The 72,089-nt window shown below is 39.2% G+C and overlaps 1 protein-coding gene across 1 annotated transcript; it reads right to left on the bottom strand.

Annotated features, from left to right (window-relative positions):
• Positions 1-15,069: 15,069 nt before the first annotated feature.
• Positions 15,070-65,197, bottom strand: LOC142439439 (complement factor H-like). The gene is made up of 18 exons (XM_075541799.1): positions 65,062-65,197; positions 64,419-64,589; positions 57,586-57,759; positions 53,190-53,384; positions 52,578-52,754; positions 38,780-38,962; positions 36,777-36,953; positions 33,101-33,277; positions 31,889-32,071; positions 31,600-31,779; positions 28,273-28,443; positions 25,755-25,937; positions 25,087-25,293; positions 24,238-24,411; positions 23,339-23,515; positions 21,560-21,736; positions 16,037-16,219; positions 15,070-15,266 (listed from the first exon to the last, which is right to left on the bottom strand). The coding sequence occupies exons 1-18, from the start codon at positions 65,195-65,197 to the stop codon at positions 15,070-15,072; spliced, it is 3,222 nt and encodes a 1,073-aa protein (XP_075397914.1).
• Positions 65,198-72,089: the final 6,892 nt, after the last annotated feature.

Raw genomic sequence — 72,089 nt, 5'->3', positions numbered from 1 at the left:
ACAAGGTAGATACTTCTTCAGAAATAGGTGTAGCTATTATTAATGATCTGTGTTTCTGTAAAATGAAATGCCACAGATCACTGATGTGTTCTAACATAAAACCATTCATCTGACTGGAGATTGGGAGTCTCTGGGGTGGACAGGAATGACAAGAAAGCTGAATCTCTACTTGCCTTTAGTGTCAGCTCTTCACCGGGAGAGTGCCTCACTCAATTCCCTCAGGCTATCATTACGTCCCTCGGGTGATAGTACATTTCGGTGCCTCCAATGTTAGACTGTAACTGGGTATATTTGACCTGTTGATTGCAAAAATGGCACCTGCTTTCCTCTGTCCAACCTAGTTTTTGAGATTCAGAATGTATACAACATACCACTGTTCTCTCTGCTCACCCAGAAAAAATCAGGGTCTTTTAATGCAGTGTTGAATGTCTGAGACAGAGGGAGTGCATGTGGCTTTACTTAACATAGTTTGAGTTGTACTAAATATTTAGGTCAAGTCATGCTTCACATTATGTCCTTAGATCAAAAGATGTATTTGAACGGTGCAGATTACATGAACTTGGGGTTTTCCTCAAGTGTCATTGCACCTCATTAGGAACAAAATTGCAGGGAGCTCCAATTTTTTATCTTAAAAGGGGGATAGAAATAAGAGTGGTTGTATGATAAATAAGAATCCCTGATGACATAATAGATTATATATTTGATTGATAACCACAAGGTCGGCTATTTGAGCCCATCAATTGATCTGCAGGAGAAAGGTAAGACTTTCTGCTCCTATAAAGATTTACAGCCTCAGAAAGACATAGAAGTTCCACTTTGTCCTATAGGGTCACTATGAGACCCAGTCAACTGACTGGTAGTGCGTTTGGTACAATAATCAGAGATTCAAATAATCTGAAACCCAAAATGGGTCTGTTAGGGTTCAAACATCTTTATTCAAATTAAAATATTCCAGTCATGTTATAAGATGGCACAGTTTTCTATTTGTGCACAGAAGCACTTAAACATGTGTAATTATTTCTTATAAAGAAACTTGAAGTCAATCTTAGTCTGAAGCATCTAACATGCATTTTCCACTGATTCCTATATAGTAAATATGTTCTGAAATGTTTGCTGCAGAATTTCAAGAAAGTTTAGAACTTTAACATCTTGACAAATATTGCTACGAAGTTTTATAGTTCTGACACTCTTAATTGCCCTCATACCTAAATATATGTGCCTTTCCAATATCCCTCTCTTCCTAGCTATGTTCTAGCTCCTCAATATCTAACTTGTAGTCTCTGTAGATAATGTTCAATCTCTTACCAAAGAGAAAAACTCACAGCTCTCTGTTCCTATTTTCCCCAGACTTTAAATCCTTTAACATCTGCAGGGTGCTTGACGGGTTCCCACTACTCTCTCTATGATTAGCAGCTCCATGCTCAGATAAGTAGCTACTCTGGGTTCATATACAGATGCTTTTAAAGTCCCATAAAACCTAATTCTGTTTCATCTATTTCTTCACTGATCCCCTTTACAAAAATTCTTTTTGAATAATGGTTTCTATCATGTAATATATAGTCATTGTGCTTTATCAAGTTCAATAGAAATGCATAAATATTTTTATAAATGCTTTATCAAGTTCAACAGAAATTTATACATATTCTGATAAATAATCAGATATTCTGATAAATAATCCATAAATTTTTCAGTGTGGTAACTTTAAATTAATCTCTGTAACCTTTCTTCTCCTTTTTTTGAAGTTCTAAATCTTTATTTTTTATTAATTTTATTGGGGGCTCACACATCTCTTTTATTATTTTATTATAACAATTCATACATCCATCCATTGTGTTAAGCACATTTGTACAATTGTTGCCATTATTTTCAAAATATTTTCTTTATACTTGAGTCCTTGGTATTAGCTCCTCTATTTTCCCTCTCCTCACTTCTTCATGATTTATAAAATATTATTTTTTCATGTCTTATAATGACGGATGACTCAGTTTTCCCACCTTTCTGTTGTCCATCCCCCTGAGAGGGGGATATAGGTTGATCATTGTGGTCGGTTCCTCCTTTCTGCCTACACCTTCCCCTTGCCCTCCTGTTATTGAGACCCTCAATATAGTTTCTGTGGTGTTTATCTCTCCTGGATTCCCTTTGTTTTCAGCTCTAATCTGTATCCAGGTACATGCTGTGGTCTAGCTGGAATTGTAAAGTAGAATTGGGGTCATGATTCTGGACGGGAGGAAGTATTAAAGAACTGGAGGAAAGTTGTATGTTTCAATGGTAATATACTGCACCTTGACTGGCTCATCTCTTCCTTGTGACCCTTCTGTAAGGGGATGTCCAATTGTCTAAAGATGGGCTTTGGGTCTCCACTCCACCTTCCGTATGATTCACATTCATATGATTTTTTTGTTCTGGGTCTTTGATGCCTAATAGCTGATACCATCAACACTTCATGACTACACAGGCTGATTTGCTTCTTCCACGTGGACTTTGTTGCTTCTCAGCTAGATGGCTGCTTGCTTATCTTCAAGCCTTTAAGAACCCAGATGCTATATCTTCAGATAGCTGGGAACCATGAACTTTCTTCGCCACATTTGCTTATGGACACATTTTGTCTTCAGCATATTGGGAAGGCGAGCATCATGGAATGGCAGCTTAGGCAGAGAAAAGGAAGTGGATATTAACAAAAAACAGGGAAAATGGAAAAAGAAGTGATCTAGAATAAATGGCGATGAGGGCGTAGAATCCTGGTAGGGCTTAATCAAGGACAATATAATGAGAGGAATTACTGAAACCTGAATGAATGTAGAACATGATCGTGGGACAAGAGGAAAGTAAAAGAATATAGAGGAAATAACTAGGAGGCAAAGGGCATTTACAGAGGTGTAAATATAAGCATCTACACATGTAAATATATAGAGAATGATAAGGAAAGAGATCTATGTACATACATTTGCAGGTATTATATTAAAGTAGTAGGACATTTGGCCTCTACTCAAGTACTCTGTATCCATTGTTCATACAACTTTACAAAATGGAAATAAAGATACACAAGACCATTTCTAAAACCAAAGAAGATTAATAGAAGTTAAAATTTTATTTATTGGTAAGCCAAATACTAACCCTGGCTGTGAGAAACACCTTCTTCCATACTTTCTCACCAAAAGTTACTTTGCAGATTGGTGTTTTGTATTTCATCCATTTTCTTTATTATCCTATAGTTTGTGGATCTGAGTTCTTATCATTTTAAAAATTATTTTGATAGTTTAACTAAGTAGTATAACTTCAAAACTAAAAATATAACTATACCATACCTAAGAAAACAAAGCTGATTCAGTCTATCCAGTGATATATTCTGGTTCCCCATGACAAATACCCACAGAAACAGGTCTACAATCCAAGACACTTAGGAAAAAGTTTTGTTGTGCTCTTTTATTTCAAATTGAATTAGATATTAAGATGTTTTCTAATTTTTGGAAATGAAGGATTCTAGACAAGAGCATTTTATTCATTATTTATTTGAAATATATAAATATAAAGATTGCATTTCACAATTATATTGCTCAATGTTTACTAATTTATTCTTTAGAGAAAAAAATAATGAAAACATTGTGATTGTTGCTACTGCTGTTAGGGGATTTTGAGTTGGTTGCAACTCATAAACAAACAATCCTAAGCACAGCAGAAGGAAACATAGCCACTTTTCCCCCTTCCAGGGCAATAGAACAAATAACGTTTGCCATTGGACCACTGTTGTAGCCACCCTGTCAGCCCCGTCCTGGTGAGGCTCCCTCTGTTTCACTGACCTGCTACTTTTCCAAGCCGATTCCCTTTTCCCAGCACAGTTCTCTCCCAACAACATGTCCAAAGTACACAAGGTAAAGTCTTGTCTTTCAAGGAGAATTCTAGGCTGGATTTTTTCCAGGATTTGCTTATTCTTCTGGCAATCCATGGAATTTCCGCTATTGTTCTCCAAGGCATGAATTTAAATGCATCAATTCTTCTGCAGGCTTCCTTATTCATTGTGCATCTTTCACAAACTTATGAGCCATTTGAAAATGCTACGCCTTAGGTCACAGATGCCTGATTCCTCCAAGGACATTGTGCTCTTGCACACTTTAAAGAGGCCTTCAGCAGCAGAGTTGTTTAATGCAATGTCTTCCCCCCTTCTTTTTGACTGATGATTCCAGGAGTATTGGTTGTGAATCCAAGCAAGAGGCGATCAGTGACAACTTCAATCTTTTCTCCATTTAACACAGGATTAACAGTTGTGAGGATTTTTGACAATACTTTGAGCTGTAATCCCACTGAAGGCTGAAATCCTAGATCTTAAGCTAGTGCTTCGAAGGCTCTTGTCTTTCAGCAAGGAAGAGTGGGTCACCTGCTTCTCACACGTTAATAGCCTACTTGCAATCCTGATGTCGGGTTCTCCTTTATGTGATGCCGATTTTCATATTATTTGATCAGAATGCTGGTTCATATCATGGAATCAACCTTGTTGAAACCCTTTTCTGATGATAAAACAGGCATTTTTTCCCTTGGTCTCCTAGAACCATGGTCTTTTGGAGTTTTTGTAAGGGTTCCACAGGAGCACAAAGAAGTGTTCAGGAATTATGATCCTTCCCAACACTATCCATTGTTTGTTATAAAGCACACAGTCGAATGCCTTTGCATAGTCCATGAGACACAGGTAAGCATCTTTCTAGTCTTCTCTGCTTTCCTCCAAGACCTAGCTTGCATTAGCAGGGAAGTCCCAGTGGTCTTTTTTTTTTTTTTTTTTTTAAACAATTTATTAGGGGCTCATACAACTCTTATCACAGTCCATGCATATACATACATCAATTGTATAAAGCACATCTGTACATTCTTTGCCCTAATCATTTTCTCTTGTTTTCTCTTCTTTTCTTTTTTTTTTTTTTTTTTTTAATTTTTTTTTTAACATTTTTTTTTCTTCTTTTACATTTTATTAGGGACTCCAACAACTCTTACCACAATCCATACATATACATACATCAATTGTACAAAGCACACCCATACACTCCCTGTCCCAATCACTCTCAAGGCATTTGCTCTTCACCTAAGCCCCTTGCATCAGGTCCTCCTTTTTTTTTTTTTTTCCCCCTCCCTCCCTTTTCCCCCCTCCCTCATATGCCCTTGGTAATTTATACCTCGTTATTTTGTCATATCTTGCCCTATTCGGGGTCTCCCTTCCCCCCTTCTCTGCTGTCCCTCTCCCAGGGAAGAGGTCACATGTGGCTCCTTGTAATCAGTTCCCCCTTTCCAACCCACTCACCCTCCACTCTCCCAGCATCGTCCCTCACGCCCTTGGTCCTGGAGGTATCATCCACCCTGGATTCCCTGTATCTCCAACCCTCCTATGTACCAGTGTACAGCCTCTGTCCTATCCAACCCTGCAAGGTAGAATTCGGATCATGGTAGTTGGGGGGAGGAAGCATCCAGGATCTGGGGGAAAGCTGTGTTCTTCATCGATACTACCTCACACCCTAATTAACCCATCTCCTCTCCTAAGCCCCTCTGTGAGGGGATCTCCATTGGCTGACACTTGGGCCTTGGGTCTCCACTCTGCACTTCCCCCTTCATTTAATATAATATATATATACACATACATATATACATATACACATAAATACACATAAATACACACACTTATATCTTTTTTTTTTTTTTTTTGCATGATGCCTTATATCTGGTCCCTTGGGCACCTCGTGATCGCACTGGCCGGTGTGCTTCTTCCATGTGGGCTTATTTGTTTCTGAGCGAGATGGCCGCTTGTTCACCTTCAAGCCTTTAAGACCCCAGACACTATCTCTTTTGATAGCCGGGTACCATCAGCTTTCTTCACCACATTCGCTTATGCACCCATTTGTCTTCAGCGATCCTATCATGGAGGTGTGCAGTCAATGATATGATTTTTTGTTCTTTGATGCCTGGTAACTGATCCCTTTGGGACCACTCGATCACACAGGCTGGTGTGTTCTTCCATGTGGACTTTGTTGCTTCTGAGCTAGATGGCCGCTTGTTTATCTTCAAGCCTTTAAGACCCCAGTCACTATCTCTTTTGATAGCCGGGCACCATCAGCTTTCTTCACCACATTTACTTGTTCTCCCATGTTGGCTCCAGCTGTTGTGTCGAGAGAGTGAGCATCATAGAGTTCCAATTTAATAAAAGAAGGTATTCATGCATAGAGGGAGTGTTTGAGTAGAGGCCCAAGGTCCTTCTGCCACCTTAATACTTGACCTATACATATAGACACAAAGATCTATTTCCCCAACCTCCTATATATATTTGCATGTACATGTCGTTGTCTAGACCTCCATGAATGCCCTTTGACTTCTAGCTCTTTCCTCCATCTCCCTTGACTTTCCTCCTGCCCTACTACCATGCTTCATTGCCACCTGGGCTAGAGTATACCTCTTCTCTAAGCAACCTTACCCTTGATCATTTCCCACCAGGCCTGCCACTCCCCCTTCTCTACCCTTTGGGGTCCCATGTTTTTCACTTGTCCCTGGGTTTGTTAACACCACTTCCTTACCCCCCCTCCCCCCCACCCCAAGTCCCCCCGGAACTGTCGGTCCCGTTGTTTTTCCTCCAGATAGTTCATCCAGCCTGTCCTATTCAGACAGACCTGTGGAGTCACTAACATGTACGAAAACTAGACAGAGGAACACAAAGCAACAGTATATAACCAGACAGCAAAACAACCAAAACAAACCACTGAAAAAGAACAGAACAATACAGTTCGCAAGAGAAAAGCTTGTAGTTAGTTCAGGGATCTTTGCTGGCCCTTAGGAGCGTTTTCCAGTCCAGTCTGTTGGGGCACCACGCCCTGACCCCAAAGTCCACTTTCAGCATTCCCTGGGGACCTTGCCACTCCATTCCCTTGCTGTTCCGCTGCACTCCCCCAGTGCATTGCCTCGGTGTGGTGGGATCAGGTCAGGTGCAATTCCCACACTGTGTCTCCGGTTCTGTCCCCTGTATCGCCCTTAGTCACTGAGGGGCATCATGTCTCATAGTAGGGCCAGCCATGTTGTTCTCTCTGTGGACTGGCTGCTCTACTCAGGAACATCATCCTCACGGCCTGGTGGCCCAGGCTGTGCTCCACTCTCTCCTCCTGCCCCTTCATCTGCTCCCGTGTGCTCTGATCAAATATGTCCATCTCCCATAGCTGCAGGGTCAATGTCGTCCTTTGGAACAAGTTCTTTTCGGGGGAGGGGCAGGAATCCACTTAATTTATGGTGCTGGGGCCTGCCTCCCAGACCTCTCCACCGGTTCCGTCCTCCACGCCGGGATAATGCATTCACACCTTGCGACACTGGGTTGAAGTCTGGTCCCACTTTCCCTGTGGAGATATAAACAATACCCTCCCCTTGGGTGGATTAATGCCCCATTTCTGTCATGCTGATTGTACTTACCTCAGGGGACTCATGTTGTACCTGTCCCTTTGGGACTGGCTTACCTCGCTTAGCATAATTCCTTCCAGCTCTTCCCATGAAATAACATGTTTCATGTGCTCATCGGTGCTTTTCAGTGCTGCATAATACTCCATTGTATGTATGTGCCAAAGTTTGCTAATCCACTCGTCTATCGATGGAAACTTAGGCTGTTTCCAAGTCTTTGCTATTGTGAATTGTGCCGCAATAAACATTGGAGCGCATATGACTGGTCGTGTTTTATTTGCTGCTTCAACCGGGTATATGCCCAGTAGAGGGATGGCTGGGTCGTAAGGTAGATCAATTTCCATTTTCTTTAGGTATCGCCAGATTGCTTTCCACAGTGACTGTACAAATCTGCACGACCACCAGCAGTGGAGGAGGGTTCCTATTTCACCACAGCCCCTCCAACACTTGTTGCTCTCTGAGTTACTGATCTGGGCTAGCCTCAGGGGTGTTAGGTGGTATCTCATGGTTGTTTTGATTTGCATTTCTCTTATGGCAAGGGACTTCGAGCACTTTCTCATATATTTATTGGCCATATTGATCTCCTCTCTAGTGAAAGTTCTTCTCATTTCTTTTGCCCACTTCCTTAGGGGGTTAACTGTTTTCCTCTTTTTGCAGGTCATGATGGTGTTGTAGATTTTAGTAATGAGCCCTTTGTCTGACGTGTCATTACTAAAAATCTTCTCCCAGTCTGTGGGTTGCCTTGTCACCCTCTTGGCAAAGTCTTTCGAGGTGCACAGGTGTTTTATTCTTATTAGATCCCATTTGTCGATTTCCAGATCACCTGTGTGTGTCTCCTTCCCTGTTGCAGTGAGCCTATGTGCTCCCTGGGCCAGTGCTCTGAGATTAGTCCCGATTCCTTCCTTAATGGTCCTGATGGTTTGGGGTTTGACTTCTAGATCTGTGATCCACCTTGAGTGTATTCTTGTGCATGGGGTGAGGTAGACGTCTTGTTTCAACTTTCTACATGTGGATATCCATTGTTTCCAGCACCACTTATTAAAGAGGGCATCTGCTTCCCACTTGACGTTTTTGGGACCCTTGTCGAAGATCAGTTGTCTATATGCTGATGATTTTACTCCTGGGCTTTCTATTCTTTTCCACTGGTCTGAGTGTCTATCATTGTGCCAGTACCATGCTGTTTTGACCACTGTAGCTGTGTAGTAGGCATTAAAATCAGGCAGGGCGAGTCCTCCAATTGTGTCCTTCTTCTTGAGGAGTTCTCTGCTAATTCTGGGTTTCTTCCCTCTCCATATGAAGTTGGTGGTCAGTTTTTCCAATTCTTTGAAGAAGGTTGATGGTAATTGGATTGGTATAGCATTGAACTTGTAGAGTGCTTTAGGAAGAACTGTCATCTTTACTATGTTCAGCCTACCTAACCATGAGCAGGGGAGCTTCATCCATTTGTGAAGGTCACTTTTGGTTTCCTGTAATAGGGTTTTATAATTATGCTTATATAGGTCTTTAGTATTTTTTGTTAAGTATATTCCTAGGTATTTCAGTTTGTTCTTGGCTACTGTGAAGGGTACTTCCCTCTTAATCGCCTCTTCCATGGCCCTGTCCGATGTGTATAGAAACCCTACCGACTTCTGTTTATTGATCTTGTATCCTGCTACCCTTCCGTATTCCTCTATTGCTGTAAGTATTCCAACTGTGGAGTTTTGGGGGTCTTCAATGTATAGGATCATGTCATCTGCAAATAACGATAGTTTCACCTCCTCCTCTCCCAACTGGATCCCTTTGATGTCCTTCCGCTGTCTTATGTTGTTAGCCAGAACCTCCAAAACGATATTGAATAGAAGAGGGGACAGGGGGCATCCTTGTCTTGTACCCTTTTTCAGTGGTATTGTTCTTGTCTTTTCTCCATTGACTATGATGTTGGCTGTTGGTCTTTCATAGATAGCTTGTATGAGCTTGAGGAACTTACCTTCCAATCCTATCTTCATGAGTGTTTTGATTAGGAATGGATGCTGGATGTTGTCAAATGCTTTTTCTGCATCTATGGATATTATCATATGGTTTTTATCCTTTTTCTTCTCAATGTGGTGTATGATATTGATGGATTTTCGGGTGTTAAACCATCCCTGCATCGCTGGGATGAATCCTACTTGGTCGTGGTGAATGATATGTTTGATGTTCCTTTGTATTCTATTGGCCAATATTTTGTTAAGGATTTTTGCATCTATGTTCATTAGAGATATTGGTCTATAATTCTCTACACTTGTGGGGTCTTTTCCCTGTTTGGGTATCAAAGTAATGCTGGCTTCGTAAAATGAGTTTGGGAGCTTGCCGTTCTTTTCTATGTTCTGGAATACTTTGTGGAGGATCGGTGTCAGCTCTTCCCTGAATGTTTGGTAAAATTCTGCTGTGTAGCCATCTGGCCCTGGGGCCTTTTTCCTTGGTAGGTTTTTGATGACACTCTCTATTTCTTCCTTCGCTATGGGTTTGTTGAGGTTCTTGATCTCTGTCTCAGATAATCTAGGGATAGATTGTTTTTCTAAATATTTATCCATGTCTTCCAGGTTTCTGAATTCATTAGAATACAAACCTTCATAGTACTTTGTGATTATCCTTTTTATCTCATTGGGGTCTGTTGTTATTGCCCCCGATTCATCTCTTATCCTGGCTATTGATGATTGTTCCTTTCTATCTTTGGTAAGCTTTGCCAGGGGAGTGTCAATTTTATTAATTCGTTCATAAAACCAGCTTCTAGTTGCGATAATCCTTTGCATTGTTCTTTTGTCTTCCCACTGGTTTAACTCCGCCCTGATTTTTATTATTTCTTTTCTCTTGCTATTGGAGGGGTAGTTCTGTTGACTCTGTTCTAGTTGTTGGAGGTTTTGTGTTAACATATCTGTCATACGCCTTTCTTCTTTTTTCATGTATGCATTCAGTGATATCAAGCTACCTCTGATGACTGCCTTTGCAGTGTCCCATAAGTTTTGATATGTTGTATGCTCGTTCTCATTAGTTTCTAGAAATTTCCTGATATCCTCTCTGATCTGGACCTTAACCCATTCATGTCGCAGGAGATCGTTGTTTATTCTCCAATTGGTGACCCTTGCTTTTCTGGGTGCCCTCCTATTAATCTCCAGCTTTATGGCATGGTGGTCTGAGAAAGACGTCTGGATAATATCTATGTGTTTGAATTTACTCAGGCTGGCCTTGTGCCCCAGCATGTGATCTATTCTTGAGAAAGATCCGTGTGGATTGGAGAAGAATGTGAAACCTTTTGCTTTTGGATGAAAGGCTCTATAGATGTCTATCAGGCCCTGTTGTCTAATTACATTGTTTAGCTCTCTGGCCTCTTTGCTGAGCTTCTTTCCCTGTGACCTGTCTTTCTCTGATAGTGGAGTGTTGAAGTCCCCCACTATTATTGTTGTTTCCGTGATTTCTTCTGTCATTTTTTTAATAGTTTGTTTGACGAAATTTGCCGCACCATTATTAGGTGCGTAAATATTCAGTATGCTTATTGCTTCCTGGTTTACTGAGCCTTTGAGCATTATGTAATGTCCCTCTTTGTCTCTTTTTATGTTTTGGATCTTGAGATCCATTTTGTCGGAGATTAAGATAGCCACTCCTGCCTTCTTGGAGTTACCATTTGCTTGGTAAACTTTCTTCCAGCCCTTTATTCTCAGCATATGCTTGTCTGCTTGCTTAAGGTGTGTCTCTTGCAGGCAGCAGATTGATGGGTTATGTTTTCTAATCCAATCCTCCAGCCTCTTTCTTTTAACATATGAATTGAGCCCATTTGTATTCAAAGTGATTATTACAATCTCTGGCTTCATGGTTGCCATATTCTGTTTTGTGTTTTGGGTCTTTGCCTATCTTCCTTCATATCAGTGTACTGCGTTTGAGTGGAGGGTTTCTATCCTGTCCTCTTTTCCATCTGAGACCGTGTTGTCCTGGTGCGTGTTGCTGGCATGTTGGCTTCTAGATGGAGATGGGCTATATGGTGGTCTCCTGGAGGTTCTAGTTGGAGCTTGATCTTCTGGCCATAGTGAGTCAGCCAGTATGTTCTGCAGGGTCGGGTGACTTGCAGTATATTTTTTGAGTTCTTCCTTGTCCTGGAAGACCCTTATCTTACCCTCTATCTTAATGGATAACTTGGCAGGGTATAGGATTCTGGGGGAGGCATTTTTATCTTTCAGAATTTGGAAGATGCTGCTCCATTCTCTCCTCCTCTTCATGGTTTCAGCTGATAAGTCTGAGCATACCCTTACCTGCGCTCCTTTGTATGTGACTGTCTTCCTTTCTCTTGATGCTCGTAGAATTTTCTCTTTTTCCTCTAAGTTGGATAATTTTACAATTATATGCCTTGGCGTGTTCTTCTTGGTGTTTAGCTTAGCCGGCGTCCTCTCTGCTTCCTGTATGAGAGTCGGATTCTCCTTTGTTAGGTTGGGGAAATTTTCTTCCAGGAATTCCTTTGCTATCTTGGCGGTCGATTTGTGTGTTATGTTGTGTTCCGGTAGACCGATTATTCGAATATTATTCCTCTTCATAGCATCTGTCATTGATCTCAGGCTGTCTTCTGTTTCTTTAATTTTCCTATCTGATTGTTTTTCTCGCTTGCTTCGTTTGGTTTGAGCATCCTCGAGTTCACTGATACGGTTCTCAGCCTCCTCAAGCCTAGATATAGCTTCTGTGACCTTTTGTGTGGCCTCTGCTACCTCCTCTGTTAGTTTCTGCAGTTCCTTTTGGTGGATAGTATTCATCCCCTCTATTGTGGACTTCATCCCCTCTATTGTGCATTTCATCCCTTCCATCGTTGCATCCTTATTTTGGTTTGCTTCTCTTAGCTCCTGTATTACTGCAAGCAGAGTTCTGAAGATTTCCTTTTGTGGCTGATCTATATCTGTTTCTTCTATGAGTGACGTTAGGTCTGTTAAAGTGCCTCGTTTTTCTGATTTTTTTGTTGGGAGTGATGTGGTCTGTTGATTTTTCCTTGATCCTTTAATAGGCCCCATGCTTCTGGGAGACAGGAGTAACCTTATTGTGTGGAGGCTCAGGCCACTGTGCCGTCTCCTGGGGTGGCTGGGGCGGGCTGCGGCAGGCTTAGGGCTGGCACTGGGGACCCAACAGGGCCCCAGATGGTGAGAGCTGGCTGGAGCTCACTGACGGCTCCTCAGGGACTGCAAAGCCGAGACTGCAGGTGGAGTGTTTGATCTGCCCGGGCTGTGAGTGGGCCCCTCCGATAGCTGCACAGGCAGCTGCGGGACACTGCAGGGAACAATGGTGTTCGCTCTCCGCCCTTTTGGCGCGAAACCGCAGGGGATAATGGCGCTGGCAAGGGAGGCTTGGCGCGAAACCGCAGGGGGCAATGGTGCCCTTCCTCTGCTCAGGCTCAGAGTCGCGGCCGCCGGGGTCCCCGCAGCACCCTGGGGAGGGCACCTACTCTTGTGCCTTGCGCAGGGGGGGGCCCTTGGTGGGCAGACTCAGCAGCGCGGGGCGAGGCGCTCCGCGGAAGCTCAGGGTCCGGGACAGGCGCGGGTTGGACTATGGCTCCTGTTGGCGGGAAGTGCTCAGCGCAGGGTCCCCGCCAGGAGTGGAGCTGGCGCTAGGCTGCCAGGGGCTGGCGGGGGCGGGCGGGGGTGGGAGGCCAGCGCACGGAGGGCAGGTGGAGAGGTCCGCGGCAGCGGTGCGGGTGGATGGTCCCCCGTGGGGGTCGCCAGACAACCCGCGGGTCCGCTCCCCTGAGCTTGGATGAATGGAGGGAGGGACGTGGGCCCGAGGGCAGATCGCTGCCCTGTGGGGAGAGGGGAACTGCGGGAGAGGAAAGCTTCTCTCCCAGTGGGGATCCGCGATAGGGAGTGGGGAGTGGGCCGCTGGAGTAGGCAAGGCAGGCAAGTGGCTCTGGCCTAGGCGCCGGGTTTGGGGATGGAGCCTAAGCCGGTCGCCAGTGAGCTCACGGCAGCTCAGTGGCCAGAGATGTCCCACTAGTCCGGTCCTCTTTCACCTAGACCCCTGCTCCGGACAAATACGTGGGGTAGGACTGGGGTGCTGTCCCAGGGGGATATTTCACTCACCAGACTCTTACTATTCAGCTACCTGGTCGCCAATCCCGCTTTGTTTGGAGGAGCTCTCAGAGTATGCGGGTGTCCCTGTCGGCCATCTTCCCCCTTCCCCCCAGTGGTCTTAATCACACCTGAATCCATCTGAAATCTCTGGCTCTTTGTGGATGTACAGCTACAATCACTTTTGAATAATTTTCCATAAAATTTTAATTGCATGTGACACTAATGATATTGATGGACACATCCTGCTTTCTATTAGGTAGTCTTTCTCTGGAATAGGCACAAACATGGATCTATTCCAGTCAGTTGGCCTTGCACATGGCTTGGCATTAAGTGGGAAAGCTTCCATCAGCGTGTTGAAACATATCAGTTGGTATTCTGTCAACTCCTGGGCCATTATCTGTGCTAATGACTTCCATCCAGCATCAACTTCCCCTGCCGCTGTCATTGTTTCCTGATCTTTTGTGAATTCTCGAAAGGCTTGGATGTTGACACATGCATTTAGATACAGAAAGTTTTATTGGGCCCAAAGACAATTTCAAAGTCCTGAAAATCATCAACAGTACCTTTTGGTTAGCCTTCTTGTTTTAAAATATGAATGTTTGTTTCAAATATAGGTTAAAAATAAAGTAATTGAGACTACTAACACAAATACTCTTATGTGCTGTCTCCAATTCAAATGCCATCTTGTTCTGATGTGTTGTAAGGTCAGTGTGGATTCAGAGTGGTCTCAGGTGAGAGAGTCGACCTGCCCAACAGAATTCTCTTGGCTGTAATCTTTCTGGAAGCATTCAGTCAGGGCTTCCTCCCATGTAGCCTTTGGATGTGTTCGAACGCCCAACCATTTCAATTAGTGGCTTAGCCAGGACTCATTAACCGACCTACATTCCCTGGAACACATGATCAAATTTTCTGCCCATCTTGGTTTTAGAAGCATTGATCAAATCTCGTAGTACTGTGTACATGTATTTGTATATGGGTGCTTAGATGAAATTGGACTTTCCTCAGAGTGTATGTCAATGTTACGATCGCTGTAAACTCAAATCAATTTTAATCTCTCCTGACAATTGGTTTGAATAATCAGTCGGGTGAGATATGTTATAGGAGACCACATATTTGAATTTTCCTGGCATATGTACCTATAGGGAGCTAAATGGCTTAATAGTGAGGACAGAAAAATAATTGGATATATTTTGTGACCATCAAAATTCTTTCCACGTAATATTTCTTTGAAGATGGAGACAACTAAAGCTCTTATTTTGTCTGACTAGGAGTCTCAGAAAGCCTCTGGCATTATGTTGAAAACCTTTCACTGTTGGGAAAGTGATGGAACACAGCTGGCACTGGACTGAGTGCCTATAACCTTTGACCAAGGATGTTTTATAAACAGAACACATTGCTTGTGGTTTGGCAACATTTAATAAGGTATGTGAGAAAGTCAAATATCTGTCTCTGATATTATAATTGCATGATTCTCTATACAACAAATTCTAATTTATGAGTATAATTTACATAAGAGTTGAAAAACTTGAGAAATTACATTACCATATATAAAATTCAGGAAATGTATACAATTTGATTATAAGAATATACTTCAGTCACAGCGTTAGCCACAGCGGGGATAATCTATTTTCCCTTCATGACAAGTTGCTCGAAAACTGGCTCTTGGTGTCAATTCCCTGTAACCCCTTTTACATTTAAATTCAACAGTATCACGTGTTTCAGTATAAATTTTCTTATTTTGTGTCCATTTTAACTGTATATTATGTCTTTCCATGTCGCTTTCTGATACTATGCACGCATCTGAAAATAGAACAAACAAATATAAAAACTCTTAGCCAGCAAAAAATATATTTTGTAGACTTTTAGGCTTACAAACAGTGGTGAATAATGATGTGGGCATGCTTTCCAAAAATCTTTCCTCTCTGTCAGGAATTATCTTGTGTGTTTTGATATGGTGACAATAATAAACCTAAATATCAACTCATTGCAGTTAAACAAATTCTGAATTGTTGAGTGGGATCTAACCCCATGTGTGTGTGTGCATGGAACAAACTTGCATAATAGAGTTTCTTGTTTATAATTTTAATAGGAAGAGATTGCCAGGCTTTCTTCTGTAGTACAGCTCGCGGCCTCAAACTGCCTACCTTCAAGTTGGAAGATGACTGTAAAGCATTTGTGCTACCCAGGGGCCCGAAAATTGTTCGACGATGCAAAAATGGTGCATCATACTTAATAAGGAGTAACTTGAACATATATCAGGGAATCACAAGGTCATTTATTTTAATAAGTGGTTTGCGTTAAAGGAATATTTGTACCTTTTGATTCAGTAAGAATTTCTAAATCTTCATGTGTTTACATATTAACATTGAAAATCCCTAGAAAGCAATTCAATTCTGTGTGGCATGATGATAATTGGTTCTATGGCAAAAATTTTTGCTTTATTAATATGTAGAAGTGAGCTATTCAACACAAGGGTGTTTGCTAGTTTGTGATGTTATATCATGTCTAGCAAAACATAATGATTATTATTCTAACTTTTCCTGAATCAAAGGAAACACTGAGGTACTCACCTAAACATTTTGGTGGTTGTGACCACTGTCCATTCACACATGTGATTTTATGGTTGCCCTGAATTATATAGAGGGCTTGGCACTGGTACTGCACTGATGATCCTGGAGCATATTCTTTGTCTGGGAATGAAGTTGTGTCTCCATTTTCAATAGCAGGAGGAGGTCCACATTTTCCTTTAGGATCTAATATATGTATGCACACACACACACACACACACATATATATACATATATATAGATTTATATATATACACACAGAGACACACACAACATAAATGTACTATATGACATAATGAGAAATTAACTCACCTTGCTGATTTACCTGTGGAAAATAAAAATTCAGCATAATGTGTTATATAAAGTTTTCTGTGACTACTGAGCAAAGAATTCTGTCATGGAAGAAACAAATCATATAAATTGAAGGCTATTCTAAAACACATAAAACATTGATAAATATATCTGTTTTGCACTATCAATGTTATCTTCATGAAAAATTAATGACTAAGATGATGAGTGTTTTTCTGTCTAATAAAATATACTGTCTATTGGATCACACATTTAAAAAAAATGTGATTTCAAAGAAAACATCAACTCCTTGAACATGTTCAGGGATTAAAACGCATTTTAACTTTACAGAAAACACACTGCTTTTAGGTTGATTTTCAAAATCTTTTATCTTTGGTTCACACAGGGTGCTGTGCTTCTTCATGAGAACTTAGCTGACACTTCCCTTAGATCAGTGGTTCTCAATTCGTGGGTCGTGACCCCTTTGGTAGTCAAACTACCCTTTCACAAGGGTCACCCAATTCATAAAAGTAACAAAATTACAGTTATGAAGTAGGAATAAAAAGAATTTTACAGTTGGGGTTCACCCCAACATGAGGAACTATATTAAAGGATCGTGGCATTAGAGATGTTGAGAACCACTGTCTTAGACAGTTGCTTGCTTGGGACAAGCTTTTAAGACCCCGCATGCCATTCGTCATGATAACCAAACACCATGCAGCTTCTTCACTACCTTTTGCTGTGGCACCCGTGCATTCAGCGATTTCACTGTGGCTGTGAGGATTTGGCAGGGCCAAGCTATAACAACTAAGTTGTCATATATTAGGGCTGTCCTCAGGTGATAGTACCGTATCTATCCTTACAGCTGTTGTTTCTCTAAGTGCCTGGTTTTATTTCTGGTACAGATTTGTCATTTTATTGAATTAAATCCTAAATGATTCACTAAGGTTTAGAGCCATACTAAGCTAGGAATATTATTTTAGTCGATAATGATATTATCTTATTGATCAGAGAAGTTCACACGTGTGTAGTATTTATCAGGCTCAATTGCCTGAGCAGTCAGTTTGTATATCTCCAAGATGTAGGTTACTGGTTGCTAGTTTGTATGGTATGGGAATGGAAGCTAAACTAATACTTTTGTTAAGCCTCAATTGTGGGATTAGAGGTATATTTTAGCCTAAACCTTGTCACAAAGAGGTAGAAAGAACATGAAATAAACATATATATACAGGTCCTAGGTGGCCATCCACTGAGTGCATCAAGTAGATTTTGATCGTACAACCCTGCAGGCCAGGGCATAAGTACCTGTATCGGATTCTGAGACTGTAACTCTGTATGGGAAAAGAAAGTCTCATCTTTTTCTCTCTAACAGGATGGTGGTTTCAAAGAGCTAACCGTGTTGTTTTCAGTGCAATGTGCAAGTTACCATGGCACCGAGGATATACACCTCCTGAACCTGAGGACCTCTCCAGAACAGGTTTGCACACTGAGCCCTATTGGCATAAGTCCTGATGAGCCATGGGTTGACATGACGGATATCTTTGGAGGGAAAAGCAAAAGTACATTGAGAAGAAAGATTAAACTTGAGGTCATAAGAGACTCTGAAACTTGCTCATAATAACGGAGTAGTTAAGGCAAATGGAAAAATGATAAAATCAGATGCTTGACAAAAAAATTCAAATGTATCTCAAAAGGACTATGTAAAATATGATAATTTTATAGGTCTGAAAAGACATTGAGTTGGAAAAACAAAAAGGAATAAAATATTCGCATTGTATAAACTGAAAGAACTAAATAAAAAGTCAAGCATCAAGTTGCAAATATTTAAAGATTCTGAATAAAATACTGAATCAAATGTGTAGGGAAAAAACACTCAGAAATTTTGTACCAAAAATAACTGGTAGCTATCCCCCATTTTAAGATGCATAATATGAGCAAGAATTAACAGTACTGAAGTAAGAATTCCAAGCTCTACTGAACGCATTAGCCAAAAACAACTTTATAGGGATCGATGGCACACACGTTGAAATGTTTCAACACGTTAATGAAACACTGGAAGCACATACTCATTCATGTACGCTAGGAAATTTGGAAGACAGCTACTTGGTCAGCTGTTTGGAAGATTTATATCTGTACCCATTCCAAAGAAGGCGACCAAACAGAATGTTGAAATCACGGAACAATATCATTAATATCACATGGTGGTAAAATTTACTGATGAACATGCAATAAAGGTTGTCAGAAGTAAAAGCCAGATTCCAAAGTAGATGTGGGACAAAGGATAAGCTTGTTGTTGTCAGATGGCCCTTTGCTCAACGCAGCGAATACCAGAAAGATGTTCACTTGTGTTTTCTTGTCTATGCAAAGACATTTAACTTTGTGGATCATAATAAACTATGGATAGCCTGGAGAAGAAGTAGAATACCAAAGCATATCTTTGTCCATTGATCAAGAATGTGAATGGAACTCGGGAACACTGGATGGTTATAAATCAGGAAAGGCCTGCATCTTGATTGTATCGTCTCCCCAAATTTATTCAATCTCTAAGCTCAGCCAAACATGCCACAGATGAAGAAGAATTTGACATCACATTTAGCGGAAGGCATATTAACAACCTGTGAAATGCAGATGACACACAATCTTGCTGGCTGTAACTGAGCAGTTGAAGTACTTTCAGATAGAGTTCAAGAATTGCTGCCTTCAGTAGGGATTACAGCTCAATATAAAGAAAACAAACTCTCCACAACTGGATTAATAGTAACATCAAGATAAATGGGGAATGACTGAAGTTGTCAAGATCTGCTCTTGGTTGGGTCCACAATTAATGCTCATGTAAGGAGCTGAAAATAGCTCAAATGGGCTGTTTGTATTGTGTGAAATGTTACACAAGCCCGCTTTAAAGTGCTCATAAGCAAAAGTGTTTCTTTGAGGACTAAGATGCTCCTTGCTCAAGCCACGGAGTTTCCAACTGTCTTGTATTGGCAAGTAGTTTGATTTTAAGAGTTTTCATATCCATATAAAAGTTGGACTTTGAATAAGAAGAATCAATGCCTTTGCATGATGGTGCTGGAGAAGAATATTGAAAGTGGCCTGGAGGCCAAAAGGGCAAGCAGGTCTGTTTTGGGGAAGTGCGGCCAGAATTTTCCTTGAAGCCTAGGATGGCAAGACTTCCTCTCGCATATTTTGCATAGCCTGGGGCAGCTATCCAAAGCTCTTGTGAAATGCAATGAGGAGAGACTAGACCCTTGACAAGGACATCATGCTCGGTAAGGAGTCAGCAAAAAGAAAACCTTCAAGAAGGTTGATTGAAGCAGTGCCTGTAATAATGGAGTCCACAATAACAGCAAACATGAGAATCGTGCAGGACAGGGCAGTGTATTGTTCTATTGCACACAGAGTCACTCTGCACAGCAACATTCAACCTTTCCCAAGAATAACTTAACGTCCTGGACAGAGTATATGAAAGCAAAGGACCCTCTGGAATACAGAGATGTGTTGATTTTGAGATTCAAATAATAATATAAAACCAAAGAAAACCCACTGACATCAATTGTATTCTGACTCATAAAGACTTCAAATTCGGGGCCTGGGGCTGTACATCTTTACAGAAGCAGATAGCCCCAGTTTTCTCTGACTCACTCTTGGATATGAACCATTTAACTGGAGTCTAGAAGCTCAACGCTTACCTGACAGCACCCCCAAAGGACCACATGGCAGTGAGTTCTTTGGCTTTTCTTTGTATCTCCAGTTTAGAGAATATTGAAATGTTGAATTGAGGTCCTGTTCATACTAAATATTTTTGATGCAAACATTCCTTCTTTAACCAAAGTCTCTGGGAAGGAGCACTCTTGAAATAGAAACTTGGTCATGGCTCAAGCACACTAAGTGTTCCATCAAAGGACAATGACACTGTTGATGTGTGCACACATTTATAGTCCCGGAAATTTGACAGGGGTTCCTATGACTTGAAGACAATTTAATGGCAGTGGGCTTGGTGAAGCATGAATTAATTGGTCCAAATCTAGAAGATCGCCATAGGAAGATAAAACACATTTCCTTTTCTTCTCCCACGATTATCAGACCCCCCAAAGAGTTTACACATCCAATCTCAAGTGGGGTAACAAGGCACCAATCCTTTTTCATTGGTGTCAGTAACACCAGGTGGGTAGCCTAGGTACTACCGCATTGTAGCTGTGTAGGTCTTTTAAAATATCAGATTTAAATAATATTCATTTTGGGGGGAAATATAGTATCCAAAATCCTGGATACATTTGAAAATCATTCCTAGTATCAAGATTTGGGAAAATTCCAAAAGTGAAAACACAACCAACAGATCACCAATACTCAGATGACACAGACGTTGAAATTAGTTGACAACTTTTAAAATTTAAGGGGGAAGATGAACCTAAAAAATTAGAGCATGGTTAAATTTTAATTCATTGAAATTCATAAAATTGATACAAGGTCACAGGCCAGCAAATCTAACAGCTGATGATAAAATAATGTGTATTTTCTAATAAAAATTTAATATAAACAAATAAAGATATCAGAGTTTTAGGTTCTGTGGGAAGAAAAAAGATTTGGAGTTCCATAAAAAGGGGAGTGTGATGTTGAAAAAACGAATATAAATGTGATAGATATGATTTTTCCAATTAGCCCTAAAGCATACAATTATATACTAGCTGAATGAACTACAGTCAAATGAAACACAGAGAAATTTACATAACGCTCTCATAGCAAAGTAATGAAAAATAAAGGAAGAGAAAGAAACCTTGGAAGCAGCTAGAAAGAAAGGATGCAGAAGACTATCTGTTCCGTAAAAGATTTACAGTCTTTGCAAACCCTCTATAAGGTTGCACTGAGTCAGAATGAAGTGACTGGCAGTGGGGAATGAGACACAAGGATTCAAATGAAAGTGGACTTGTCATCTGCAATCCATGGAGATCAGAGTGCAGTGATCAAACATTTTTCAAATTCAGAAAAAAATAAATAAATGTCGACCACAAATGAGTATACAACGAACACCATCCTCCAGACCAGTGGAGGGACACAGCCATTCTCAGAGGCCAAGTAAAAGAACTTGTCTCCAGCAAACCCATATTCTGTAAATAGTAAAATTAATTTCACAACATAACCCAGAGAGAATTGAAAATGAAAGAAAGGTAGAAAACAATGGGGGAATTAAAAACCATACGGGTAAATATAGTAGACAAATATTTAAGAAATAATATATTTTACCCTTGCACTTAGGTGGTTCTGTCCAGGTTCCATTCATGCACATCACTTCTACCTCTCCATAGAGTTTATAATGTTTGTCACATTCATAACGCACTTTCTCTTCCGGTGGATACTTCATCATCGGTTTTGAGATCATCTTACCATTTTCAACATTGGGAGGATTCCCACAGGAAACATCTAGTAAAAGAGAGAGAGAGAGAGAGAGAGAGAGAGAGAGAGAGAGAGAGAAAAGACTGTCCATTTTCAGTAGGAAATCAATAAACAAGATTCCAAATATATTTCAAAAGAAGTTTAAAATCAGTAGACAATTTAAAATGATGTTTGCTAATGTTAAGAAATGTACATGGAAGATTTAGGAAAATTAAATTTAAATGCTGCAACATATAAAGTTTCAAAGCCTTAAATATATTCTCTATTTTTATTATAACACGGTGGTTTTTCTTTCACCTTGTAGCCTGTGAAAATGAGATTGGTCCTGAAAATTTATAGAATTACTAAAACAAATATTTACTATGAACCCAATATGAATTTAGAAAGTGTCAAATTTGCAAAAATTTAACTATGCAATGTGAGGTATTTATTTTAAATTATTTTGCTTATTATTAATGTTTTAACTCCTTAGAAACTTATTAGAATTAAGCATTTCTTTAAATTATATGTCAAAAGTTAAGAGCACACTTTAAAGTACATTACAGTATAAAAAGACTTTAAGTAACTGAAATAATTCAAATGGGAGGTGCAAAATAATGATGAGGAAAAGATAAAGAAACCGATTCCATTTGGAACCCATGGTTATAAGCTATTATGGCTTCACGTCCACCTGAAACTCTCCAAACAATTATGCACTCAGATCATTACATTGTTAATCGTTTTCAAATATCAAATTCTTTAAAGCAGTGGTTGTCAACCTTCCTAATTACGTGACACTTTAACACAGTTCCTCATGTTGTGGTGACCCTCCACAATAAAATTATTTTGGTTGCTTCTTCATAACTGTAATTTTGCAACAGGTATGAATTGGGTGACACCTGTGAAAGGGTCGTTCGACCTCCAAAAGGATCAAGACCCACAGTTGAGAACCGCTGCTTTAAAGAGTTCCAGGTCAATGCAAAAGCAAGAGTAGGTAAGACTTGATTCCCAAATGAAGTGTACTTGCAGCAGTCTGCAACCCTACCGGTTATTTCATGTGTCTAACATTGCTCTCCCCTCCTATCTGCCAACCACTTGGCTGATGTATTGTTTCTTTGTTTATCCTGAAATAATTTTCAATCGTACCTTTGTGTAGAAACATGTCACGAAGTGCTGGCTACGTGACAGGGAGTGTATACAAACCTGTATCAAGTAAAGCTCTGGTTCCCTGGACTGCGTTTTGCAGGGACCCTAACTCCTCAACTGCATCTACCCTTTCCTCTCATCTAGGTTTGCCCATGGCAGATCGTGCCCCCTCGAAGCTGTTCGATTTATAGCATAAGAGCTGCACTGATTTGTCTTACAGTCTATAAGATTTACCAAATTTATATCAGGGTCCCTTATCCAAGTTTTTTTATTTAATAGGTCTAGGGTGGACCCTTAGATCTATTTGTCTTAGCAACTTTCCAGAAAACGTTGATGCTGCTACATCAGTGGCCACTCTGTTAGAACCACTGGGCTAAGAGGCTAACTGTTGTCTATGTGTTGCACACCCCTTAAACTATGCCCATTTGTTCAAAGTGCCCAAAAAAGAGGGTTTTATTGTCTAATGTATCATCTTTTAGTAAATTTAAGGTTTAACCAAAGTACCTTTACATGTAGGAGTTCCTATCCATTTACTCTTGATACACTTTATGATATTTGACCCATCTAATTGGAAATTCTTTTCACATTCGTATTCGACTTGTTCTCCTGACTTATATGACTCCTTTACAGTGCTTTTGAGTACAGCATGAGGAAATGTGGGTACTTCAAAGCAATCTGTAACTGAAAGAAATGGAATAAGGAATTCAGCAAATCTTTAAAATCTATAATATTCAATATTTATCGTCTAAAATAACTAGCATTAGATTATACCATTAATCACTGTACAGTCTTTTTCTTTCAACTTGACAAAATAAATTCTATAGTGTCTTGATGTAATTACATTCCATTGTTGTACATGCATCAAAGCCATAGGTTGGGATGTTCATAGTGGAGACTCCCTGATATGTGTAGACACAATGATTGGGGGTCATTTTTCTTTTTACATTCAAATTTATTCTTGCCCTGTTGTAGTCACTTGTATCTTGTATTCATGTCTATTTTTTTTTTCTTTCTGCTTCTGTTAAAATGTAACTTATGGGAAATTAAAATAGTTTAGGAAATTGTATGTTTATAAGGAGATCATGGAAAAGCTGACAGCAGAGTGGGGAATGATTAGATAGACGAGGACGGGTCCCTTGCACATCAGAAGCAGAGTTAAGAAGTCTAAAAATAAAGACTTGGTTTCCAGAGAGCATAGAGAGGATGATTTTAAAAGGTCATAATTTGTCTCATGTTGCCAAGCGTTTCTTATTCCTAAGGTTAAAATTGTCCACCAGAATACAGAACAATTTCCCACAAGCAAATTGCTACATTCTACAATTACTGCATATGTGCTTAGATGTACCACCTCTGCTTTGAATAAAATATATTTTTTCATTCATGGAAGAAAATTAAATTTATACTTTTGCAATATGGTGGGGTAGGCCATTTTCCTCCAAAGCATTTTATAGATTCAGGTCCATTAATCCCAAAGCCATCAGAACAGATGTAGGTAACTTGTTCCCCATGTTGGTAGCTGTCTAACTCAGGAGACAGAGAACTGTGAGGTCTCCCCGGTGGAGGACCACAAGGCAGTCCTGAAATAGCAAGAAAGGATGCATTCATTTTTCACTTCTGAAATTTAATTTTGTATATCATGTGTTCTATTTAATCATTTTATGTATTTGAAAAGATATTAAAACACAGGAGTTAACTATTACATCATGAAGTACATACAGAAAAAAGAAATTAAAACACAGGAGTTAACTATTACATTATGAAGTACATACACACCACTCTGTGGTCTTTCAGAACAGGCCTAAAAGCTTGAGCTGGAATATTGGTGCACTTATGCACAATAGAGTTAATGCTTCTCTGCCAGACATGAATGATTAAAGGAAATAAAGGAAACATGAACGATCTTTCAAAATAGACCATTAGGTTACAATAAATCAGAAGGAACATTGGAGGGAAAACATTTTTTTTTAAGAGAAACCACTGGTTGACAAATCAAACTCTAAAACTTCTCTAGACAAAGTGGCTGGAGTACACGAAGTTACATGTTTCAAGAAAAAATAAATGCCAGGGTTTAAAGTGATTCTATATTGAAATTAAATATGTTTATCTTGCATATGCAATAGGTCCTTTCCTAGTAAGGTATATGAAGAATTGTATTAATAAGTCTAAATTAAATTCCTTATGCCTTTGATCAGGATTGATTATTTATGATAAATTACTCCCAAAGCAGAATTTGACTAGTCCTGTGCCCTCACCTACACACTGCGGTGGAGAACTCCATTTTCCCATGTGGCATGTGATTCCCTTTTCTTCAGAGAGCTTGAAACCTTCTTCACAGCTATAACTTAACGTCATGCCATGTGAGTACCTGGATTCAGGGGTTTCTGTCCTTTCTTCTGAAGAGCTAGATGAGTTAATTTTTCCATGTTCAATAGGAGAAGGTGGATTACATGGGGTTTTTTCTATATGAATAACAGAGATCAAAACAATAGAGTACAAATATAAAGTCTAAAATGAAGAATCAAATAAAATCTTTTTGAAATTTTAAGATAATTTATATTATGATTATAATTTTTAAAACTAAGAAATATCTGGACCTTGTGACATTCTAAATCATCACTATGTCTATGCTACTCTCATCTCATTAAATGTCCTTCTTTACCGGCCCTTTTATCAAGCAAAATAAATGATAACAAAAGCACTATGTGATATATTAAAAAAGAATAATGTCTTCTTATTGCGTTTACATCATATCTAAATGAATTAATGATTATTAATTTTGGCCCATCAGTGTTCTCTGCTTTGTTAAGTAAAGTGCAGTAGACATACAGAAAAATCTTCATGTTCTTCAATTATGCAAAGCACAGTAGACTGTTTATCCCACTTTGAAAGAATCTATGAAAACAAGTTAAGAACTACTAACCAACACAGCGTGGAATAGACTGCCAATTTCCATCTTTGCACACGATTTCATCTCCCTCCAGGATTAAGTAATTTTCTTGACAAGCAATAGATACTGTCTCTCCATTCTGATAATTCACTGTCGTTGTCATAGTTTGAGCATTGGGAATGAGAGGAGGAGGTGGGCATACCTGTGGTTTTTCTTCTAAAAATATTGAAATTGGATTATTTGATTAAAAAGTCATAATTTGAATAGAATGATAATTTTAACACTTAGAATATGAAATATGAGTGTATCATAAATAAGCACACAATAATTTTATGCTCTTTGCTAGTATGTGTAGTATTTTGTGGCCTATTAACACTTTGAGATGATCACTTTTGGTTTATATTTGTATCGTTTTGCCTTTAGGTTCTTCCTTTTATCCTTTCTGTGACAGATGATCAGGCAGTCACATGTACAGATTTTGGATGAGTATAATAAAGTGTTCTGGAATTCCTTTTTCTTGGATGCTGTCCATACTCTGTTTACTTCACAAACAATGACTACCTTCCCATGGCCAATGGGACTCAAGCAACATCTTTCTGGGTTTTCTCTGTTTCCATGCAACACCCACCGGATATCAGAAAAGATACCCCTTATCCAGATTGTTTTCTGAATCTGGCTTGCAGCTCCGACAGCTCCCTATCAGCCTATCACTACAACAATGTTGAATGCTCGTCATCAACATTTTATCTCCATGTGATATTTTTAAACACTGTCTGCATTCTGTGGGGTCGCCTTTCTTAGGAGTGGCCGTAAACATGGGTCTCTTCCAGTCCACTGCTCAAGTAGCTGCTTTCCACACAGTTGAGCTTAACAACCCAATGCCCAAGTGTTGCATCTGTTTCTTTAAGCAGTGAATTTGGTATTTAGTCAATTATGGGATTCTTGTTTTTTTTCTTAAGGAATCAAGTAATGATAACATGCAGTGAAGGCATGGGTTTGTCTGCATTCTCTTCTTGAAGCTTAATAGTTCCATCTTTTGTTTCTAAACCATCATCTAATATTGCTCTCTGATCAGAGTGGCCGGTAGGGATTGGTCTCTTTCAATATTAAAAAGCAGTTGTCTTAAAAATATGTGTAGAAAATACTTTGAAATGAAAAGCAATTGAGTATACTTGTTCTGGTTTATTCTGTACTCTTTATTGTGCGTATCTTCTGGTGTAGTAGTTATGCACTGGGCTGCTAACTGCAAAGCCTGCAGTTCAAAACCAGCATCCACTGCGTGGGAGCCTGAGGCGGCTTTACTCCATGGCAGAGTTGGTCTCCTGAAATCATGTTATTTGTTTTCCTGTTTTTCGGTATATGATACCCAGGATTGGAAATCCTATAAGGTCATCAAGTAGAAAAAGGTTTTATGGAGTTGTGGGGAGGGGGAAACAAAGGTGGGGGTGTGATGTGAAAGGGAGATGATGTTGAGGTTTTGAGGAAAAACAAGAATGTTTGGATACTTATTGTGGTACCAATTGTGAAATTTTCCCTGACATGATTGAACTATGAAATAATATGGTATATGTATTAACTCCCAATTATTAATAAAATTTTAAAATATGCAGCTTCACAATTTACTGTGAAGCTACGTTGATCAGTATAATTTGTGCATAAGAAGATATGAGGAAATAAGTTTACTGAAATAAGTCTAGAATTAAACCATTACTATTTTATTCAATTTATTTTCTTTTCAAAATTTTTCCCACAACTGACTAATCATACAAAAAAGAACATCCATCTCTACTTAACAATTTCCTTAAAGAGTAGTACAAGACAGTATGCATAAATGCAAATGCCAAAACTGTAAAAATTCTTCGCCGAAATACAGGGTAACTTGTGCACTTGACTGCATATAAATATTGTTTCCTTAAAACAAACAAGCATAAACAGTTGAACTTTAGATAGAAGGTTTGCATTAGGATTGGTGTGAAACCACTATCTGTATATGCGGGATACCACACAAAAATGAATTTTTTTCCCAAAGCTTTGTATTCAAATTTTTTACAAACCAAGTTTATTACCTTCAAAGTACTCTCCATTAAACTTAATAATCCTAACCAACTGAGCTCTTTTCCCTTTTTGAAGAGGCCCCCCTCGTATGTAAGACTTAGAAATCCAGGTAAAAGTGTTGCGGACAGAGGGACAAGGGTTCCTGAATCTGGAGAAGAGAATCGCAGATAAGCAAGGGGGTAAGATGGACTAATGCTTCCGTGCCGTTGGTGAAACACAGGAGCCTCAGGAGTACAACAGCAATGAGCGAACTTAGTGACCAGGTAGTAATGTAAAGCTTCCAGTTCTGTTGCATTTGTTTCATAGTCAACGAATGAACACCATGTGGTTATTACTTAGAAACGGGCTCTGATTAGTTTCTCAATTATCCTGCAAATTGAAACTCATTTGTTACAATATATGAATCAATAACTACTTTCATGTTATAAAGGTTGCAATTGCGTAAGTTAAGAGGAAAGAAAATCCACTTTTTAAAACATGATACCCAAGACCTTACCTGCACAAGTTACCTTGGGATCCCACACTCCATTTATGCATACTGATTTTTTGGATTTGCCTTTACATCTGTAACTTAAGGTTTCATTATGATTGAAGTCAGCCTGACTTGATGGGGTGAATTCCAATTTACGTTGGCGTGGGATGCTACACTTCTGGAGTTGTTCTGTTTCTGTAGAAACAAAATTTTTCCATGAAAAAACTGATTAAGAAGAAATAAGCAAGTATTATGTACTACAGCTATAGAAAAGTAAATGATCCATTCAGTCAAGCTAGTTATTCCTCATCATACTACATGAAGTGAGTTTTTATATATAAATGTAGTTCCTCATCCATCTTTAGAAATGTCTGAGCAAATATTTATCATCATTACATGTTTCAGCTAGGGACTGAAAAGTTCACTTTTTTGGACAGTGTATATATTGAACAATGCTGACATAAACTTGATTGTCCCGGTTATTTTATCCATGTCTTTGTCGTTCCTAGGTATCCGAGTGCCTCAGTGGCTGAGCATGGGGCTGTGATCCTTGGGGTCGGCAGTTACAGACAAGCAGCCTGGCAGTAGGAGAAGGAGGGGCCTTTCTATAGTTCTACCCTCTCCTATGGGGTGGAGGTAAAATGCCATCAACTTGTTTGCAGTGAGTTTTTTCCTGTTTTTTTTTTCTTTTTTGTAGTTCCCACCAAATGAGCAGGTGGAACCATGCAGCTATGGGGTGCGAAGCACTAACAGAGGGAATTAGTGAGTGTAGGACTGAGGAATCTTAGAAGCAGAAGGATAGCATTTCCAGAGCCTCAATGAAGGAGTTACAGAGCAGTACCTTTGCAATCACTGCCTGAGGGGGTAGAGGCCACAGAGGTCATGTTAAGAACAGAGGGACCACAGTAGAGGAGTAAAATGCCATTGTGACCATGGGTCAGGAGGGACAGAGCAGTGGGAGGCAGGCTTCCTGGCCTGCCCAGGTCTCTGCTTTATGGAAACTGGCCTTGTTCTGGTGGGGAGTTGGAATCGCCTTATCCACTGTGTGACAAAAGGAGGTCACATGTAGCCCACACACTGATTTAGCAACTCGCCTGCAAGCTGATGCAGTCTCACTGCAATGTGAACAGAGAGGCACATATTTTTTCATAGTTTTCAAAATGCATTACCTTATTTTTCAATTACAAGCTTATATCATCAAAAAATGATTCCTAGGATGAAAGAAGTAGGCAGTTTAAAAGAAAATCTTTTCAGAAATGTAGAATATTGAAAAGTTAAGATGTACAGAATTTGAATATTTGAACGACTATTTTCGAGATGACTAGGAAAACAGAGATAGGCAAGTGGACTAAGAAATCACTAATTGATGTAATAAAATATTAGGATTTGAGGGAGTTCTTCTATATTGTAGACAATTGTGTAATCCAATTGTAATTTAATGCCATTTTAATTCATCTTTCCCACCCAAATGTTTAATATATATACCTGTAGGTGTAGATATAGCTTTATATTTTAATAATTCTATGATTATGGCACTCTTTTTTGCATTTGATAAGATACCAATGTTAGTATTTGATAGCATATGTTATTAATGGTTAGAAAAAGCAGAGTTAGTAGAGACTAACCAGTAAAAAGAAAAGTTAAAAACTGGGCACAGACAGGTGGTGGTTTTGTAGTGCAACAAATGTGGGCCCAGCAGAGAAGACAAAGACGATGCTGGATCAGGAAGAATGGGCGGTGGCTTTAGTCGGAAAGTGTTTAGTAAAAATGTAACCATGAATCAGCCATGAAAAGAGCCTGATGGAAAATATATTAGGGACTTCAGTGAATGTCCACCCAGTCTGTGAAAGGAATGACCCATCACATGGTCGGAAGAGTTAGTACTGGAGACCCCCTTAGTACAAGGCGCTCTTGAGGGGGAGAAACTTCAGAGGTATCTGCAGTTAAGAGGAGCTCTTATAATTGATATGTGATTCTTAATAAACAAATCTGGAGGAGTGAAGATTCCAGACAGGAAAGAGGGTTCAAAGTCGACGCTGAGCAGGGACAACTGGTAGAGGAGGACTACAAAGGAGCCTTGGTGGCACAGCAGCTAAGCGCTGGGCTGCTAATGAAAGGGTTTTCCTCAAACCCGCAGCTGCTAGCCACTCCACGCAGAGAGAGGCAGTAACCTGGTTCTGCAAAGACGATCACCTCAGTGCCGTTTCCTCTCAAAGCAATCCACGCTTGGTGTTGTGTTTTTCTGGATGCTATGACAGCTGAAGGCCATTACACTAAGTGAACCTGTGTTGAGAAACATGCAGGACAGGACGGTAGCTCTGCGCTCAGAGGGAGTCGTCATTGAAGCTAAGTTTCAGTGTAGGTTGGAATGAAAAGCTGACCATTCTCATGCCTGATAGATACTATCTTGGGTGACTCTCCATGTGAATGGAGGCAAAATCATCTATGGACAAATCAAAGAGGACACATGAGGAGTTAGATCTGGAAGAACTGGCCCTGGCAGTAGTAAGAAAGCACTTAGAGAAAAGGTAATGTGAGCAATGCAGCAGTGAGCAAAGCAGGTGTGCGTTTCTGCTCGCCTGGAACCTGATCCTCAGCTCTGCATTGGACGGGAATTACCGGTCATTAACTTCTAGAAATCTGAGGATGACATAACCGTATGTATCTAGAAAACTCTGAATGGAAGAATCAAGTAAAGTTTTTATAAAACCCCGTTAATGGAAATATGAATCAGGGCCCTCATCCCCCCAGTGGTCTTGGCAGGTCAGGATGAATGACTTGCACAAAGAAACTCAGGGGGCACTTTGCTTCCTGGCATGCGTCCTCACTGAGTCATGCGTCTGCAGTCGTATTGTGACTGAGCGGGCCTGTGGCCGCCCACACTGCTGCGCATTCCCTGCCTTCTGCTGCTTTTGAAAGAGACTGAGAAATGCACGCTGTCAGACCTGTGAGAGAGGCAAGAGGAGTAAAATGGGTATTTTCTCAACTTGAGGTTTATTTTCCAGCAACTGATGGAATGAGATCAATGATAACAATACTGACAGTTATGCAAAATACTTCCATCTTAATTATTCCTTTGGCTGTTATTTTATATCATATGCCAGTTTATATGTAATTCTAGTTTCATGCTTAGAAAAAATTACCAAATTGTGCGGTATAAGAATAGTAACATATTGTTGCAAGTTTATATATTTTGCCCGGGAGATATGTCCTGTAGATTGTGATATAAGGATGAAATACTTTGATTTTTATAACATAAGACCTAGTATTTTTCAGCTGAGTCTGCCCATATAGGTTTACAGTAACTCTTTTAAACAATAATAAATAACAATTTGAAAAATATGTTCTTACCAATGCACTGAGGAAGCTGAGTCCACTTTCCACTGACACATGTGATTGCCTCATCTCCAATCATTGTAAATGATTCTGAGCAGTTGAATTTCACTGAATATCCATGGTGATAGGGAGGGACAGAGGGCAAGTCATAGCCATGCTCAAGTGTCGGTATGTTTTCACATGTGCGCTGCTCCTCTATAAAATGTGGCAAAATAACTTTAATTTAAAGCAGTATTTGTCTTATATGAATATCTATATAAACTTGGATATTCACATTTATAAGTTCATGTAGTATGTACATTACCAACACAAATAGGCAGAGTTGTCCAATCTCCGTCAACACATTGAATTTTCTTAGACCCCTTCATCGAGGATCGAGATGTGCAACCATATTCCACCACTTCACCATGCTCATATTCTTCTTTCTCTCTCTCCTTAACTTCCCCGTTGGGGAGGGGAGGCGGAGGGCCACAAGATTTTACTTCTCCTACAGTACAGATATTGTTGAAACAATGTTGAAATAGCTCATGTTACGATAAAAAGTTAAGCAAAGTGGAGAATATTTGCTTTACTACTTAGCTTACTGCTACATTCTCAGACAATGAAAAGGAAGAGTCTTTACCCCAACAGTATTTATTAATTGTTTCTTCTAAGGAAAGAAAAGTCCAGGTGGTTCAGAGGCTTAGTTCTGAGAACTTAAAGAAATGTCAGCAATTCTAACCCTCCGCTGCTCTGACATAGAATGACAGGCAATCTGCCTCCATACAGATCACAGCCTTAGAAAGCCTAAAGAAGAGCTCCCCTCTGCCTTGCAGGGCTGCTATGTGTCCGCAGCATCTGCTGGTGCTCAGCATTGCCATTGGGCTGAATGCCACTCATTGTGCCAGAAGTAGGAGGTTTTGTTGTTGCTGTTGTTTGCTTTTTTATACTGAAGTAGTTGGATATCGGTACAGTTAAGGCTTTAAATTAAATTATTATGAGCAATAAGCTGGATAGTTAGAGATGTGTACATATCAGCAAATACAGTTATATAAATTAGTCATATGCATACTGCATGGGAACTCTTTTTAATTTTTTTTTTAAATACAGTCATTTTTCAACCATTTGTAGATAACATGTTTTCTCTTTGATTAAGCTACGCGTGTGACTGGATGAACTTTAAGCTCTCTGAGTGTTGTTTATGCAGGAGTAATGGAAATGTAATTAACGACCATCAGTAGAATTCTTTCAGCATCACTGGCAGTCGAGCAGCACAGGTAAAGGAAAAGAGCCAAATAACCCCCCTCTCAGCTTCCGTAAACGCATCTCTGGGCACGCCAGCACACACTTCAAGGAACAACTGCACAGGGATCTCTCTGAGCTGTTTCCCACCCAACTCACAGCCTTCTGCTGTACAGTATCTCTGGTTAAGCTGCTAGATTAGGGATTATTTCAAAGGACACAAAATACCAAAAACAGAAAAGAGGTGATAACATCCAAATTTTAATCATTTTTGTATCAATGATAAGATAGTCACCTTTACATGTTGGTGGTTGAGGGGACCATCCAAAGTGATAACACTGAATAGAATCTGGTCCAATTATTCTGAATTTCTGTCTGCAGGTGAACTTCAGGACATCTCCAAATTTATACTTGTCTTTCTTAGGTGACGCTTCTAAGGATCGTGGTATATTAGGAACAATGCATTCTCTTTCTAAAAAATACAATGAGATATATTAATGAGGCCATACGATATTCCATTACCAATTAAGCTTCATTTATGTCATGAATTAATGAAACACTGCATGTAAACAGATGCAGAGGAGCATTATATAAACTCCTTTCTTTGAAAAAAAAAATCACTTCACTTTTGGAAACCCTAAAAATTAACATTGAACTCAGTGAGATAGTATGGTATTGAACAGAAATATATGTGTCCTGAAAATATAGATGTAAAGGCAAACTGCTCGGTTAGATCTCCTTTTATAACTAGCATTTAAAATAGTTAAAGTTTTTTTTAGTCTTAAACAATAGAATTACTTTCTCAAATTAAGGAAGGAATGTTAGTTTTGAATTGAACATTTAATATAAATTTGTAATTTTGTATAACCTAATTAAACCATTTCTGCCAAATCAATTCTGACAGATAGCAACTCCATAAACACAGTAGATTTTCCCCCTTGGATTTCATTAATCCGCCCCTGCCTCTTACTATCTTACTACTGCGAAACAGCTGGTGGTGTTTGAAGAGCTATCTCTAGTTCATGCCCAAGTTCTTAATCACTGCACGACTGGAGCTCCTTTTGATCTGACTGGAAATCATGTGCATGCAAGTAAGAGATGTTTAAGGTATATTTTCTGGCAAGGAACACTAAAAATCCAAATATATACATATCTACAAATTAAGAAAAAATACTCATCAATTAACATTTACACTACAATTTATGATAACATCTTCTGGAAAGTGATTTTAAGAATACTTTGAATGGTCCTAAGCTGTATAATACATAAGTGTTTTTGTCCCAAATTCAAAATACATCCAAGATGATAGTTATATATATATATATATATATATCAATTTTAAATGCTAAATATACATTTTAACAATGTTGTAAAACATATTTTGAGTTTGGAGAGCAGAAGGAATACGCACAGGGCAAAATCCGGACTAGAAGGTGGATGTGGGCAGCTTTTCCTGCTCCATCCACATAAGACAGCCCTTCTTGCCCTTGAGAGTGTACAGGTGCATTGTCGTGAAGGAGCCGAATGCCCAGCAATGCAGTCTGTAATGGCCTCAAACATCTCCCCGTAAATCCTCATGATTGTCCTATGTCCTGGGACACATCACTCAGTGCACACTGCCAACTCCCCAGAACACATGTCTTTACCTTCAGCGCAGACATCTCTGTATTGAAAGCCAAGAGGTCCTCTCCAAAGCTTTTGGTTTGATTAGACTTGTTAAGGAGTGATCCTAACGACCTTCAGAGAAGTGTATGCCTGAGAGAGCTTGCTAGCAACCATCCGCTGATCACAGAGATGTGTCCAAACATAACCCATTTGAACTAAACCTGTGTCTGTATGACCTGTAACCTAGTAACACTAATTTATGATTTCTTCTTACATAACCAAATTTCTGGTTTATAGACCAACACTTGATGGTCATAGGTAGTTCAATCATAATGTATCTAAGATAAAAGTTTTGGCATTGCTCCCAAACTTGGCCTGTCCTGGCAATGCCTTTTTAATAAATGGCTGCAATACACTGCATTGGTTTAAAAAAATAGTTGTTCTCAATCTGATCATCTAAATAACACAAAGTGATGGACTGGGACAAAATTTTACCAATGAAGTCACTTATTCCATTAAGTGACTTGTGCTCTACCAAGTGGGCATGGTCAGCTCATGGTCCATTGGAAAGACCATGCCTTGAAATGAATGAGTTTATTATATAAAGACCAGTCCAAGGGAACTCAGTACCACCTAAAAGAGTCTCAAGTGGAGCACGCTCTTTGGACATGGAGTTCCTGAGCAGACAACACCCCCTACACCAAGAAACAAGTTGTAACCCGAAAGAAAATGTCCAAGGTTTATAAAGAGTAGCCAACACAGCAAAACCGAGCAGCAGAGAAAGAACAGAAGCATTTTGAGCAGCAGAACTGTGAGCGCTGCCATGACCTTGCCAGCCTAGGCACAGAGAACTGAGTGCTATCAGTTATGATTATTTCTGAAAGAGGAGGGTTCCATCCAGGCATGGAGTTGAAAGAAGTAGAATTCTTTACATGCAGGACAGGGGCCTGCATGTGCCCCTGGCTAGAGCGCCCTAAGCCTCCTCCAAGTGGGCCCTCGGCAGCATGGAGGGAGCCAGTGGAGAGGCAGCAAGAGTGACAAGGACAGACCCACAGGAGAACCTGTGCAGAGGGTTCCCTGAGGACAAGGGAGGCCCAGGGCACAGCAGAAGACTTGGGAAACATGCGGGCTCCCAGCAGAAGCAGAAGTGCAGCCAGAGGTAACAGGAGCATGTGCACAGTACCTGACTTTGACCACAATAGGCCTGCCCAGCAATGCACGAATAGACGTTGGTAATTGGAGGAAAGCCAACAATTCCCCTTCAGAGTCTGTTCGTATTGCTTGCTATTTGCTTGCTCTAAATAATAATAATGATTTTCACTTTGCCAACACTGTGTCAGTATCTCATGTGCCCAACTCATTGACACATGAGGGCAGCACCCATGGTAATTGCATGCACCTCATTCTTAGCCATTTTATCGCGGCCAATAGTAAGACCTGCAGCCTTTCTGCATGTGCAAGAAGACTGACAAGCAGGCATAAATGGCTGCCATTTACCAACGTGTCTCTGAAAACCAAAACAGAATGTATGAGACGCTTGATTCAACACACAGTCACTCTGTGTTTCCTTTCCGCTGCCCGATATGTCCAAATCCCACTCTCAGCTCTGCATATCTTAATTCCTCATCTTACTTGAGTCCCACCATCTCTCAGTATAAGGGGCTCCTTGCTGCCTGTCACGACTACCACACACAGACAAAGAAAACAAACCCTTCCAAATGCAAGTCTATTTGCATCACTGTCTTTTTTAAAGCCCTTCTCTGTCTTTTCATCAGTAATGAAATAGTCCAATGTTCTATGTCCTGAAATGTTATGGATCATCTTGCTTTTGACTCCTCTCCCGATTTAGCTAATAAAATCCTACACACCTGGAGCAGATTCCTCTCATGCTCAGATTTTTAATTTTATTTTTATGTTAGAGCATTGTCCAAACTATTTCCTTGGCTTAGAAAAATGTATAGCTATTCATTTTAAAGAAGAAAGCAAAAAGCAAGCACTCAAATAAATCATTGAAGGGATTATGATTAACCAGAATTTGATAATGAGTGTCAGCTTCAAATAATTTGCAATGTGGAAGTAGGATTTATTAAAAATACATTTCAATGAGAAAGATCTAATTTCTGCTGCCTGTAGAAAACATTTATTATGTACTCTTTTAAACACAGAGTACTATTTTTGGTCTTAAAACACTATTTCTTCCCAGTTTACATAAAAGCAGAAGGAGACATTTTGATTTAAATGATCATTCCTGAACAATGTTCCTTGATCCTTAAAATTCCCCCCTCAATAGAAACGCATACAGATAGATTATATTATCTGAATATAATGAAGAGAGACAAAAAAAACCTAACAGGTACAGAACTCACCATAGCAGTTGGGTGTGTGCGACCAGCCATGCTCACCACATACTATAGAGCCTGTGGTGCTTCCAGCTGTGTTTTCATAGCCATCGCTGCATTCATAGTCTAGCTGGTCATGAAGTTTGAACCACGTGCCATTACGTTTGGGTCTGGCATTCTCAAATACCGGCATATCACAAGATTCTATTGCGTGGTAAAATTGACGATTTCATTTCACGTTATTTAATGGGCAAAACAACTGAGTAAATATTTTCTCAGAAACAACATATCCTACCTAATTATGTATCTTGTATGGTCCCCTGAGAAAAATAAATAATTGATTGCTTAAAATCATGATTACATTAGAAGTGCATGTTTATGATTTCAGCATTCACTGCTTCACTTAAATCATTTGAAAATAACATTATTATAAGTACCTTTTTCTCAATTCCATTTGTTCTTGTGAGAATGTCCCATGCAGGTAAAATCAAACGTCAATGGAGTTTAATTCTTTTTTACGAAACCATAGTAACATTTTTTAAATTAAAAATATCAATCTTATGATCATTTGAGTTATACATGCTAGAGTAAATTGATAAATGGAATATGAAGATGCCGTATGATATTTTCACTCTCATAAAGGAGTCTTATAATATATATTAATCACAATGTAGGATAAACAAGTTGCTATGAGGTTAACTTTTGTCTTTCCCTTCCCCAAATCCATAATAAAACCACTCCCCAAAAAATTTTAATTAAAAATAATTGCCCACTCATGCAGATATACTTCTGAAACACTGCCAGTCACTGTGCAGGGGCGAGAGGATATATGTCACTTCAATGAGCCCAGTACTCTGACCTGTGGTCACTAAGTCCTTCCCACTCTCCCCACACTCCACAGGCTTCAAAGGCTCTGTAAATCTCTAAGGGAGCAGACAGACTCAGCTTCTCCCCTAGAGAGGTGGGTTGGGTCACAGCTCTTTGGGTTAGCGGTTTTACACTGAGCCAAATCTCCTCCCAGAGTTTCAACTCCATCGTAGAGAACCTTTATAAGTATCTAGCCATTGCAGTAGACACAATTTTGATCATGATGAAACTTAATACTGTAAGAATGCTCCTCCCTTACATTACTCAACAAATAATGAAGATTTTTCAAAAGGGCCATACAGACTTTCGTAGGTTGGCATCCACTTAAATTAATTGCTTGCATTATAAAGGCCACATTATTCTGGGATTCTGTACCATGAATGTTCCCTTTATATTTAAAAACATAATGTCTATGGCTAGGAAAAAGGACTCCTTTATAGAACACTAGTCACCTAAACACAGGCATCAAGGAAACAATTTAATGGAAACCAACCAACCAACCTGTGTTTACGGGTTCAAAAAAAAGAGACATATTTACTCCTGAATAGACATAAAACTCACTAACTAGCTTCCAAATCTGAGGATTGTTTGGAATTGGGAAACACTTGAAAAAAAATTTTAAAAAAAAACTTGAGCTTCAAAGATGGAATGATCTTTTATCCTAAAAGTAATCTTGTAAAAGAGTCTAACATGCTTAATTATAAAGATACATATATACACGATTACATATATGATTTTATATTAAATACATTTTACAAATGTTATCTATAAATCTGCCTTATATATAATTTTTACATTATACGTGGTTTTTATATTTTATATGTATGCTGTGTATTTTCTATAGGGTTGTTACCTTATTAATATAATTTCTATGTGTTACATATAATTTTGACATTGTATACGATTTCTAAATGTACATTATTCCTATGTTTCGAACTTCCATATAATATATTATAATATATAACATATAATTTTCATATCATGTATATGATATTGCTGATCATTTCTATATTATTTATAATTTCTGTATATCTCTTTAGTTCATCATTATAAGTGGAACTATGTCAGCCACACCCTCTTCCTACCACTCCCTAAAATCAGAGCATTAAGGTGAGGAAATACTTGGAATCTATCATAAAAAATAAACTTAGTAAATTCCTTACTAATGCATGTCGGTTGAATTGACCATCCACTTTCCAAGCACGTAATGAATCCCAATGCTTTACCATCTGCTGTCACATATCCTGGCTTACACGAATATTGTGCGCGTTTATTGACAGGATATGTAAACTCAGATTCAGAAAGAAATCCATTCTCAATGTTTATGTCTGATCTTGAACATGTTTCTAAAGGAAACAAAGGACAACCAAGTGATGAGCATATGTCCAATAAACATTTTTTATTCAAAGTCAAATAATAAGACAATAGAATAAAATACGTCATTTATAAATGAAACTCTGAAATAATTCCAATTACCCAAGATATTTGAGTGAGAAAAGATGCTGCTTCATAAGCTATCACAATAAAAAGCTTTACTAAATAATTTTGAGAAAAGGGAGATTGAAAACAAGCATGAAAAAGGCACCATGGTAGGTATAGCGCTAGCATGTTGTAGGCTTCCAGATTCATAGACAACTCAATTTCAAATCCTTTCTTAGGAGGAATTATGGGCGTTGGATCACAGATTGATAGTTGCCATAGCGTCAACTCTGGCAGAACAAAATGTTGCCAGTCCTTCATCATTTTCATGATCAGCAGAGTCAAGGCTTTGCTTGTAGCTTCATACCAGTCTTCTCCCAAAACTCTCCCTCACCTCACTGGACCTCTTATCACCGTGATGTCTTCCAGTACTGAATGACCGATCCCTCTTGAACTTGTGTCCAAAGCAAGTGATTCAGACAATGTTTTGCTGTGATCATATGGGTTGCAGCTAACTTTTGATAATGCGTGTCCAGGTCATTATCCTCGTCCGTCTTAGTCGGGAAGAACTGCTAAAACCTGTCCACACGGGGTGACCCTGCTGGTAGTTCATATATTGGTGCCAGAGTTTATAGTAATGAGTAAACGTCCATAGTTAGTGATATTCGGGAAGGACTTTGTCACACTAAACACCTGTATCAGAAAAGAAAAGGTTTTCCACATCAATGACTTCAGAATCATTAGAAAAACTACAATAAATTAAACTCAAATGAACCAAAAGCAAAAACATCAGAGCAAAAACTGACCAAGAGAAAATCATTGGGAAAATGAATAAACTGAGTACTAGGTGAGGAGAACAGCACATCTCCCAGACAAGTTTCGGGTTATTGGTAAATCACGATGGCGTCTTTCTAGAGATAGAGCGTTCTTATTTCCTTTGATAAGCCGTTTGGACATAAGATATTAAGTTTTTATAAGATTGTGAATTCAATTGATACAATCCAGTTGATCCACAGTATTTTTTAACACACTAGGATAAAAGACAAATTTAATTATGAGTTTCAACAATGAGATCAATTGCTTGACTACATTAAGGAAATTAAAAAGCATAATAAGGGGATGTCAGCAATTATGAGCAATGCCAATAAAATATACAAATAAATAACCAATAAACTAAAACACTTAAGAAATTGTTAAATTTCTTGGCAGCCCCAACCAACTAAACTCAATCAAGGTAGACTAGATAACATGGGGATGCTTAATTTTAATAGATAAATTTGACTCAGACTTAAAAATCAAAATATTCCCAAAAAGAAAATTCCAAGAACGGATTAATAGAGTCACTGGTGAAGTCTAGTCAATATTTAACGAGGAAAAGATCATAGTTCTACATAGACATGTTCACAGAATTGAAGTGTGTATAAAATATCTGACTTTTCACTTTCCCCTCCCTTGATAATTTATAAATTATTATTATTTTGTCATGTCTTACACTGTCTGATATCTCTCTTCATCCACTTTTCTGTTGTACGTCTCACAGTGAGGAGGTTATATGTACAACCTTTTCATCATTTCCCCATTGTACCCCACCTTCCATCCACCCTACTGGCATCACAACTCTCAGCACTGGTCCTGAGCAGTTCATCTGTCCTGGATTCCCTGTGTTTCCAGTTCCCATCTCAACCAGTGTACATTCTGTGGCTTAGCTGGATTTTTAAGGTAGATTTGGGATTATGATAGTGGGGCGGGGGGAGCATATAGGAACTAGAGGAAAATTGTATGTTTCCTCATTGCTACACTGCACCCTAATTGCCTCATCTCCTCCATGTGACCCTTCCATAAGGGGATGTCCAGTTGCCTACAGATGGGCTTTAGGTTCCCACTCATTGACAGTGATATGATTTTTTGTTCTTTGATACATGATACCTGATACCTTGAACCCCTTATAGCCACATAGGCTGGTGTGCTTCTTAAGGAGCTGATAGCAAGGGCTGAAGTAGAAAGCAAATGTTTTGAGAATAATGATGGCAACAAATGTACAAATATGTTGGACACAATAGATATGTTTAAAGATTGTCATGAGATGTATGACCCCCAAAAAATGATTAAAAAAAAAGAAAAAATCTGACTTCTCATTCTTAGACTTTGCATTACACTATAATGCAAACCACACTAGAACCTTACAAATTCTTTAAAAAATGCTGTAGATCAGGCGAATGTTAATGATTGAATCCAAAGTCCTCTAAAAGGTAATATGCTATGATTAAATGCTTTATCAAATGACACAAGAATGTTTCATGATTAGAAACATGCCAATATATTTCTCCATAAGGACAACGGAATAGAGAACAGACACCTCCATGGAGAAGGGAAGCCAGTGTTTGCCTTCGTATAGGAAACAACACACCACTGTTTATTCCCACAACTTCTGTTCAGCACGTACAGCTGGCCAGCGCGTCTGTACTGTTAGAGGGGCTGCAGTGAATCCCAGATCTTTGGGACTGCACGGTGCTGCAAAGCCCAGTGCTGCAGCGCTCTGGAAACCTACAGAATGATGAGCAGGTATCAGAGCCTGTGCTGAGCTGCTCAGCACTCTTCATGTGCTCCAGCTGCTCCACAGCATGAACCCACCTTCCAAGTGCCTGGTTTTGTTCCTTGCAGGAAACAGGCTGCTGGTGGCCAGGTCCCAACAGCAGGGTGACCATGAGAAGAGGCAGAGTTAATGCTAGCAGCCCTCTGATCTCTGAGCCTGTCAGCAGGGAGAGTTGGGAAGGGCCTTTGGTCCAGGATTCATATGTGATGAAAAGAGCACACCTTGTTCCATAGCCTATTTGGCTTCTCACTCAAACTAGGACTTTCTGCGTGTCCACCACCCCAGCCCGCCGGGCAGGGCACAAACTTAAGTGATTTGAATAACATTAAGAGAATGTGGGTAAAGGGCTTACTTTCCTCCATCCCTTCTTCCCCTTTAATAAAATTAAATATGATATTTAAAATATGGATAATCAGCGATCATATTTGAAAGGTAAGCATCTTGGGATGCCCATTTAATAGAAAAAAGTACCCTTACATTAAGGGAGTACGTGAGTGGAGGCCCATACGCAAATATGATGAAGAAAGCTGATGGTGCCCGGTTATCAAAAGATATAGTGCCTGGGGTCTTAAAGGCTTGAAGGTAAACAAGTGGCCACCTAGCTCAGAAGCAACAAAGCCCACATAGAAGAAGCACACCAGCTTGAATCCTCATGAGGTGCTGAATGGATCAGTTATCAGGCACCAAAGAACAAAAAAAAATCATATCATTGTGTGCTCACCTCCCTGATATGATCACTGAAGACAATGTGTGCATAAGCAAATATGGTGAAGAAATCTGATGGTGCCTGGCTATCAAAAGAGATAGTATCTAGGGTCTTCAAGGCTTGAATGTGAACAAGCAGCCATCTAGATCAGAAGCAACAAAGCCCACATGGATGAAGCACTCCAGTCTGTGAGATCACAAGATGTCGAAGCTATCAGGCATCATCAGAACAAAAATCATAGCATTGTGAATGAGGAAGAGTGTGGAGTGGACACCCAAAGCCCCCTGTAGGCCATTGGATATCCCTTTATAGAAGAGTCGTCGGGAAGAGACAAGCTAGTTAGGGTACAGTGTAGCAACGATGAAACATACAAATTTCCTCTAGTTCCTAAATGCTTCCTCTCTGCCCCCCCCCACTATCATAATCCAAATTCTACTTTACAAATCTGGCTAGACTAGAGGATGTACACTGGTGTAGATGGGAATTGAAAACACAGGAAATCCAGGACAGATGATCCCTTCAGGATAAGTGGTGTGAGTGATGATACGGGGAGGATAGAGGGGGGGTGGGCTGGAAAGGGGGAACCGATTACAAGGATCTACATATACCCTCCTCCCTGTAGGGTGGACAACAGAAAAGTTGGTGAAGGGAGATGTTGGACAGTGCAAGATATGACAAAATAATAATTTATAAATTAGCCAGAGTTCATGAGAGAGAGGGGAGTGGGGCGGGGAGGGGAAAAGGTGAGGAACTGATGCCAGGGGCTTAAGTGGAGAGCAACCATATTGAGAATAATGAGGACAATGAATGTTCAAATATGTTTTACACAATTGATGTATGTATAGATTGTGGTAAGAGTTAGATGAGCTCCTAATAAAATGATTTTTTAAAATATGGATATTCATGTAAAGGAGATCAGACTTACTGGTCAGATAGACCCCTTAGATTTAGAACTAAACATATCTCTGCATAGGAATAATCAACCGTTTAGGATCAAAAGGGCACCATTTACACAAGGACACAGTTCAGAGAGTTAAGGAAGAAGGGCTATGGAACATGGGGTGGAAATGGAATACGCAATGGCACATTGGAAGGACTTTGAATGGATGATTTGATTCAGAATGTGTTTCAATGATTAATTGTATGGCCGTGATCTGCTCTGTAAATTTTCATGTAATTGGCAATGAGGAGTGAAGTTAAATATATAAATATACTTATAATGATAGATGCTAAAAGGTGCCATGTATCATAAAAGAGCCTCCAATAGCTTTGGAAAGAAGAAGTAAAGTTGGAAGCTAGCACTACCTAGGATGGCTGTGAGTAGGAACCGACTCAAGGCACCGAGATTGGATTTTGAATAATGTCAAGACATTGAAGCTTCAGTAGTCAACCCAGTGCAGGCCTGGTTTCAACAGGGAAAAAAACATCCGAACACAATCGTATGTCCCCAATTAGACCTCAAACATATCTGACAAAGCACTCATATTGGGGATATATTATGAACTCTCACTTTTTCAATAATAATTTTTCAAAAAGCGGAATAAAATATTTGACAAGTTTTCAGCAATGAAGACACATGGCTGGTAAATACGGTCAGAAAAAAGTGTTCAGCAGCACTAGGCAGTGGGGATAGGGATACTATGTCATATATGTTAGAATAGCCACACAGGAATGGAAAACTAATACAAAATAAGATGGAAACATCACTATATGAAGCTATGGGCCATCCATTAGGGGGAAGGCAGGTGTGAATAACAAAGGGCCCCCTGCATAAGTTTTTGTCATGAGTAAGCTGTTACACATAATACTATTCTCATGCCTCACGTTGTGTTGGACATGACAGAAATGCGCACCAAGATATTAAAAGTTTCCTATAAGTGATTTAACAAATACCTCGGTATCATAATGATATTTTGACTATAAATAAGTATATTAGAATCAGGTGCATGAATATTTACAATTTCATTGACTACTAGTCCGCTATAGCAACTACTAGTCCGCTATAGCAACTAAGAAATATTGAAGAATCTTGGAGAGTAGCTGTAGATGCAAAAGAACGGAGAGAAAGCGTGCTTCCAGAAGCAACCAGCTGAAGGAAAGACTTTGAGCTGAAAGAGGAGAGTTTTCTCATGGACCTTCAGAAGGTCCTTTTGTGAAGGTTTCACTTAGCTAAAAAGCAGTTCTTCCTTATATTGACTTCATACTGCTTATGCAGAACTCTGAATTTCTAAGCCATTTCTATAACATTTCTATGCAGACATTGACAATAAATTTATATGTGTATGTATATATATATACATGTGTATGTGTATGTATATATGTGTGTGTATACATATACCATATTGAATGAAGGGGGAAGTGCAGAGTGGAGACCCAAGGCCCAAGTGTCGGCCAATGGAGATCCCCTCATAGAGGGGTTTAGGAGAGGAGACGGGTCAGTCAGGGTGCAAGGTAGTACCGATGAAGAACACAGCTTTCCCCCAGATCCTGGATGCTCCCTCCCCGCAACTACCATGATCCGAATTCTACCTTGCATAACTGAATAGGGCAGAGGTTGTACACTGGTGCATACGGAGGCTAGAGGCACAGGGAATCCAGGGTGGATGATACCTTCAGGACCAGGGGTGTGAGGGGCGATGCTGGGAGAGTGGAGGGTGAGTGGGTTGGAAAGGGAGAACTGATTGCAAGGATCCACATGTGACCTCCTCCCTGGGAGATAGACGGCAGAGAAGGGGGGGAAGGGAGACTCCGGATAGGGCAAGATATGACAAAATAACAATGTATGGATTACCGGGGGCACATGAGGGAGTGGGGAGCAGGGAGGGAAGAGAAAAAAAAAGAGGACCTGATGCAAAGGGCTTAAGTGGAGAGCAAATGCTTTAAGAATGATTGGGGCAGGGAATGTGCAGATGTGCTTTATACAGTTGATGTATGTATATGTATGGATTGTGATAAGAGTTGTATGAGCCCCTAATAAAATGTAAAAAAAGAAAAGAGGAGAAAAAAAAGAAAATGATTAGGGAAAAGAATGTACAGATGTGCTTTATACAATTGATGTATGTATATTATGGATTGAGATAAGAGTTGTATGAGGCCCTAATAAAATGTTTTAAAACAATTTCAACTCAAGGAACGACATGTGGTCAAGAATAGAAGAACTGGGTTCCACCAGATACCCCACTTCCTTCCAAGGTGCCTCTCAAAACACACTTATTCGCTGTTTTGTGCCATTGCTGACTCACAGTGACCCAGTAGGACCAAGGGAGGACGTCCCCTTTACATTTCCTAGACCATACCTGCTTACAGGTGTAGAAAGCCCTGTTGTTTGCCTGCAGAGCAGCTGGTGGTTTCCCTGCAGACTTATGGGCTCACAGCCCAGCGAATAATGATTATGAACCCCGGGTTCTTCTTAGTTGCCCTCGGCTGGATAAATCATTCAAAGTTTAGGCAATAGCTGGGCAACAAGGTGAGGCAGAGGAGACCCAGAGACTTCGTTTGGTTGAAAACGGGATGACCTGTCCTCTCCCCTTTCCCTTCTCAGAAAGCCAAGGTAGGTGTTGTTTCCTGAATGTATTACTGCGTGCCCCGAATCTAGGCACTATAGTCTTGCTATTCTGTAATTTTGATGATATTATTAATCTACTAATTTTGTTGTTCCCGCTTCTGTCATACTTGCCTGCTTAAGTGAAAGGACCTTGACAGCTGAGCCAACTAGGAGGTGGAATTTGCCTTTGAAAGCTTGCTCATAACTGTTTTCAGTGCTGCAAATCAGGAGAGTGCTTTAGCTTGCTGCAGGGCAGCTAGCCGAATAAAGAGTCCTCTTCATTTCCAAGAAAATATAGTGGCCATTGCTTATTTGAACCCACAACATAGGGACTCAGAAGTACTATCAAGTGGAAAATCACCCAGTAAAACACAGCCCAGCAGTAAAACTCTTAGTCATAACATTGGTCATAGAGACTAGGAGCATCTCCACACAAGAGAAACTCTAAGAAATTTTTTTGTTTTATTTTAATTTTTTTAACCGAGCTACAAAATCAAAAAACACAAAACATGATTAGGTTATTTGATTTGTGAAGAGACTGCTTACTACACTAGGGAATGTTTTAAATCACTACTAAACAATCTAGCAGCATAAAATGAAGTGGTTCTATCCAACTCTGAGAATATCTTTGCACCTCCAGTCAAAGGGATTGGAGGCAGTCCACTGCAGGCACGTAGACTGAATTAGCTCCTTCCACACACTTACATGAAGATGATCATTGTTGTTTCCTAGAATGTATATGATTTATCGTGAATTTCATAGTACGTAACTCAAGTTTTTAACAGAGAATAATTGGAATTTGAATCTCCTGGTCAGGGTTCACATTTTACTTCTAATGCAATGCAGCCATAGGATAAGCACCATCCGGTACAGCGCACTGAATGTACATTCTGTATTCCTCACAATGCAGCAGAGTCCTTTGAGGTGATCCTGGTTGAGGGGTGGTGATAAAAGACTGAAGGCTCATTTGCATGACTAAAGGAATGTATGAAAATCGCTAATATGCATGGGGATGAAAGCAGATCATCTGTGGATAGACTGGTGAAGAATGGTGAGACTAGGGCAGATATAACACAGGAACTGAGCTTCACACTTCTTTCTGATTTCCCAGGAAGGATCAATTGTCAATGTAAACCACATTACAGTAACAACCCTAAGAAATACTGATGGAAATACTGAAAGATTATTTCTTCTTCTCATCAGTCTAACCTGAAATTCACGTCTCCCGTCTTCCTTGCGGGGTGGATAATACATTGACATATGTTTGATTTTATCCAGTTCTTCCTCGCATCTTTGAACAGGCACAAAGTGGAAACCACTGCACAGACTGGGATCAGTGGATCGCCATAATTGTGGAATCCACCGCTGGTGGTTCCATCTTTGCTCATGTTAAGTGAAAAATAAGGGAATGTTTGTATTCAGAAGAGAAGCAAAGTCAATAATGCTAATATTGCATTGATAGCTTGTGAGCAGCTGAGAGAACAAGATTAGAATCATCTACATTTTATCATTGTTAATATCCATATTGATTAAGGTATTTTTTTGCAGAAATCCTTTTATATGAAGTTGCAGGTGCAGCTCAGGTTCTGGAGACTACAAAACATTCACAACAGGCTCATGTGTACTCTATTGATTCTAATAAGATCTCGTTTGTTTGAGTAAACCCCTACTGGGGGTAAGTTGAGGGGAACCGTTGCCTCCGAAGGACCTTCTTCAACAACAGATCCCCTGACAACTGTCGATCTCCAACCTACATGGTTATGCATTGAACATCTCGGACATAAAGTGTTTTTGAATGTCTGATTTTTCATATGATCTAGAATTACAATGTCTTCACAAGTGGGAGTGCTAAAATCTACATTGAAAATAAGGTTCTGATGATACACAGTCACCCGTACTGCTTTACATAACTACTCGATGCTATCAAACAGCATTGAAGTCGCTGTTGCAGAAACCATATCATGCTGCTGTTAGGTGCCATCGAGTCCCTTCCAACACAGGGCAGCCTGAGGTTCACCAGAAAAACACCACCTAGTCCTGCACCAGCGTCACAATAGTTCCCATGTTTGAACCCGTCTATGCTGCCATTGTGTCGATTCATCCCATGAAAGGTCTGCCCTTATTTGCTGCCCCTCAACTTTACCAACAATGATATTCTTCCCCAGGAGCTCGTCACTGCTGACAACATGTCCAAAGTGCCTGAGACCAACTCTTGTCGTCCTTGCCTCTAAGGAGCATTCGGGCAGTGGTGGTTGTGAGTGTGTGTGTGTGTGTGTGTGTGTGTGTCCTGCACACTGTGCTTTTAAGAGTTGTACACTCTATGATATATAGGCTAAGGCCCTTTGGTGTTACTGTGGGGCAGGCATGGATGTGTTCCTAATCTATGCCTGAGTCTGGAAGTTGGAAACCACAAACCACTGTGCAGAAAAGAGTAATTAGAGTCTGGAAACCCTTACAGAATTCACTCACATGCAGTGGGTTTGCTTTATCTTAATAAGTATTGTGTGAGTCTATACATTAAGTAAAAACAGTATGCATTTTAATATATTTAAACCATTGAATTGTTGGTGTTGGTACGTGTCACTGAGTTGGTTGTGAACCATAGCAACGTTATGCACAACTAGGCAAAACACTGCACAGTCCGGTGCCATTCTCACAATTGTTCCTATATTTCAGCCCGTTGCTGCAGCCACTGTGTGAATCCATCTGGTTTAGGGCTTTCCTCTCTTTTTCCACCCTTCCATTTTACCAAACATGATGTCCTTCTCCAGACTCTGGTCTCTCCTGATATGTCCAAATCATGTAAGAAGAAATCTTGCCATGTTTTCTCTAAGGAGCACATGGGTATTATTTCTTCTGAGACAGATCAGTTTGTGCTTTTAGCAGCTCTTGGCAGTTTCAATGTTCTTCTCCAGCACCACCATTCAAATGCCTCTATGCTTCTGTCTTCCTTATTCAGTGTCCAACTTCACATGCACACGATGCAATGGACAATACTCTGACTTGGATCAAGAACACCTCAGTCCACCAAACAACATCCTTGCCCTCCAAAATTATAATGTGGTCCCAACCAGAAGATTACCTAGTGTGATATGTCTTTCAACTTCTGGACTTCTGCTTCCATGAGCATTGGTTGTGGACAAAAGCAAGACAAAACCCTTGACAATTTCAACATTTTCTCCATTTATCATGATGTTACCTACAGTTGGAGTTGTGAGGATTTTCATCTTTCTTTCATTGAATTTAACTCATACTGAGGACCGCAATCCTTGACCTTCATCAGCAAGTGTTTAAACTCTGCCTTACTTTCAGCAAAGCAAGCTTGTTGTCATCTGCATACCACAGGTGCTTAATATGCTTTCTTCAGTCCTAATACCACACTCTATATCATATGATATTGTATCTCAGACAATTTGTTTAGCATATAAATTGTACAAGTCTGGTGAGAGGATACAACCTTGATGCACACCTTTCCATATGTTAAACCACGCAGATGTCCTATGTTGTGGTCACATAACTGTCTCTTGTTCCACTTCATGTTGCTCATGAGCACAATGAAGTGTTCTGGAATTCCCATTCTTCTCAAAGGTATCCACAGCTGATTATGGTCCAGAGTTTAATGTCTTTCAATAGTCCATGAAACATAAGTAAACATCTTTCTGGTAGTCTTTGCCTTGAGCCAAGATCCATCTGCAATCAGCAATGGCATCCCTTGTTTCATTTCCTCTTCTCAATCCTGCCTGAAATTCTGACAGTTCCCTGTCATTGAACTGTTGTAACCAGTGTTGGATGATCTGAAGAAACTTTCATTTATGAGATGTTAGTGGTATCCAGTTTGAACATTGTGTTGTGTCTCCTTTTTTTTAGGAACTGGCAAAAAATAGTATGTCTTTCAGTCAGTTGGCCAAGTAGCTGTCTTCCAATTCCCTTCATAGACAAGCTGGTGCTCCTGAGCTTCTTGAGCTCTCTGAAACATTTCAAGGAGTCTCCATCGGTTCCATCGGTGCCTTCAGCCTCATTTTTAGATAAAGCATTCAGTGCACTTTGAACTTACTCCTTCAGCACAATTGATTCTGGTCCATATGCTACCCGCTGAAATGGTGGAGTTTTGGCTAGTTCTTTTTGGTAGAGTGACTCTGCATATTCGTTCCATCCTCTCTTGATGTACCCTCCAGCAGTCAATATTTTGTCTGTGGAAATTTTCAGAATTGCAACTTGAGGCTTGAATTTTTCCTTGAGTTCTTTCAGTGTCTGAGATGCTGAGCGTGCTCTTCCCCTTTGGTTTTCTCATTTTAGGTCCTAGCACATTTTGTTATAATACTTGGCTTTTCCCTCTCTCGCTGCTCATTGGCATTATCTATTCAATTCTTTGACTACATCCTTTCCTTTGTTTACACTAGGATTGAGTGTAGGTTTCAGAGGTTCTTCAGACACCCGCTTTGATCGTTTGCTTTCTTCATGAATGATGGTTTTAATATCCTCCCATAGGTCATCAGATTTTCTGTCATTAGTGTTCAAATCATCAATTGTTTTCTTCAGATATTCTCAAAATTCATACCTCAAGGTCATATTTTTACTCTTGTACATTTCTTTCATTTTTTTTCACTTTTATCCTAAACTTACATCTGATCATTTGATGGCCCTTAGTCTTGTTTTAGCTGCTGATATTGAACTTCTCCATTATTTCTTCCCATAAATATTGTCAGTTTGATTTCTATATATTCCGTATGGGGAAGTCCATATATACTGTAGCTTTGTGTATTGTTGAAAATAGTTATTTGCTATGAGCAAGTCATTTGTTTTGCAAAACAGCCAGTGAAGTTTCCACATCAGATCTCACTGGGGCAGTCTCTGGAATTAGTATCAAAGATTCGTGATTAAGTGTCCCAGGGGCCCTTGACACCGTGACTTGTCCCCAGGATTCACTCAGAAGCCTGTTCAAAGTTGTCCATCTGGTGCATCCAACCAAAGGCACTCCCCACTTCAAGTGTCCCCAAGCATTTCAGTCATTTTTCCCAACTGGAATTCTGTCCTTGTTTTGCAACCAGCAGATATGCATCTTTCCCTCCAGACTTGCTTTCTTCCCTTTCCTCTCCCCAGCGTTGTTCTTCGTGTCAGTATTCTTCCTCCATCCAACAGAGTTGTCACCTGGACAGGAGGACAGGCTCTCGAGAGGCATCTCCCTTCCTGTCCCCCCTTCCCCTTTACCATCTGATCCTGGCTGACATGAGGTGTCCTCTGGTCTAGTGACTTTCAAAATGCCTACCTAGAGCAGATGTGGTATGGTTCATTGACACTGATTAGGCTCTCCACCAGGCTGAGTGCCCTCCCACCCCAGCCAATAAACTGGATGTCCGTCAACCTAAGCTTGTGGCCAGATTGCTGCTTTTTCTTGGAGGAGTGGACTCTATACAGTGTTTGTCCATTTGTACTTGACTAACTTCATTCGGCATAATAGCTATCTTCCAGTTTTTTGGGGGGAGGGAGCATTGTATTCCTTTATGTGTATGCACCAGGGTTCTCCATCCAATAGTATACGGATGGGAATTTAGGTTGTTTCCAGGTGCTTGCTTGCTGTGGTGAACATGGAGAGCAAACATCTATTCCTTATCTGCTTCCTTTTTTTTCCCAACAGAGGAACTAATTAGAGCTAGTAGACATCTGCACATCCCATCATAGCTGCCCTCCATGACCAGAAAATGAAGACCGATGCTCACACTACCAACCAGTTACTTCCCCCCAGGAGTGCTGTCAAACTAGCATCCAAAGCAGCATGCACTCCCTCAGTTGTCGCAGAGCAAAGTTCTAGTTGTACCCATCAACATGTAATCAACAAGTAAGTACAAATTCAAATCATCTTAGAAACAACAGACGTCTTCAAATCAAGGAAAGAAATAGGACAAGGACAGAGAGCAAACCACCAAAATAAATAAATAAATCATAAAATCACATTGATGAAGAATAATGCCAGCAAAGTAATTTTTAAAAATTATGTATATTTCAAGAAAACAACAAACAAATTAAGGAAAAAAACAGACAACACCATGCATGAATTCAAGAAAACAATACAAGTGGAAAATGACAAAAATAAATAGACAATTGGAGACCATACACAAACAGCAAATATAAATCCATGAGATTAATATTACAATTTTTCACGGATCAAAGAGTAGTATTCAATCAATTATACAATCCAATTAATTATATGTTAATTGAGTGAATAAAAATAAATCCTAAATACTAATGTATATGAGGAAATCTTTTTTAATTAAGAAAGCCTAACAATTATGTGGGACCGGATCAAGAGAAACTATTTTCCTATGCTGAAATTCAGAATAGAAGAGGCCACAAAAAAACAAAAACAAAACCCCGCAGAGGGTAATGTTGAACCGTTGCTTTTTGAAAACTTCTCAAGTATCACCAAAGACAATAAGGTATGCATTCAAGAAGCTCCAAAATTTAAGCTGGAATATCCACTTAAGAAAAATAAAATTCTGTGTTTTTCCTTTGATCTGTAAACAGGCTAATTTATTTTGCTAAATATTTATTAAAAAGCTTTTATAAATATAAAATTTTATATGCATACACAACATAGGTAAAACAATACATCATGCCCATTGACTAATAAGACACATGCATTCTCCACGGTGAATGTAGACCAGTGTTATGAAATTACAAACCATCTGAGATATTACTTACTGACACGAACGCATCTGGGAGAAGGGGACCAGTCCTGCTCCGTACATGTGATGGCGGTGTGTCCATTCGGGAGACTGTAGCCACGATTACACTGAATATTTACAGACTGACCTTGTAGATAATAACGCGGTGCATAATTAACATATCCATTTTCCACTTCATACAATTGACATCTTCCTAAGGACCACAATCATAATAGTAGTAATAAGTTAAAAGTGAAAATCAGGGCAGAAAGTGTATTGAAATTTATTTCTGCAGTGTTTAAATGAGCACATGTAAGATTCTAAAACTAATGAATTAGAGGACGAAAAGTCAGGTGACTTCAACATATTCTTTAGAAGAAAAATAAATATTCAAAGCTACTTACACTGTTTTTATAATTTAAATATTTACATTTATAACTTAGGAATATTTTTATCAATGTTCTCCTGTGTTTCTCAGCAGAGTGTCATGGACACCCACTCACAGAAGAACACAACTATTTGGGTTTTGCTGTGACCACTCTTCTGAAGGCTCTATATTTTGGCGTAAGATTCAATGGCAGTTGCTTCTCAGGGCTTTTCACTGCTCTTGAAGGAGTCACCAGGTACAAATTTAAGGAAGTTCACTCACTGAGGCATGGGACCTTTGGTGTCCATCCTTCTCTCGTGCAGGTAATGTAATCCCCAGAATACTGCGAAGGTGTCACAAACCCCGAATTACAGTAGTAGTAGTAATATTTCCCTGTTGCTACTGGAAAGTACGGTCGATATCTCTCTGCCTGATACAGCCAACCATGTTGTATTTCTGGAAAATGACAAGGCTGCCCTTGGAATAAAAAATAAAGAGAGTACAGATAATATTTTATCTTAGTATTTAAATTTTCACAGAACATAGAAGTTATTTAACTAGATACTGGAGAACATCTTTGCTGATGAGGATGAAGCTACATTTAATTGATCTGATGTTGTACACAATTATGTTTTATTCTCTGAAATTAAACCGTGAGATCGAGTGAGCTGGTTTCATTGAGGACACATCTTTCTAATAGTGAACCATTCTGTTAAAGGACTAAGGCTCTATATTTACCATCCAGCTATTTTCTGCTCTTCTTTCTTTTTATCCCCAGCAGAAACCAGAGTACTGTTTGCTGTTTCCCTCCATATCTACTCACATAGTACAGGGTAATGAGAAATTTTAGAGTAGGAATAATTGAAATATAAAAACACACGATTTAAGATTAAGCTAAAATTTTGATTATTTCTCATTTTAATTGAGGATAAGGTGTTTCTTTAATGCTCTATAAAATATTTACTTTTATTAAGTTAATATATTAAGAGTAATTTTGGCTTATGTCAATAAATGCTACTTTCTTTATCAACAGGGTAAGCCTATTTTTCAGATCTTGTGCCATATTTATGGGATAAAGTAAAGATATAATTCTATCACCAGACTAAATTAAATTTCTTTCATTTAATATGATTCTTCTATTTACAGAAAGCAATGTTGTTAGTTGACATCATTCACTTAACAAGTTACAACACCAATTATGTCAGGAGAGATGCTATCACTTAAAAAAATTATTTTAAACAATAATGCCTGTCACTTCTGTGTAAATGGTCATATGTATTATTTTTCTTTAGGTTGGGGCATGGAACTAATTCTGTCCCATTAATTTTAATCAACTCTTAGATAAACAAAAATATAAAATAAAGATAAAGCACACTGGGAATCAACAATGAATTATTGGAATTTAAAACTAAAGGTACATTATTATCATTAGATGCAGTTGTGTCTATTCTGATTTCCGGGACCAAATCCACACAGAGCCAAGCACTGCTTTCCCTGCACCATCTGAACTCGTTTGAGCCCCTCTGTGCAGCCCTGTGCCCGTCCATCTTGGTGCAGGTCTTCTTCTGTTTCGATGACTTGCTGCTTTACCAAGGAACGTCTCCTTCTCCAGGGACCAGTGCCTCCTCTTAAAAGATTTAAAGTATGACAGATGAAGGCTCACCAACCTTGCCTCCAAGGAGCTTTCTGAGTCTACTTCTTCTAAGTCAGCTTTGTTTGCGCTTTTGACAGTCCAAAATATCTGCGATATTTTTCATCAGCACCAAGTTCACATTCATTGCTTGTTCTCTGAGCTTCCATATTTGATGTCATTCGTTCTCAACCTTCCTAATTCCGCGACCCTTTAATATAGTTCCTCATGCTTTGCTGACCTCCAACCATAAAGTTATCTTCATTGCTACTTCATAACTGTGATTTTGCTGCTTTTATGAATGGGGCAACCCTTATGAAAGGGTCATTCGAACCCCCAAAGTGGTCACGACCCACAGGTTGAGAACCACTGTTCCATGTCAAATTTTCACATGCACATGAAACCACTGAAAGTATTATGGTTTTAGTCCTACAAACCTTTCTTCTCAAAAGTGACATCCTTGCTTTTCAACAATAAACAGAATTTGGGATGCAGATTTACTGAGTGACAATAGTCATTAACTTGTACAACTGAGATTTAAACCCTTGTCCTCAGATTTTCAATCCAAGGTTGCTTGTCCACCTCGTTATGATGCTTCCTAGGGTGAATAAATAAAATAGCCAGAAGAAATGCCTTTCCTAAAGTTACAAAATGAATACATGATCAAAAGAAATTTCATTATATCACACGTGTGAGCCCCTAGATAATTATTTCTCATTATTTATTTGGAATTCTGAATACTTGATTTCAGGGTCCCTATGGTATCCAGTAGAGCACCCTGATTTACCGGTGGGTTCTTCTTTGACTTCAAGCCACAAGTTCAGCAGTTCAAAACCACTGGCTGCTCTCTGGAAGAAAGATGAGACTTTCTATCTCCATGAGGATTTATTAGCTCAGGAACCCCAGGGGCAGGTTTACTCTGTCCTGCAGGGTCTCTATTGTTGGAATCAACTTGATGGCAGGGAGTTTGTTTTGGGGAGGGTATGTTTGGATCTGAGTTTTGTGTCTTTTACAGGATCTGTCCCTGAAGTGAATGTAAAATTCCACATACAGTCTGACCATCATTGAGATCCACAGAACTAAGAACAGATTTCTACACCTCTCTTCCCTGTAACCAAGTCTCTGAGCTCATTAAAGGCTCTTATTGCAGTGTAGGTTACAACACGGTGCTAACTCAAACTGATCTTTAAGAAAGATTAAAAAGATTATAATTTTATAACGATTGCTAAGAAGTCTAAGTGCAGTTGATTCTGTTCATCTAATCCCACATCATATAATTATCAATGCAGCATTTTCACATTATTGGAGTCATTCTAGCATTTAGAAACTTTCTGAATGGAGAGTCTCTCCTAATTCACATTCACTTTCATGAGTGATTTTTTTGTGAATTTCTCCTAAATTTCTAGACTATCTAATGGCACAAATTATTAATGGGATAATTATAGTAACAGAGTCCTGCACCTGATCTTCACGTAACATTTAAAGAAATAACCTGATGGACAAGTCAGTTTCTCTATTATGTTCCCAAGAATTCTAGAAGGTCCTTTACAGGAGGCCCAATGCAATTTGGTCTGAGTTCACCCATAGAAGGTTGGGCTTCACTCTCAATACTAAAAATCAAGCATAAAATTATTTAATATTTTCCATATAAATCCTATTCATTTTGAAATAAGTTTCAGAGTGATAATAACTTTCTTTGCTAGGTACTTAGACATTTGTTCATGTATCTTAGGATTGTGTCTGTTTTAATATTGAAGTAATGGGCCCCATTTTATCACTATTTATGTATTTTGTTTCCTAGAATATCCAGTGCAATGATGGTATATAGTGTACTGCAAGATAGAAACAAAGAAAAAAATTAAGTGTGAAAATCCAGAAATTAAAAACAAAACTTACAAAGGCCAGAGAAAGCACCAGTATATTGAGTCACAATCTGCTTTATGCAATAATTACTTAAGATTGTAAAACTTTTTCAACACCTCTTTCAAATCATGGAGCCTAATTTCCCTCTTACTGAATGTGTGCTGGACTTAGTTTCTCACATCTAAGGTCCAGATACAGCTGAAGTTGGAATCACTATTAGTTGGAATCAACTTGATGGCAGTGAGTTTGTTTTGGGGAGAGCATATTTGAGTCTGTTTCTGTCTCTTTTATAATATCTGTATGTCTCTGGTCACTGTTGTTTTTGTTGATTGTTGTTCTTGTCATTATTATTGTTCTTGTCAGGTGCTGTGGAGCCTGTTCCAACTCAGTAGGGACGGTATGTACCAGAGAACAAAACAAATCCCTGACTGGAACTGGCCCATCCTCCTAATCGTTCTTATGTGTAAACTCACTGTTGCAGCCACTGGTCAACCCCTCTTGTCAAAAGGCTTCCCCTTTTGGCTCCGTCACCACTTTCCCAAGCATGGTTTCCTACTAGTAACGCTTCCAAAGCAGCTGGGAGGAAAGTTGGCTGCAATCCAAGCAGTGTATGGAGGGGTCCACGTGTCCAGAAACTGACGGCTCCTCCTCAAAGCCAGGTGAGTGAGCCTCATTGGAAGCAGATGCTCCAGCCCAGTCAAGCCGTCAGGTGATTGCGGACACATTGCAACCATCTGGTCAGCTTACTGGAGAGAGTCTGGATCAGAAAAACAACTAGCCCTCTTCAATCCTGACTGAAAAAATCAGGAGGTAATGAAGGTTTGTTGTTTTAAACCAATCCATTTTGAGGGGAATTTGTTGCACAGTATTTGATCAGTAGCAAAATATTAGGTGTTACTTTTATCCCTCAAGCTTCAATTATGATATTGGGGAAGTGAAACACATATTCCTATTCACACATACACATACACTATTTTGAGTGATTAAATGGTTGTCAGCATTGAAAACATATCCAGGCTTCCAAAAACTTGGAACGCTTACTGTGATAAGCATAGAATTGTAAAGGGGTCCTAATTTACAAACACAATCAGCAAAATGTTTGCTTTTATTGTGGTTATGGCTTTTCTGTGCAGTGGCAATTCATTTCACTATTTTAAAATCGATCCGGACATCATTGCAACTTACAACTGCATCTGGGCACAGGTTCCCAGCCGCGGCTAGTGCACAGTGCAGTATTTCCTCTGGTCGTCGGATAAAAGCCAGTTTTACAGCTGTATTTGATTTCATCCTCACTTCTGTGTGTGATCCTCTGAGGTTCGAAGAAACCATTTGCAATAGCAGGAGGATTACATATGACTTCTGAAAAAAACAACAACAGGGTGCCGTACATGAAAAACATTTTAAAATCAAAGTTATTTATCCTAAGTCCAATAAACACATCATCTAAAATGAGCACAGCCTAGTGTTCTTCCTGCTACATCTCTCCTACATCCCGCCACAATATTTATTATGTGCTGTAACTGTTCCCTTGGGATACGACCATTCTAGTTCTACAAAGTCTTCAAACTCTCCATACCATTCCGTCTCTGCCAATGATCTCTATATCCCTTTAAATACTCCCCTCATTCCCGTCACTCTCTTTAGTGAAGTTTTACTAGTCACAGTAAGTATTTACAAGAAGTCTGGGTTCAGTCCCTCCAGATATATGGTTGTATTCTGCAACCTTGACCTTTTGATGCAGACATGGGAAGTCACAGATGTCCCTAAGGAGGAAGCCTTAGGAACCGTGGTGTGACTTTGTATGGACCCTTCCCCGTGGCTCCAAGGATTAGGCATGCACACCGAGAGATATTCTAGCAAGTATGCATTAAATTATCATCAGGAATAGAGTTGCCTTCTAAACTATATTGGACATTAAACATGAACAGAAAATACTCTGATTTATTAGACTACTGAGTTTTAAAGATATGTTTTTGTTAGTGTAATTTTCTATAGCTATATTCTAATTAAATTGTGCTGAGTATAAGCAGACTCTGTTTTTCTAAACATTAATTATATTTAACTATCCTCTAACCTAGTCTATCTCAATTGAAAAAGCCACTATTTATTCCTCTACATCAAGTGCCAAATTTCAACAATGAAAAAAATTTCAAAGTTTTTCAAATTAATCATCTCTCCTTTTAAGTATTGCAGTACAAAAGTGTCATGATTGTTTAGATTGATGCCATGTTGTAATTTTGACTAAAAACCTGCATAGAAACTCAGTATTTCCATGAACTCATGCAAATGCCCCTAATTTACTTTTTTGTTGGTCCCAAATGTATTGTCCCAGAGTCACCTATTTCTTAAAGCCACTTCACTCATCTCTCACCATTAGCGTTAAGAAAGCCCAAGAACATCATTTTCCTTTGTGTCTTTATTTTCAGGTCTCTTCCTGGAGTTATTTGGGGAGCATATTCAGAAAATTTCATTGGATAGATTGCATTAACTCTAGTTTCTTAGATGTGGGGTTCCATTTTATTTCTATTGTTTTTCTAATGTATTAATTTATTATCTTAGTTTTAAATATGAGAAGAATTCAAACATACAAATTACAGGATAGGATAAAAAGATAAGAAATATTTGTAAATGAATTAGGTATTAAGGCACTTCTAAGGCAAGCTCTATATGTAGACCCATGGTAGCTAGTTCGTTAGATGTTGAGCTGCCAATCATAAGGTCAGTGGTTCAAACCCATCAGTCATTATGAAGCCCTAAAAACACTTAAATGTTTGGAAACCGAAAGAGGAAATTATTCTCTGTGCTATAAGTTCACTGTGTTTAGCAACAGGTTCTTCTGTGTGCTATGGGAGGCTGTGTGTTCTGGACCGAGGTTGCTAGTTGGCTATTGCAAAACCAGAAAACAGTTTAAGAAGAGTGGGAAATATTTTTTAAAAAATTCAAAAACACATATTTGAAAGCTGTTAGGGCTATTGAGAATTTTGAAAATGTAAGACGTCGTAATAATTTTCATCAGTATTTTGAAAATCTAAGTTTACTTCTTCAAATTGTACAGTAAACATTTCATAATATATTTTAATATAGAGAATTTAATGGATAATTTCTGTTGAATATCTCAGGGGTGAGATGGACTCCAAGCTTCTTTATAAGAAGAATTCTAGCTTTTAAGAGCTTCAGTGCACAGTAAAAGAAGTTGTGTTTTATTATAAGATTGAAATATTTTAATTTGAGTAAAGCAGTTTAAACTCTGACAAACCCTTATGTGTTTCAGCACATTTTAATTTATTGAAATAAACTCACTGCCAATCAGTAAATTAAATCTCATAGAAAACAAATAGGATGGAGTGGAACTTTTCCTGTGGGTTTCTAAGGCTGAACATCATTATGGGACAAAAAGTCTCATCTCTATCTTTCAGAGCGGTCAATGGTCTCAAATAGGTGGCCTTATGGTTAGCAGTGATACTTGAGAAAAACTCCCTAGGTCATGTAGTTTGCACTGTGCAGTATAGGTTTGGATCAAAGGTTGTCATGTGAAGTATAACTTGACCAAAATATTTTGTACAATGTAAACTAATTTAAATAAAGCCATTGTGTTCTTCTATCTCAGGCTGGCCAACACTACATTGAAAGATCCTGGTTAATTTGTTTTATGGGTGAGCAGAGTAAAGAGTGGAAATCGTGTATGTGTTGTATCTCAAAAACTAGAGCTAGCAAAGGAAAATGAGCACCCTTTTTACAGCAGGTAGATATACCCAGACACAAGTGTCATATTCGAAGAACCAAAATGTATGTTGGCCAGTGAATTAGGCCTTTTGTTCGCAGAAATCAGTAGAGACTATTAATTGGGATTTGTCTTACATATTTACAAAAAGCCTTTTGATTTTTAATTGTATCTATTTCATTCGTAAGCCTTAGACATTAAGCTTTTTTGTGTGTTTGATTTGTTTTCAAATTAAGGATAGTTTCTCAACTCCAGGCTTTTATTTTCCCCAGGGATGTTAAGCTGCTGTTTATTCCTTCCTGCTCTTCGCTTGTCAGCTACTCCCCCTATCAGGGACATGCAAGATTATCAAATTTTAAACTAGTTCTCTCAACCTTCTTATGTCTTATGCTTATCCATCCTTTCAACAAAATTTCATTTTTGCAATCTCCACTCTCTCTCTTCCTATTCTTCAACCCAATTCTATCTGATTCTTAACACGTCTGTCATAGGGGTGCCCTTCTGAAAAATTTTTAATTTTTTTAAATTTAAGTATTTGTTGTGTTCTAAACACTATATTTGTTGGTATAAAATTTGGACATTTTCATTGTTTTGTATAACTGGTCAGATAGATTCTCTGTAATATTTGATCCTATTGATCACTTATTTCTGAAATTTCTCAAATACTCATATTATTATGTTCTCTTGCTCCTCCTCATTCTTAAGTATTAATTTAATTTAATTTTATAATTCTTCCAGCTCTTCTTTCTCTATTCTACTTGTTTTCCAAGGCTCAGTCCATTTCACCTTTTGATAGGATGAAGGTAAAAAATCTAAACTCTTCAGTGTAAATTGTGCTGAAGAAGAAAATGAAAAGTCTTAAAACTGGACAAATAAGCTAGCATCTCAATAAATAGTGAAGAAATTACAATTGTCAATAATTTCAATCTTGTTCAGTCAAAAAGCAATTACTATAAGAGCAGTAATCAAGCAAACAAATGACATTACATTTGGCACACCTATTGCAAAAAGCCCCTTGAAAGTTTTTGGTTTTTTTTTTTTTAATCAAGATGGCACTTTCAGGCGGGTGTGCCTGGCTCAAGCCATAGTATATATTTTTAATTAATAAATCTTTTTATTTGGACTCATACAGCTCTTATCACAATCCGTACCTACATCAATTGAGCAAAGCACCCTTATACATTCGTTGCACTCGTCATTCTCTAGTCTCGAACGCATGGTAGTATTGACAATAAAATGGAAGATTAAAGGGAAATGTGTGTGTTCAAATGCCATGGTGAAGAATGTTGAACACACCAAGAATAAACACATCCATCCTGACTGAAGTAGAGTCACGTGCCCTTAGAAAGTGAGGATAGTGAAACTTCCTCCCACTGACTTTGGCCGCATCATCAAATTTGCCCAGGTACCAGACAATAATTCCATGGTTTTTAAGTTAGAGTGCGAGTAGAGAAGAGAAAAACATAAATAAGATGAACTGAACCAGTGACTGTAGCAATTGGCTCAAACCTGGCAACGAGGTCAGGATGGGCCCCGGCGGGCATGCTCCCTTCTGTTATATACATAGTTGTCATGAGTTGAAACCTACTCAGTGAAACTGTCATCCCCTCCTACATTTCCTTTTACTCTCCATCTTACTACCATAATGGCATTCCTTTTATTTAAAATTTTATTGACATATAATTAATGCACCATAAAAGCCAATGGCTTAAATATATTAAATAGAGTTGTACAATCATCACCAGAATCCATTTCAAACATTTTATTTATTCTTGTGTCATTATTATTATTAGCTTCCCGATTCCTCTTGAGCCTCCCTGCCATAACCCTCAACTCAAGAAAACAAAAACAAATCCAAACAACCAAAAACCTCACTATCATCAAGTTGATGCCACTCATAGGGATCTGACATGGCAGAATGGACTGTCGCTGCAGTAGAAAAGAAGCCCCTGTCTTTCTCCCCCAGAGAATCTGGGGTTTTCAACCTGCTGACCTTGCATAAACATATGCACCAGGGCTCCCCATAATCTTAAAGAACTAGTAATCTATTTACTGTCTCTATCCTGGATTTCATATAAGGAAAATCATACAAAACAACAACAACAAAAGCTACGATACAGTAAAGCTTAAACTAAAAGAAAGCAGAAGGTAATAGAAACTAGAACAAATTAAAAATAGTTAAAAAGAAAAACAAATGATAACCTGCTAAATTTGAACCTAAATATATCAGTGGGAGAGAGACTGGGCTTTCTACTCCCATAAGCAAGTCTCAAGAAGCCCACAGGGGGTCACTATTAACCAACATTGACTCGATGGCAGCGCATTTGGTTTGGACAGCTTCAGTAATGCACTTTTCAATGTACTCTGTCTGTGGGCAAGATTATTTACACCCACAGCAAAGGAATGATGGAATACTGGTTTATGCTTCGGGCTGCTAACCACAAGGTAAGCTACTGGAAACCATCAACCACTCTGTGAGAAATATGAGGCTTTCTACTACCATAGAGTTACCCCCTTATTCTTTCCTTGTGACCCTTCTGTGAGGGAGTGTTCAATGGTCTACTGATGGGTTTTCGGTCTCCACTCGGACTCCCATCATTTGCATTGATCTATTTGTTTGTTTGGGGTCTTCTGTTGCCTGATACCTGATCCTGTTGACACTTCATGATCCCACAGGCTGCTGTGCTTCACCCAAGAATGAGATAGCCTGGGTGCAGCATAACACCAACAGAACACACAACATTCCTCTAGTTCTTTAATGCTTCCACCCCACTATCATGACCCCAGTTCACCCTTTCAGATCTGGCTACACTGGAGCATGTACACGGGTACAGATAAGACCTCTCGACACACAGAATCCAGGAGAGAGAAACATCTCAGGGGCAGTAATGGGAGTAGCAATACCATGAGGGTAGGGGGAAGTGGGGACAAGGAGAAATGAGGAACTGACTACAGTGATTGACATATTAATGCCCCATCCCTGGGGGAGGAACTACAGAAATGTAGGCAAAGGGAGACCACAGATGGTGTAAAATATGAATATAATCATAACTTGTCATTTATCAGTGTCCCGTGAGGATGGGAGGGTGGGCGAGAGAGGGAATTGAAAGGAGCAGATTCCAAGGGCTCAAACAGAAAGAAAATGTTTTTAAAATGATGATGGCAACATATGTACAAATGTGTTTAATAAAATTGATGCATTGATTGTTATAAGAGCTCCCAATAAAACTATTTATTAATAAATAGTAATAATTTTAAAAGGAGTTACAGCCTCAGACACACACAAAGGCTGTTCTCTGCTATGGGATCGTGTGAGTGGGAACTGACTCAATGGCAGTGGATTTGGAGTGGAGTAGACTATAGGGCCCACATAGAATAAGCTGCCACCATGTCCTTCTGTTTCTCTTCTGATTCCAGGTTGGATAACACTGATGTTTGTTTCACTAACGATGGCTACCTTCAAAAAAGGCATACTCATTCTTTTCATAGATGCTTCCAAATATCTCGACTAGTATTTTCATGTGATAGCTTTTTCTTCTTTCTCGTCTTCTTACAGTGTGATTTTTTTTTAACTTCAACTATCTATATTCATATGCTTTTGTTTGACTACGATAATTTAAAGCATCCTTTTAAAAACACATCATGCTTCTTACAACACAATATTCCATATATACATTTTTAAAGCACATAGAACAGTTGAGATTAACCTTTTGGCTGAACCTACTACCCTTAAGAAGTCCACCTGAGTTAGATTACTTTTGTAAGCACCTACATCATTGCTGATTCATATTATCCTTTTAGTTAATTAAAATGTCCTTTTACATCTTCATCTCCCAGGTAGACATCCACCCTCCTCTGATTCTTCCAATTATTTGATTTTTCCATCTGGTATTAATATAATTTGCTCTTTTAGCAGAAAGGGATATTCAAAGAAGACAGCAATTGTTTAGGAATAGATTATGCCTGGGAAGTAGGAAGGCTTCTCTAGGTCTGCCTGGAAATATGCTTCATGACAATGAACTAGCTACCTAATGAAGTATTAAAAGTTTCTGGCCTTGTTTATTTCTATTTTCAAAATGAGAGACTCGTATCAATTTATTTCAAAGTAGATCTCTCCAAGAAAAAAATCTGTTCTCTATTTTTCTTAGAGGACATCTTTATTCTAACAATACTGACTCCTATAAACTTAATATTACATGTGAGAGAAAATTAATTGTTCATTATAAAAAGATACAAGAATTAGAAATATTTGATAAAATTATTTAACACAAGGGGTAGAGCGAGTCTATACCATTACCTCTGCATCCCGGAGTTGGACTCCACCCGAATTTGGTGCACACAGCATCCCCTCTTTCACTGTACTCAAAGCCCTTGTTGCATTTATATTGAAATCTCTCATTCTCTTTATACATTTTGTCTGGCGATAGAGAATACCCATTTGTGATTTCTTGTATTTTGCAGGAAATTTCTAATTAGAAGAGAGCAAATGACATAATGTTAATTATAAATTTAAGGATAAGACCAAGATAAAATGATATAAGAACACAACTTTTTTATTGCATTATCCAGCCAAGGGAACCAAATAAAAATTCCATTTTGACTTGAATGTTTTCTGCCCAATTTATCAATTATTCTTATCATTCAGTTTTGATGGCACTAATATATTTTGCTATTTTATTTGGTGAGTGGATAAGTTGATCATTTTTAAATAAATGGTGACAGGTAACATTCTTCAAATATACACATAAAGTAAATTAAATAAATATTCACTGTGATAAGTATTTTCACTAAGCGAACAACAAAAGCTGCACATTTTTAGTTACCAGTGGACTGAACGCTTTATCAATAAAATTGATTCAGTTCCTTGTCATTACATTTCTGAGAAGTAGTTGACATTTTTCTTTCATGACGTCCTCATCCATCCAGTTTTATTGTCCTACCATCATATTTGACACTACCTCCCTTCAAACAAATCTTCCTGTCATTACTGCGATCATACCTAACTCCTTCAGCCTCTAGTACTTCCAAACCATTTTCTAAATGTATATTTAATAATATTTCCTCCAGCCACTCCATTGCTTAATACCTAAATCAGCTTGAATAAGAAGCAAATTCTTCAGTGTATTATATAAAGCACCGCAGAACCTTACACTGGCTTATCTCCAATCCATCCTTAACTTCTGTCTAATTTCATCGTACACTAGGGTCTCCATGAACAACAAGTAGGCATCAGTGAATGCCATGCTCCTTGAAGTCTCACTACATTTGAGGTGAGGAAACTACTTGGAATCTATCATAAAAAATAAACTTAGTAAATTCCTTACTAATGCATGTCGGTTGAATTGACCATCCACTTTCCAAGCACGTAATGAATCCCGATGCTTTACCATCTGCTGTCACATATCCTGGTTTACACGAATATTGTGCGCGTTTATTGACAGGATATGTAAACTCAGATTCAGAAAGAAATCCATTCTCAATGTTTATGTCTGATCTTGAACATGTTTCTAAAGGAAACAAAGGACAACCAAGTGATAAGCATATGTCCAATAAACATTTTTTATTCAGAGTCCAATAATAAGACAATAGAATAAAATGTCATTTATACATGAAACTCTGAAATAATTACAATGATCCAAGATATTTGAATGAGGAAAGATGCTGTTTCATAAGCTATCACAACAAAAAGCTTTACTAAATAATTTTGAGAAAAGGCAGATTGAAAACAAGCATGAAAAAGGCACCATGGTAGGTATAGCTCTAACATGTTGTAGGCTTCCAGATTCATAGACAACTCAATTTCCAATCCATTCTTAGGAAGAATTATGGGCATTGGATCACAGATTGATAGTTGCCATAGCGTCAACTCTGGTAGAAAGAAATGTTGCCAGTCCTTCATCATTTTCATCATCAGCAGAAAGGCAAGGCCTTGCTTGTAGCTTCATACCAGTCTTCTCCCAAAACTCGCCCTCACCTCACTGGACCTCTTATCACCGTGATGTCTTCCGGTACTGAATGGCTGATCCCTCTTGAACTTGCATCCAAAGCAAGTGATTCAGACAATGTTTTGCTATGACCATATGGGTTGCAGCTAACTTTCAATAATGCGTGTCCAGGCCATTCTTCCTCGTCCGTCTTAGTCGGGAAGAACTGCTAAAACCTGTCCACACGGGGTGACCCTGCTGGTAGTTCATATATTGGTGCCAGAGTTTATAGTAATGAGTAAACGTCCATAGTTAGTGATATTCGGGAAGGACTTTGTCACACTAAACACCTGTACCAGAAAAGAAAAGGTTTTCCACATCAATGACTTCAGAATCATTAGAAAAACTACAATAAATTAAACTCAAATGAACCGAAAGCAAAAACATCAGAGCAAAAACTGACCAAGAGAAGATAATTGGGACAATGAATAAAGAGAGTATTAGGTGAAGGTAACAGCACATCTCCCAGACAAGTTTCGGATTATTGGTAAATCACGATGGCGTCTTTCTAGAGATAGAGTGTTTTTATTTCCGTTGATTAGCCATTTGGTCATAATATATTAAGTTTTTATAAGATTGTGAATTCAATTGATAAAATCTAATTGATCCACAGGATTTTTTAAACACACTAGGATAAAAGACAAAATTAATTATGAGTTTCAACAATGAGATCAATTATTTGACTGCATTAAAGATATTAAAAGCATATTAAGGGGATGTCAGCAATTATGAGCAATGCCAATAAAATATACAAATAAATAACCAATAAACTAAAACACTTAGGAGAATTGTTAAATTTCTTGGCAGACCCAACCAACTAAACTCAATCAAGGTAGACTAGATAATATGGGGATGTCTAACTTTAATAGATAAATTTGACTCAGACTTAAAAATCAAAATATTCCCAAAAAGAAAATTCCAAGAACAGACTAATAGAGTTACTGGTGAAGTCTAGTCAATATTTAAAGAGGAAAAGATCATAGTTCTACACAGACGTGTTCACAGAATTGGAGTACGTATAAAATATCTGAGTTTTCATTTTTCCCCTCACTTGATAATTGATAAATTATTATTATTTTGTCATGTCTTACACTGTCTGACATCTCCGTTCACCCACTTTTCTGTTGTATATTTTCCAGGAAAGGGGTTATATGTACAACCTTTTAATCATTTCCCAGTTGTACCCCACATTCCATTCACCCTCCTGGTATCACAACTCTCAGCACTGGTCCTAAGGAGTTCATCTGTCCTGGATTCCCTGTGTTTCCGGTTACCATCATAACGAGTGTACATTCTGTGGTCTAGATGGATTTTTAAGGTATATTTTGGATTATGATAGTGGGGCAGGGGGGGCATTTAGGAACTAGAGGAAAATTGTATGTTTCCTCATTGCTACACTGCACCCTAATTGCCTAATCTCCTCCACGTAACCCTTCCATAAGGGGATGTCCAGTTGCCTACAGATGGGTTTTAGGTTCCCACTCCACATTCCCCCTCATTTACAGTGATAAGATATTTTGTTCTTTGATACATGATACCTGATACCTTGAACCCCTCATAGTCACATGGGCTGGTGTGCTTCTTAAGGAGCTGATAGCAAGGGCTGAAGTAGAAAGCAAATGTTTTGAGAATAATGATGGCAACAAATGTACAAATATGCTGGACACAATGGATATGTTTAAAGATTGTCATGAGTTGTACGAGCTCCCCAAAAAATGATTAAAAAAAAGAAAAAAAATCTGACTTCTCATTCTTAGACTTTGCATTACACTATAATGCAAACCACACTAGAACCTTACAAATTCTTTAAAAAATGCTGTAGATCAGGCGAATGTTAATGATTGAATCCAAAGTCCTCTAAAAGGTAATATGCTATGATTAAATTATCAAAAGACACAAGAATGTTTCATGATTAGAAACATGCCGATGTATTTCTCCACAAGGACAAGGGAATAGAGAACAACAGACACCTCCATGGAGAAGGGAAGCCAGTGTTTGCCTTCGTATAGGAAACAACACACCGCTGTTTATTCCCACAACTTCTGTTCAGCACATACAGCTGGCCAGCGCGTCTGTACTGTCAGAGGGGCTGCAGTGAATCCCAGATCTTTGGGGCTGCATGGTGCTGCAAAGCCCAGTGAGTGCTACAGCGCTCTGGAAACCTACAGAATGATGAGCAGGTACCAGAGGCTGTGCTGAGCGGCTCAGCACTCTTCATGTGCTCCAGCTGCTCCACAGCCTGAACCCGCCTTCCAAGTGCCTGGTTTTGTTCTTTGCAGGACACAGGCTGCTGGTGGCCAGGCCCCAACAGCAGGGTGACTATGCAAAGAGGCAGAGCCAGTGCTAGCAGCCCTCTGATCTCTGAGCCTGTCAGCAGGGAGAGTTGGGAAGGGCCTTTGGTACAGGATTCATATGTGATGAAAAGAGCACACCTTGTTCCATAGCCTATTTGGCTTCTAGCTCAAACTAGGACTTTCTGCGTGTCCACCACCCCAGTTCACCGGACAGGGCACAAGCTTAAGGGATTTGAACAACATTAAGGAGAATGAGAGTAAAGGGCTTACTTTCCTCCATCCCTTCTTCTCTTTTAATAAAGTTAAATATGATATTGAAAATATGGATATTCAGCGATTGTGTTGGGAAAGTAAGCATCATGGGATGCCTGTTTAATAGGAAAAAAAGTGTCCTTGTAATTAGGGAGTACTTGAGTGGAGGCCCATAAGCAAATATGTTGAAGAAAGCTTATGGTGCCTGGCTATCAAAAGATAGAGTGCCTGGGGTCTTAAAGGCTTGAAGGTAAACAAGTGGCCACCTAGCTCAGAAGCAACAAAGCACACATGGAAGAAGCATACAAGCTTGCATTATCCCGAGGTGCTGAAGGGATAAGTTATCAGGCAACAAAAAACAAAAAATCATATCACTTTGTGCTCTCCTCACTGATATGATCGCTGAAGCCAATGGGTGCATAAGCAAATATGATGAAGAAAGCTGATTGTGCCTGGCTATCAAAAGATGTAGTATCTAGGGTCTTCAAGGCTTGAAGGTAAACAAGCAGCCATCTAGATCAGAAGCAACAAAGCCCACATGGATGAAGCACACCAGTCTGTGAGACCACCAGATGTCGAAAGTATCAGGTATCAGGCATCATAAGAACAAAAAATCATATCATTGTGAATGAGGGGCAGTGTGGAGTGGAGACCCAAAGCCCACCTGTAGGTCATTGGACATCCCTTTACAGAAGGGTCGTGGGGAAGAGACTAGCTAGTCAGGGTGTAGTGTAGCAACAATGAAACCCAACTTTCCTCTAGTTCGTAAATGCTTCCTCTCTGCCCCTCCCCCCACTATCATAATCCCATTTCTACTTTACAAATGTGGTTAGACTAGAGGATGTACACTGGTGTAGATAGAAATTGAAAACAGGAAATCCAGGGCGGATGATCCCTTCAGGACCAGTGGTGTGAGTGATGATACTGAGAGGGTAGAGTTGGGCAGGGTTGGGAAGGGGGAAACTATTACAAGGATCTACATATAACCTCCTCCCTGGGAGGTGGACAACAGAACATTGGGTGAAGGGAGATGTTGGACAGTGCAAGATATGACAAAATAATAATTTATAAGTTATCAAGAGATCACGAGGGAGAGGGGAGTGGGGACGGAGGGGAAAAAGTGAGGAACTGATGCCAGGGGCTTACGTAGGGAGCAACTGTTTTGAGAATGATGAGGACAATGAATGTTCAAATGTGTTTTACACAATTGATGTATGTATGGATTGTGATAAGAGTTGTATGAGCTCCTAATAAAATGATTTTTAAATATGGATATTCATATAAAGGAGATGAGGCTTACTGGTCAGATAGACCCTTTAGCTCTAAAACTAAACATAGCTCTGCATAGGAATAATCAACCGTTTAGAATCAAAAGGACACCATTTACACAAGGACACAGTTCAGAGAGTTAAGGAACATAGGGTGGAAATGGAACATGGGTTAGAAATTGAATACACAATGGCACATTGGAAGGACTTTGAATGGATGATTTGATTCAGAATGTGTTTGATTGTTTAATTGTATGGCTCTGATCTGCTCTGTAAATTCTCATGTAATTGGCAATGAGGAGTGAAGTTAAGTATATAACTATACCTATAATGATAGATGTTAAAAGGTGCCATGTATCATAAAAGAGCCTCCAATAGCTTTGGAAAGAAAGAAGTAAAGTTCGAAGCCAGCACTACCTAGGATGGCTGTGAGTAGGAACCGACTCAAGGCACCGAGATTGGATTTTGAATAATGTCAAGACATTGAAAAGCTTCAGTAGTCAACCCAGTGCAGGCCTGGTTTCAACAGGGAAAAGAACATCCGAACAGAATCCCATGTCCCCAATTAGACCACAAACACATATCTGACAAAGCGCTCATATCCGGAATATATTATGAACTCTCAATTTTTCAATAATCAATAATTTTTCAAAAATTAACAAAAAGTGGAATAAAATATTTGACAAGCTTTCAGCATTGAAGACACATGACTGGTAAATAAGGTCCGAAAAAAGTATTCAACAGCACTAGGGATTGGGGACAGGGATACTATGTTATATATGTTAGAATAGCCACACAGGAATGGAAAACTAATACAAAATAAGATGAAAACATCACTATATGAAGCTGTGGGCCATCCATTCAGGGGGGAGGCAGGTGTGAATAACTAGGGGCCCCTTGCATATGTTTTTATCCTGAGTAAGCTGTTACACATAATACTATTCTCATGCCTCACATTGTGTTGGGTATGACAGAAATGTGCAACAAGATATTAAAAGTTTCCTGTAACTGATTTAACAAATACCTCGGTATCATAATGATATTTTGACTATAACTAAGTATATTAGAATCAGGTGCATGAATATTTACAATTTCATTGACTACTAGTCCGCTATAGCAACTAAGAAATATTGAAGAATCTTGGAGAGTAGCTGTAGATGCAAAAGAACGGAGAGAAAGCGTGCTTCCAGAAGCAACCAGCTGAAGGAAAGACTTTGAGCTGAAAGAGGAGAGTTTTCTCATGGACCTTCAGAAGGTCCTTTTGTGAAGGTTTCACTTAGCTAAAAAGCAGTTCTTCTTAACATTGACTTCATACTGCTTATGCAGAACTCTGAATTTCTAAGCCATTTCTATAACATTTCTAAGCAGACATTGACATAGAATGAATTTCAACTCAAGGAACGACATGTGGCCAAGAGTAGAAGAGCTGGGTTCCACCAGGTACCCCACTTCCTTCCAAGGTGCCGCTCAAAACACACTTATTCGCTGCTTTGAGCCATTGCTGACTCACAGTGACCCAGTAGGTCCAAGGCAGGACATCCCCGTATACGTTTCCTGGACCATACCTGCTTACAGGTGTAGAAGGCCCTGTCTTTCTCCTGTGGAGCAGCTGGTGGTTTCCCTGCGGACTTATGAGTTCACAGACCAGCAAATAACAATTATGAACCCGGATTCTTCTAAGTTGTCCCCACCTGGATAAATCATTCAAAGTTTAGGTAATAGCTGGACAACAAGGTGAGGCACGCGAGCCCCAGAGACTCCATTTGGTTGACAAATGGATGACCTGTCCTCTCTGCTCTCCCTTCTTAGAAAGCCAAGCTGGATATTGTTTCCTGAATGTATTACTGTGTACCCCAAATCTAGGCACTATAATTAGACTTGGTATTATTTAATTTTGATGATATTATTAATCTACTAATTTTGTTGTTCCTGCTTCTGTCACACTTGCCTGATTAACTGAAAGGACCTTGACAGCCGAGCCAACCAGGAGGTGGAATTTGCCGTTAAAAGCTTTCACATAACTGTTTTCAGTGCTGCAGATCAGGAGAGTGCTTTAGCTTGCTGCAGGGCAGCTAGCCGAATAAAGAGTCCTCTTCATTTCCAAGAAGATATAGAGGCGACTGCTTATTTCAACCCACAACATAGGGACTCAGAAGTAGTATCAAGTGGC

The sequence above is a fragment of the Tenrec ecaudatus genome, chromosome 1 (assembly GCF_050624435.1).
Source record: "Tenrec ecaudatus isolate mTenEca1 chromosome 1, mTenEca1.hap1, whole genome shotgun sequence".
Taxonomy (NCBI): Eukaryota; Metazoa; Chordata; class Mammalia; order Afrosoricida; family Tenrecidae; genus Tenrec; species Tenrec ecaudatus.
Note: the sequence above shows the minus strand (reverse complement) of the source record. Positions and strands in the feature narration are given on the sequence as shown.

Bases quoted from the DNA above. Each gene is read 5' to 3' on its own strand.
- LOC142439439 (XM_075541799.1), bottom strand. From the start codon at position 65,197: ATGGAGTGGCTGGAGGAAATATTATTAAATATACATTTAGAAAATGGT. The intron at 53,385-57,585 runs GTAAGTTGCAAT...TTTTATTCCAAG, and splicing joins ACCTGTGCCCAGATGCAGTT to GGCAGCCTTGTCATTTTCCA. The intron at 28,444-31,599 runs GTAAGAACATAT...TTGTTTCTACAG, and splicing joins TCAGCTTCCTCAGTGCATTG to AAACAGAACAACTCCAGAAG.